Below are 71,838 nucleotides of genomic sequence, written 5' to 3'. Positions count from 1 at the left end.
TTCTCACAGTCCCACCAGTGCCAGTTCAGGGCTCAGGCACCTTGATCCACTTCTTCCTGGATCCCAGGAGCCAGCGGATGCCTGGCATGGGGCATGGCAGGTGGCAGGCACCGTAGGTGCTTGGGAAGGCAACATCCTTTACATTGAGGAGAAAGGAAGACGTACCGGAAATTCAATACACTATCTTCAAAATACCTGACCCATTTATTTTCCCACTTATCCCTGAAAAAGGCCAATTAAGCCTTTACTATAAATCTGACAAAACACACCCTTTTCTTTCTTTTCTTGTCTTGTCTTTTCTTTTAAATCAGGAAGAGGTGTATTGTCACCTGTTTGTTTAAGAAATACTTCCATATTGGGGCCTCTGGGTGGCTCGGTTGGTTGAGCAAGTTGAGCATCCGGCTCCTGATCTTGGCTCCGGTCATGATCTCATGGTTTGTGGGTTTCAGCCCCACATCAGGCTCCATGCTGACAGCGCGAAGCCTGCTTGGGGTTCTCTCTTTCCCTCTCTCTGCCCCTCCCCACTCACGTGTGTGTGCTCTCTATCAAAAAATAAATAAATAAACTTACAAAAAACAGAAATACTGGGGCGCCTGGGTGGCTCAGTCGGTTGTGTGTCCAACTTCAGCTCAGATCATGATCTCGGGGTCCGTGAGTTCGAGCCCCGCTTCGGGCTCTGGGTTGACAGCTCAGAGCCTGGAGCCTATTTCGGATTCTGTGTCTCCCTCTCTCTCTGACCCTCCCCTGCTCATGCTCTGTCTCTGTCTCAAAAATAAATGTTTAAAAAAAATTAAAAAAAAAAGAGAAGTACTTCCACACGAAGCTAGGTTCGTTATCCTAGGTCTAATTTGCATATGTTTCAAATTTTCTGTAATGGAAAGGGGTTTTTTATTGATTCTCAATGCTGCCTCTGTCCTAGGGCGCTATGAGTGAGGCAAGCCCTTCCTCTAACCACAGATCTGACCACGGCCCTGCCCCTCCACGTTTCTGGAGAGAAGCCCCACCTGTCCCAGGCTTAGCTTTCAGTCGGGGTGGGCCACAGGGACACCCCGGGGTCTTAGTGCAACTGAAGCCCAAGGCTTTCCCTCCGAGGAGCGTTCTTGCTATGCCCTCTCCTCTGATGGCCCCGAGGCCAGCCAGTAGCCAAATCACCTGTGCGTCACACTGTGCCGTCTGCCCAGCCCTGCCGCCTGGACCCTGGCAATGGCAGGGTGGAGCTGGCCTTAGCTTGTTCTAGAAACAGAAAGGGAACCAAGGGCACCCACACCACCCCAGGCTGTGACATGAAAAAGGAATTCTTTTTCTCTTGGTATCCTCGCACCACAGTTCCAGCGTCCCTACAACAACAGTCAGGGGCAGGGCTGGGCATCCTCAGCTGTCTGGGCGTCACCCACCTGCTGTGGCATTCCTCAGGCCTGTTGCTGCCTGCCAGGCCTGGCCTAGGAGGCAGATGGCCACATAAAAATAGTCGGGGAGCCCTTGAGGTGCCACTTCTCCAGCTGCTCTGTTGAGTGGAAGCCAGAGGAGACAGGGGACAAGGCATGGCCTCCATCAGGACTTCGGAGAAGAGGCCGGCTGCTCAGTGCATCCATGTGGTGGGTCAGTGCAGGCTCTGGTCCAGCGAGGATGCACAGGAAGGGCAGGGCCAGAGAGAAAATCTCACCCCACAAGGAAAGCCTCGTGACCCCCCACTATCCCTGGAATAAGCACTGGACAAAATAATCCTTCCTGTTTCATCAGTTTCCAATCAATTCTACTGCAGCTGAAACAGTTCTGTTGCATTATGCCAATGTAATTACAGCCACTGATTCTGGGCCCCATTTCTTCTTTAAGAATAGGATCTGGGGGCACCCAGGTGGCTCGGTTGGTTATGTCACTGACTTCAGCTCAGGCCATGATCTCACAGTTCATGAGTTCGAGCCCTGCATCGGGCTCTGTGCTGACAGCTCAGAGCCTGGAGCCTGCTTCGGATTCTGTGTCTCCCTCTCTCTGCCTCTCCCTCTCTCTCTCTCTCTCTCTCTCTCTCAAAAATAAAATAAAACATTTTTTAAAAAAGCTAGAATCTAGGCGATGGGGAGTCACTAATCAGCAGGGGTAAAGTGTCAGTTGAGCAAGATGAGTCAGTTCCAGACATCTGCTGTACAACCTTGTATCTACAGTCAATAAATGATACAGTGTATGCTTTGCGAAGAGGGTAGATCTCACGTGAAGTGTTCTTCCTACAATATAGTAGAACTTAAAAGAAGACAAGAAAAAGCAACAGCTAGAGTCTAAGAAGAAGCCCGAGGCCAGGACAAGTTACTTGGCCTCTCTCAGACTTGGATTCCTCATCTGTAAGAGAGTGAATAATACCTGCCTGGGGAAGGACAATCCTTACGTGAAATGCATTGAATAAAGCATGGTGCTCCCTGCCTGGAGCACCGGGGACACAGCATCAGAGGGCTTGATCTCTCCCGATTAAGTGAATGAGCCATATAGCCTATACTTGGCAGTTAGTCACAGATACACTTTGGTAGGGATAGAACAGAACCAGGAGACGAGCTGTCAGGGTGAGTGGAGAGTGACGCTTTCTGAATCACCAGGCCAGGCCAGCTGAGAAGCGAGGGACGGGCTGCCACAAAATTCCTGAGAACAGCTGAGGCAGCTGGGAGCTGGTGGGCTCCCGTTTGAACTGAGCTGAACTCTCCAAATAGCCTTCTCTTCCCCTAGACAAGGAACAATAAGAACAGCCCATTGCTTTGGTCCGGAAGTTCAGGGTTTGCAGGCATCTTCACGTACATCACCTCGGGTGCTCCCAGCAAGCCTGTCAGGTGGAAGGGCTCACCCCATCCCAGAGCCCTGGAGCAGTGGCCGCAGGGCTTGTGGGAAGGCAGAGGGCTGGACCCCGCTGCCCCACCTTCCCAGACGCCCACCACCTAGATGGAAACTCAGCTCCTAACCAGAGCGGTGGGGGATGACTAGCAACAAAACTCAGGCAAAAACTCACTGATCAGAATCAGCTGTGAACCGTTATGACTCTTTTTTAAATGTTTATTTTTGAGACAGAGGGAGTGCACGTGTGTGCGCGTGCATGAGCAGGGGAAGTAAAGTGAGAGAGAGGGACAGAGGATCTGAAGCAGGTTCTGCAGTGATAGCACAGAGCCCCATGCGGGGCTGTGAGATCATGACCTGAGCCGAAGTTGGACACTCAACCGATGACCCACCCAGGGACCCCCTGACTCTGGTTTTAAAATGCCATCTCGGGGCACCTGGGTGGCTCTTGATTTTGGCTCAGGTCATGATCTCACAGTTTCTGGGTTCAAGCCCCACATCAGGCTCTGTGCTGATAGTGCGGAGCCTGCTTGGGATTCTCTGTCTCTCTCTCTCTCCCTCCAACTCTCTCTCTCTCAAAGTAAATAAACTTCAAAAGAATAAAATGCCATCTGAATTTGTATTTAATTCTGAGAAAACCCTGGTGGAAACCTCTTTGTTTAGGGAGGCATTACTAAATTCTTCACGATTTCCTGTCATGACATTCTGAGTCCTCCCTTCAGAATAGGAAAGTCCTCTGCACTGGAAATTTTCTTACACTCTTATTTTCTTCATTTACCATCACTTACTGGCTGCATTTGCATGTTAAGTAGTATGCTGAGTATTGTGGACACCAGATAGGAGGTCTAGTCTCTAACCTTGGGAACTTACAGTCTCGTCCAGGAGGTAAGACTGCTAAATGTGGAACACCTGGACAATCTGGTCATGGGGACATTCAGTGAGCATACGATACTGGCCCTGGTGCAGACACACAGGGCAGACTGGAAGTTCATGACATGCCTGTGTGGCGATGTCATGTCCAACTGGAATCTGGGACCAGAAGAAAAACACATCATATTATTCCAGCCTGGAGATGGGGATGATGCACATTAAGTTAACCCATCCCACGGGGGTAAATAGCAAAAACCTGAATGTTCCCGTGTGTGCTTCTAGTTGTGAAAACGCAGTCGAGGTTTAAATATCTTTGCTGGCACCATGTCATTATGTAACAGCTGAGTTAGTGAGAGGAAGGGCTGGGGAAAAAAAGATGAACGGGTCCAAACAATCCGGACCCATCCTGGCGCAGGGAGAGGCAAGCTGACACGTGCCAGGAGGAGGTGAGGGAAATGGCCTGAGGGCCTCTTACAGAGGTGGCAAGCAGAAGTCCCAAAGGCTGGAGCACATTGCCGGGGCTCCCAAGCAGAAGACACAGGTGTAAATCAGACCAACAAACAGAGGTGACGCTGAAGGGAACAAGAAACAAGCAGCAGGCGCTGCAGGGGGAGAGTCTCAGCTCCTCAGGAGGCTTGGGCTGCAGAAAGAAAGCTCAGAGGCTCAGGCTAGGGGGACTCACAGCAGTGTCCAAATCACGGGGAGACAAAATTCCGTGGCTGAGCCAAAGGTCAAGGCTCAGGGCGGGGATAAATTCAATCTTTTTCCAGGAATCAACGGACGCAAGTTTAGGCCCATAAGATTTTTATCACAAAAAATGTATCCTGGCATGCATACAAATGCTCATTGGATTCATTACAAACAAGATGCTAGAAACTATGGGTCAACCTCAGGAGGAGAAGCCGGAGGTCTCAGGAGGTCCCCAGGAAATCCTACTCCTTGGGACTTGGAGCTCTTTGCCCCAAAGCTGGGTTGAACCATGGTGGTCGTCTTCACTACTGGGGACTCCCAGCCTTTCTGGAAGACCCCTCATCTCATTAGAATGGGCCCTTTGAGTCCTGAGCATCTAGCCGATCATTCTCATGCTTTCTGGCGGGGGGTGAGGGGGGTGTCTGATCTGCCTGTACAAATAAGTCTTGTTGCAATTCTCCTTTCAGTGATGTCTCCCCCAGACCTGCCCTCTCACACTTCTGGGCAGACTCATTCATTCACTTCCATCACTTTTTTCCTTCATATTAACATGAAACAAATTGTGCCAAGTCATTGAGTAGTAAGAATGATGGCCATCATTATTTGTCCCCAGCACGTCACATCGGTATAATTGTTACTTCTTTGTCTGCTGCAGAGGTTACTAATACTTCATGACGATTACAATCAGAATCTATAGCACAGTGTCTGGGATGTAGTAAGCATGTGACATTTGTTGAAGAAAAGAGTGAGTAAATCAATGAATCATCAACACTCAAAATAGCATCCTACGACAGAACCAGACAACAGACTGATACGGCTGTGACCTTGGAGCTTTGATACCCCAGGCCCTGCCAGGGAGCGGGTCCAGCGGGGCAGAGGGAGAGCCCAGGGAGAGACAGGCGTGGGTGCTTCCACTGACAGATATGTCAGTGGAAATGCGTGGCCCGTTTTCTCTGTTTCTCCTTCTCCTTTTACCCATGAAAGTCCGTCTGCCAGTCTGTCTCCTCCCGTTTGTCCTCTTCCTGCCCTCTCTTTTCCCTTACTAACACATAGAATTCAACACTTACTGTTATATCACTAGGTAAATATTTGTTTGATTTTAAACAAAAAGGAATTAAGTATTTCTCTCTCTCTCTCTCTCTCTCTCTCACACACACACACACACACACACATATCCTTTCAAATCACATAATCACTTAAATCAATTTGTAGGGGCACCTGGGTGGCTGTTAAGTGGTTGTTAAGTGTCCAACTCTTGATTTCGGTTCAGGTCATGATTTCGCGGTACCTGAATTTGAGCCCCACATCAGGCTCTGCACTGACAGTGTGGAACCTGCTTTGGATTCTCTCTCTCCCTTTCTCTCTGCAACCCCCACCCCTTCTCTCTCTCAAAATAAATAAAATACACTTTAAAAAACTATAAAAATGTTTTGAAAAATCAATTTCTATTTTACTCAGTCCAAACTTAATTTTTTATAGCCCTATGACTGCAACAAAACAAGGTTGTCTTCCGCAACTCTAGGGCTGAGAGATTAATCGTTTATAAGGTACCTACTTTAAGCCAAACATGCTGAGTGCCTGTCGTATGGCAGACGTCAAATGAAAAGAACCTTTACATTCCCAACACACAATGCGCCCAACAATCCTGTAAGACTGGAATTATATCCCCCGTTTCCCCATGTGGCAGAGCTGAAATTAAACCCTCTGACCAATCTCCAAGCTCCATGATGCACTAGTGCAAGTCACTTCACTTTATTAGCGGGAGAGTTGGGTGCTCTAACATTCCCAAGGAGAGGACACTGCAGAAGTCACATAGAAATGGAAAGAAAACTCTTTGCAAATGAAGTCCCAGGAGGAAGGGGAGAGTAAAGTGACCTGGTGGGGTCTATAGAGTTGTGTCAGGGAAGCTTCCTTCACCCCAGGGCAGACTCCAGACAGACCTTCCTCAATGGCATGCAGGGGGCGGGGCTCCCAGGGATCCCACCTCTCTAAACGGGGCAGGGCCTCACACCTTCATTCACACACACCAGACCTCAAGTCTCTGCCAGGTGCGCCTGTAAAGCATCTCTTCTTTAAGGGAAAAGCACAGGTTTTGTCTCTCTCTCAAAGAATTCCAGGCATCCCGGGACTGGGAGAGGAGGTTTGGGGGCTCGTGAAGATCTCCCTCCTCCACTAAGAGATTCTCACCCTCAGGTTGCAATGAGCTCTTCCCTGCAGGGAGACTCTCTGGGCCTCTCTTCTGGATAGAGGACTGACAACATGAATCTAAAGCCTTGTAATCATAGCATTTGATCCAGCAATTGCACTTTTAGGAACAAATCTTCAATTCTAAATTCAAAAATATTGCACGCACAAAGATGTCTGTTGAAGCATTATTGAGAGTAGTGGAAAACAGGAAACGACCCAAATAGCCAAACAGAAGGGAATAATTGGAAGAATAATTAGAATAATAATTAGAATACTCTATAAGATGTTGCGCAGTTAGTAAGGATGGTTTTATGAGGCAACATACAAACCTGAAGAAGCTACGTTTACAAAGTTCATTGTTTTAAAGCACACAGGCAACGTGAACCTAATGAAGTTTAAGAAAACTAGTTGTAGAATAAAACATTGCCAGGAAAGGTTGCTGGAAGGGAGGTGGGCAGGGGATGGGCTAAATGGGTGATGGGCATTAAGGAGGGCACTTGTTGGGATGAGCACTGGGTGCTGTATGTAAGTGATGAATCATTGGGTTCTACTCCTGAAACTAATATTACACTATATGTTAACAACAACAACAAAAAAAGACTGCCAAGAAATGTGTCAAAATGTCAATTAATTAATTAACTAATTAATGGTGTTTGGGGGTGGATTTTGTCTTTTGTTCACTTTTCAGTCTTTTCCAAGTTTTGTCCAGTTTGTCTATTACTACCCCACCCCTTTTTAAAATTGTGGTTTAAAGAAAGTGCTTAACATGCAATGTACCACCTTCACCCTTGTTAAGCATACAATTCAGCAGCATTCAGGACATTCACAATGTCATGGACAACTCTCCAGAATTTCCATCTTGCAAAACTCATCTACTAGTTTTCAATGGAAAAATAACATAAAGATTATTTTTAAAAATATAAACTGCCCAAGACTAGTCCTCAAAATTGCCGTGCTTCAGCTGGTTTTAAAAATCCCTAGATGGGGGCACCTAGGTGGCTCAGTCGGTTAATCATCTGACTTCGGCTCAGGTCATGATCTCACCACTCCCTCATGAGTTGGAGCCCTGCATAGGGCTCGGTGCTGACAGCTGGGAGCCTGAAGCCTGCTTCAGATTCTGTGTCTCCCTCTCTCTCTGCCCCTCCCCCACTCACACTTTGTTTCTCTCTCTCTCTCTCTCTCTAAAAAATAAATTAAAAAATTAAAAAAAAAATCCCTGATGAAGGCACCTTTCGTTACTTCCCCTTGCCTCCAGCCTAAGTCACCTGGCTGGGATATTCCAGAACCCCTTTTCCTGGGCAGCTCCCCATGAGGGCCTCTGCCTCCTCCCAGCACTTCTCTTCCCTCCTCCACAGTGCTGGGCTGATTGCTGTGGCCTCAGCCCCTAACCCCACACACCCTGCAGTGTGTGTGTGTGTGTGTATGCAAGATAAGGGGCCAGGGTGAGGGAGAGTGAGGGGGGAGGTCCCATGAGTGTGGCCTTGGGGTCCTGGGGGAGCCCTAGATGTTTGCACTCAAGATCTTTGCATCTGGTCACTCCACCCCCCACTCATGTTGCTGAAGAAGTAGCTGAGGCTTCCAGATCCCAGGGTCAGATCCCAGAGTTCTGTCACCTCACACAGAGCCCTTCCTTCTAGAACATACTGAAGACTTATATTGTGCACAGTATCAGGGAAAATGGTCAGTGTTAGAGCTGATTCCATGACTGGGAAAATAGCAAAGTTAGGTTGGCCTGGGTAAAGCCATTTGACTACAGCAAGACATGCTGTCCATTTTTACCTCATTGTCACACAACATGGCAACAATTCCATTCCCATCAGATAGATGTCACATCATGTTTGTCATACAGTTGATTTACTACACTCAGTTCTGTGCACGAATGTCTATTCTTCATTGTGTGCTTCATGGATATACGCTCACTGCTTTCTTAGAAATAGGTGAAATGGGACAATGAGGTCGCATTTTGATCAGCTGGCTCCTGAATGATTCAAGTTAGGACAGGTATTGATCAGTGACAAGAAGCGAGAGCTACAAGGGAATTTTAAGATCATCTGGTCTTACTCTCTCCCTGGCTAGTGAGGAAACAGATTTTATGTAAACCTGGAATTTCCAGGATGCAGGGTTAAGAGTCACAGTTAACTTTCCGATCCTCTTCCCATGTAGAACAGAACAGGCAGCCCCACACCTCATGCTGTTCCTGTCACACTCCAGGGAATTAGCGATTCCATAAAAACAAAGATATCCTCTAATCACACATCCCAAACCTGTCTCCTCTAGCAAAGGTATATAAAACAGGATCTTTATCTTTGTTCCCAACCCAACACAAAAGCGGCCAGAGGGGGAGCGTGGGTGGGTGTGCCCCGTTATCTGATCACCATTGTCCAGATGAACTCACAGAAACTCAAAGGGGGGTTGGGGAGGGGGCTGCAGGTGAGAGTTGGGCCCAGCCTTCTCAGTTCTTTGGCCCTTGGCTTATCCATCTGCCTAGAGGTGTCAGGCAGCTTTAGCAGCTTACTGGCTCCCAAACCAGCATGGCACCCGGAACACGTTTATGTTGGTGGGATTGGATTAGATCCAAAGGACCTGTGCCCCTAACTGCCCAGTCAACATTGCGGGGGCATCCCAGAGCTCTAGAATGAATGGGGATTCACATCTTCTCTCTCTCATCACACTTGACTTAGAATGGGTTAGGGAGACTGTGCCGTTTTCAAAGACCTGTAGCCTTTGGCAGCCCTTCCTGGACGTCTGCTTCCTCTCTTAGAGGCCCTATTTCTCAGCCACATGGAACTTTGCACTCATCCATCCCTTCTGTGTGCCCATGAAGGGAAAACAGCTCCCTATCGTACCTTTGGAGGCAGCTTTTTACCAATGGAAACTGAGACTGTGGCCAAGACGTCTGTGTCCTCCATTCACTAGACTATTTCATTCACCGTTCCTTCTTGGCCACCATCACTGCATCTGAGAAGCTTACCAAACTGTGGGAGAGTTGAGAAGATAATACAAAAATAATATAACACCCATTGTTAACATGTTGCCACACACAAGAGGGTCCAGGCCTTGGGCTGCACCTCTTCCTGCATGGCCCCTGGGTGCCCACTCAGGGCCCAGACCACTGCTTCAGCACCCAGGATGGGAGGATGCCCTTCGCAAACATCCCAACCTGCTTCCAGGATTCCCACCCCCCATGGTTGACAGGGACATTGATGTGTAGGAAGGAGTGGCCCAGGGATGGCTGTGTGGGGGTTGGGGGGACTGGGGTGTTCACAGGAGCACAGGAGGCTCTTCCCAGTGTGGGATGGAGGTGGAAGGGGAGAGGGGGGGCAAACTGAAAGTTAGGGCTGGAGGCTGGAGGCTGGAGGCTGCAGGCTGGGAGCGTTTACTTGGAGTCAATAATTCAATTGGGCAATGACAACAAGCAGCCTAAATAGGTGCTGACTACTCAGGAGAGGACAGCCGGCTCATCTCAGGCTTAATGTTTGATGACAGAGTGTGGGCAAGGCTGTGAGCCCCTCACTTGCTTTCCTGGCATTGCAGAGGGTGAGGGAGGGGGTCAGGGCCAGAGACCCCAAGGTTAAAGAAGTTAATCCTTAAAACTGGAAGCATTTGTAAAACTCCAAAAAAAAAAAAAAAGTTTAAAGTTCTCCCCCTCTTTCCAAGCACAGACCCACATTAGGACTTTCCCAAAGTGTTCATATATCTAAAAAGAAACTGCTGGTGCGGGGAAAAGAGCATTGTGGCTCCCTCTTTGTGTGGCATTTCCATTTGGCCTGGGAGGGGGTCCAGTCCAGGCCTTCCGGAGTCTCCCTACCTAAACTGCTCACACAGGGAAACTCATGCAAAAGTCTCTGGTGGCTGTACATTCCAACTGAAGGTGCCACAGAATCAGAGTCCCTCGGATAATCCTTTCGTTTTCCACATGAATAAACTGAAGCCCAGAGAATTTGAGTGAACACAAAGCTAATTGGAAACGGAACCGGAATTGAAATCCAAGTCAACCTGACTCACGCCGGTAGTCACTCCTTTCCACCACACAAGACCGCCTGGAAGAGGAAGGATAGCACCCCAAGCGCCTAATTCACGCCCAGAAGTAACCTTGATTCCCCAAGGGAATACGCTGAGTATCTGCTGCCCGGGCACAGGAGTGAGTGAGCCCTGCCAGCTGGAACTGTCCATAGGAACGGACTGGAGAGAGTTCTAGGTGTGGGTGTAGGTGGTGTGCATGCAGCAAAGGGGCCCAGGCTGGGTGGGGCAGACACTGGGGGGAGGGGAAGAACCAGGCAGCTGAGCAAGGAGGGTAGGGGCCAGAGCCTAGAGAACACGGATGGCAGCCCCTAACAAGTGGGGACTGTTACCTGCTGGAGGGTGTGAAGAAAACAGGTGCCCAGGGCGGGGGCTGTCCAGCAAACACTGGGAAGCAGGAGGAGCAGAGTTCAAAGACAGATCAGTGCTGCACCAGGTTATGAAAGAAATATGGAGCCATGCCTTGCATAGAGAGTCGTCTCCTAGTCCCCAGAGAGGGCTTGGTTCATTTGGTTGGAAATCTGCCTGCCTTCTGGTGGCCCCTTGAGGATGGAGAAGAGAGACCTGTATGATTAAACATTCCTTCTAACGTCCTCACTCCTCCAGAGCTGCGTTTACTCAAAGAACATCCGCAAAGGCACACCTCCCTCCCAACAGCAGAAGGCAGTCCATGGCACCCAGGAATAGAGAAGGCTACGGAGCCGGCAGGGGTAGAACCTGGCCCTCTACGCTCTCCTGGGGCCAAAGAGCTTTTCATCGCTGATTCCCAGTAGAGAGGCTTCCTAGACGACTGTGTGGGGTGCGTTTGTGTGCGTGTGTGTGTGTGCGCGCGCGCGTGTGTGTATTCATTGTCAGATGGAGCCAGGTATTCACTTTAAATCCCACTACAAATGATTCAGAGTTGTCGAAAGGGAATGATATCTGTATTTCCAGACGGAGAGGCGCGACATCGAGGACATAACAAAAGCCCGCGCGGTTAGATGTGTGTGTGTAGGGGGTGCGGGGGACGAGTGTCACAGTCACACTGAAAAACTCCACTTTCATGTCCCAAGGCACTTCTCCCGGCAGGGTTTAACCCCGCGGCGCGGGAGGGGAGCCGGCGGGGACCTAGCGCACCCGCAGCTGCAGAGCGCCCCGGCCGGCCCCGCCAGGTCCGCGCGGACCTGGAACCTGCCCCTCTCCTCCTGAGCGACTCTGGGTGGGACCCCGTCTGCCCTCGGCGGCTCAGCGGGAACAGCCTCCCTACGGGAAGGGCCAGCGAGGGGGGGGGGGGAGGTGGGGAGGAGGCAGCAAAGTGGGACACGGAGGGGCCGGAGCCCTGTCCTTCCCGCCTGCCTCCCCACTTTTAAAGTCTCCACCTTCTCATCCTGTCTCGGTTCCCAAACCCGCTTCGGTGGGCGCCCCAGGGACCGGCTCATTTCCCGGCCAGGCCAGGCTTCCCCAGCAAGTGGTCCCTCGGCTCCCCTTTCTGTTTTCTCTCCTAGGACTGCGCGGCGTCGAGGCGGCTCCAAGAAGAGGGCCCAGAGGGAGGCGAGCCTCGGTGGGGCACCGGCGGCGGGGTGCCGGGGGAGGTAGGCCTGGGGGACGAGGAGCGGGAGCCCGGCGGAGAGGAGGGAGGCGCCAGGCCAGCCAGGACCGGAGGAGGCGCGGCCCCAGAGGGCGAGGCCGGGGGTGGGGGCGCGCGAGGAGCTGGGGAGCCGGGGTTGCGCGGGGACCGCGGGGGCGGAGGGGGCGCGGCCGGGGAGGGCGAGGCCCGCAGCTATTGGTCCGGGAGGCCCGGGTGGGGGGTGGAGAATGAGAGGAGGGTCGAGTCCCGGGGAGCGCGCCGCGGGCCCGCAGTCTCCGCCGCGGTCCGAACAGCGAGTGCCCCGAGCGCAGAGCCGGCGCCCGCCATGAGGGAGATCGTGCACATCCAGGCGGGCCAGTGCGGGAACCAGATTGGCACCAAGGTGGGCCGGGCCCTGGGCTTCCCTGCGGGTGGGCAAGCTGGCAGGCCTAGGGTGTCGAGGCTCGACCCCTCGGTGCCGGCGCTCCGGTGCGCACCCTCCGTGCCCCTCGGTCCTCGGAGTCCAACCCTGCCCTGCGCGGCACCCGGGAAGTGCTCGAGGAGTGGCGCGGCCGAGGAGGGGGCGTCACAGCCGGGGACCCCCTGCCCCTCACCCCATCCCCGCTCTAGCTGGGAGCGGCCGCCGGCGGCTCTGGCGCGCCTGGAATTCGGCAGCCGGGCCCCGCGCGCCCTGCCCCGCCCGGCCAGCCCTGGAGTGAGCTGCGGGGGAGGGCGCCCTAGGCTCCGCGTTCTGACCGTCTGTCCCCCTGCCTCGCCCTTCCCAAGTTTTGGGAAGTGATCAGCGATGAACACGGTATCGACCCGGCCGGAGGCTACGTGGGTGACTCGGCGCTACAACTGGAGAGAATCAACGTCTACTACAATGAGTCATCCTGTGAGTAGCGCGGCGCGGCCGGGGCCCCGCCCTTCCCCGTCGGACCCGGTGGTCCCCGCCCGGACCCTGGCCGTCCCTTGCCTGGACCCCGGCCGTCCCCTTCCCGGACCTCGGCCGTCCCCGCCCGGGCCCCGGCCGTCCCCTCCCAGACTTCGGCCGTCCCCTGCCCGGACCCCGGCCGTCCCCCGGCCGTCCCCCGGCCATTTGCCCCTCCGATCCTGGCCATCCCCCCGGCCCCCGCCCAGGATCCTAGCCATCTCTGCCCGGACCCTCGGCCACCCCCCTCTTGGACCTCGGCCATCCCTCTCCCTGACTCGGCCTTCCTCCTCTAGGACCCCGGCCATTTCGCGTCTTCTCCGCCCGATCCCAGACTGGCTCTCTGGATGCCGCCCTCCGCGCAAGGGTAGTTTGCTCTCGGAAAATTTCCCGGGATATAGCAGGATGCCCGGTTCCTTCCTCACTCCCCATGGGGCGGGAAATCCGCCGTCAGTTTATTTCAAAAAGCCGAATTTGGCCTATCACGCGGCTCTGAACTCTTGAACCAGACAACCCGTTAGCTGGTGTTGTGAAATCACTTACTGGGTCTTGTCCGACTTTCTGTTTTGCTTTTTTCTTCAGTTTAAAATGTATCTCTTAATGGAGATTCTTGGCTAAAAATTTGAAAAGCACTCCCTTAAATGTCTCCTCTGCCCCTTTACCAACCTCCCAAGACTCTTAATGCTCCCTGGAAGCTGACGTTCCGGGTAATTGGTGAAGTTTATCCAGGGTTGGGAATCATTTCACCCTTGCCCTGGAGATCTACATATATATTGTGGCTACATGTATGCACTATTTCTGTAAAATTTTATTATAAAAGTGGAATTGTGCCCTTCACAAAACAACAAAAAATGAAGATGTTGAAAAAACACTCAGAAAATGACTGATGCTGCACTTCCATATACGTGACACATAGCCCCAGAAATAATTACTCTGGTTTTTGGAGTCATTTGCTATTTGTCCACACAAGAGCTGGGAAGAGCAGTATACATAAAGCACTGGGTTTTATTCACTCAGCAGCTGTAAGAAAAGGCCTGGATCAGCAGGACATAGAATATGAAATTTCCAGATAGCACTAAAAAATCCAATGATACATTGCATTTCCTGTTAAGCCTTAGGTCCACTTTGTTTATATCCTTGCTTCAGTGGGGTGTGTGCATTAATAGGACTGGAGTTGTAGAGCAGAGCCTATGGGCAGTCATATTAACCCCATCCTCACTAGGGAACAATTTCCTGCCCAAGAGGCATGAAAATGTGCTTGCTAACAATAGGGCTGCACAGCAAATCTCATTCATTAGAGTGTCTTCCAGAAACAGCCTGTGGGCTGGCACCTGCAACAAGGTGCTCAGACTATAGCTTGGATCCATTAGTGTGTATGTATGAGGGACGAGCTGAAAAGTGGAAAGAATGTCACAGCAACACAGCAGTTTGCTGCAACAGATACAGTTTATTTCCATGGAGCTAAAAAAGTAAAACCACCCAGCAGGAAAGAGGTGTCAGGGTGAAGTGGAAAATACAGAAGGCAGGAAGTCAGGAGACCGGATTTCTCATCCTGCTTATTCCCGGAACTTCCTCGCTCTGCCCATTCACGCTTGGGCCGGTTCCCTCATCTGAACAATTTAAGGTGGGAATGTGTTGTCCAAGGCCCTTGCCAGTGCTAAGATTCTGTGATTCGAAGAAAGCCGAGTCTGTCTCTAAAGAAACCCTGTTTTGTAGCATCCAGGCAGCTGTGCTGGGGGGACTTGCTACAGGGAAGCCCATCACTCTGGAAACCAGAAAGTAACCCTTGTGGGTGGGCTTTGTTCTCTTCCAGCTCAGAAATACGTGCCCAGGGCTGCCCTGGTGGACTTGGAGCCGGGCACCATGGACAGTGTGCGGTCCGGGCCTTTTGGGCAGCTCTTCCGGCCTGACAACTTCATCTTCGGTGGGTTCCATCTTTCCTGCTTGCTTCTGACTTCTCTTTTTTTTTTTTCTTTTTTTTTAACACCAGACTAATTTATATGCAAGATTAAAAGCATCACGTGGCAAAGAAAAGCTTAGAATGGAAATCAACAGTCCCTAGTGTCATCCTAGGGTGCCCCTTTTAATTCTTGTATTTTCTTTAGGAAAGTAATGTCTGTGTCTCTAAATGAAATGCTTACATTGATAGTTCTTTTATTTTTAAGTTTATTTATTTATTTTGAGAGGGGCAGGGGAAAGGCAGAGAGAGAGAGAGAGAGAGATGGAGAGAATCCCAAGCAGGCTCCACACTGTCAGCGCAAAACCCGACATGGGGTTCCAACCCATGAACCATGAGATTATGACCTGAGCAGAACAAGACTCGGTCACTTAACCAACTGAGCCACCCATGTGCCCCAGCCGATAGTTACTGATTTAACAAATTTTTTAGACATTAACTTCTTTCTTCCACTTATAAATTGCTATCATAATATGACAGTGATAATTTGTTTTGTTGTGTTACTCATTTTTTAACTTCAGTGTTTTTAGACCTATATTTTTCTTCCATTTCCTGTAGACAATTATTTTGCTTTCTTTCTAAAGGCTGGCACCATGTGAATTTTGCTTTGTCAGAATTGGGCAAATCCTTCCCTCCTTCTTCCACCTAAAACATGATAAGATAAAGCACCTGGCCCTCTACACACTCCTAAATAAAATTATATAACATTAAGTGAAATGGTACTGTTAAGTGCTACCAGCCTCCATCACCCTGTAGCCATGGTGTTTAGAGTCCAGGTTACTTGACAAAACATTCAAAGGGGGAATTTTCAAAATATTCAAGAAGAGACAGCATCTTGAAAGATTTTATTCTGCTCCTTTGTAGCAGAATCACTCTGCACCTGTTGTAAAGGTGACTCAGCAAGATGAACGTTCACAGAGTTTACGAATCCTTTGGGTATCATCTACTTCCCTGTCACCCTGACAACATACACAACCAATGAGACAGGCAAAGCTTCCGATAATAACTTCTTCAAGAGTTGGACCATAATTGACCCTAAGCAGAGACTCTTCTGGACCCTGCTGCCCAATGTGGTAGCCACTAGCCACATGTGGCTATTTAAATTAAAGTTAATAAAAAATTAAATAAAATCAATTCACTTCCTCCATTGTACTAGCTACGTTTCAAGTGCTCAATAATTACATATAGCCAGTGGCTGCCATATTGGATATATGGAACAGTTCCTTCATTGTAGAAAGTTCTATTGGATAGCAGTGCTCAGGACTTAGTAGAGATACTCTACCAAATTGGGGGAACGAAGAGAGAAAATGGAAAGACACTGTGTAAACATGTGGCCATACATAGCCATTTCTATCTTGAGAGCCAAGGCAGAGGCTACAGGATGGTGGTAGATGTGAAAGTCTTCCACTTGACAATTGTATTTTAATGTTAGATACCACACATTCACTTCACTTATGCTCTTTTCTCAAAAATTACCAATGTAAGAGTAAGAAATATGCCTGGAGGGAAGAATACTACTTATCAACCGATATACCTCAATCAACAAACACAATTTCAGTGCCTGTAAAAGGCAAAGTGTCTTACAAGCAAATGAGAGGCTCCTAAGGCTGATCTGTGGCTTAAAGTTACTATGGTATAGAAATTAAATGTATCAAAGATCTACTTTTCAACCCCTTCTTTGGAAGGGATAGAGATAGTTTCACTGAGGGTAACAGATAATCCTTTGTCATTTAAACCCTATGTATCTAGAGTATTCTCATGCAAAGTGCTTGATACATATGATCAACATCCTAGGAATGCAAGGATGGTTCAACATTGAGAAGCCAGCTAATAGATTAAGAGAAACAACACCTTAATAGGTGCCCAAAAATATTTGATAAAACTCAGTATGTGTTCCTGACTTGTATAAGACAAAAACACTTCTGCACAAGCTGGAAATAGAAAGAATTTAAGAATTACCTACGAAGGGGCACCTGGGTGGCTCAGTCAGTTAAACGTCTGACTTCAGCTCAGGTCATGATCTTGTGGTTTGTGGGTTTGAGCCCCACATTAAGCTGTCTACTGTCTGCATAGAGCCTGCTTTGGCTCCTCCTCCTCCCTGTCTCTCTGCCGCTCCCCACATGCTCTCTGTCAAAAATAAAGAAACATTAAAGAAAAAAGAATTACCTACCAAAATACATAACTATGCCATACTCACTGGTGAAACATTAGAAGTATTCCCAGCAAAGTCAGGTATGAGAAAAAGATGTCCACTGTCTCTTCTATATTCCATGTTTTGAAGGTTCTAGCCAGTGCATAAAGACCAGAGAAAGAAAAGAGATACAAACCATTTAAAGGAAAAGACAAAATTGTTATTTGAAGGTGGAATGATCCTCTTGGATTTTCCAGATAGGCTGTCCAATGAACAGTGATTAGCATTTATGAGACCTCCGTAAGGCAACCAGACACAAGATAAAAAGACTCAGACATTATTGCTATGAGTGACCAACTGTCCTGATTTGCCTGGGACTGGGAGGTTTCCCAGGACACTACACTTTCCAGTGTTGAAACTGGTGAAGTTCCAGGCAAACTGGGACAAATTGATCTCCTTAAAGGCAATAATCAACTGTAAAATATAATGGGAAAATACCCTCTTCACACTAGGATAACAAAAGTTATACCTAGGGACAAAATTTACCAGTAATTGGGAATGAGGAGGAGTCATTAAAACAAGACATTTTTCTCCCAACAGACTGGCTAATAGTTTAAAATCTAACAGCTAGTGTTCGTGAAGGTGTTTGGGGGAAATGACAGTTTCAAGCATTGTCAGAGAACAGCTTAATGGGTTCAGCAAATCAAGAATTTTGATTCAACAGTTTCAGTTTAAGGAATTTGTCCTACAGAAATGCTTGCTCACGCATCCATGGGCGATGCATGTTGGTTTCTAGAAGAGCTGAACCCCTTTGCCCACCCCCACCCCCTTGCCCTTACCACCAGCTGGTGTTAGTCTCTGTCAGTTCAGTGGACTGCTCCCTCGGGGCCTTGTGATAAACAGACTTGGCTTGGAGAACAATATTCTGTATGCTCGAGAGGAAATAAGGATGACTCCCCCCTGTTTGCTTAATACAGATCAGTGCCGTCTTTCACCTTCTCTTAGTAAGTGGGTCTAGATTCTTAGCAGATGTAGACTCTTTGTAAGCCCTTTGAGTGAAATTAGCCAAAAAGAGAGAGCGCTGAATGGGGACAAGGGAAACTTGGTGGCTAATTTCGGCTCTGCCACCTCTGCTGCCATCAGTCCCCTTCTCTGGGCTCCTTCAGTTTTACAGTCTATGGAATGAAGGGCCCCCAAGTGTCTGGGCCTCTGTAAGAATCTGAGGGAAGCAATAGCCTGTGCCTGCCACCTGCACAGAACTACACCCCCACAGAGAATTCTGCTCGGTTTCTTCCCTTAAAGTTTCAATTAATTTCTGATAAGAATCTGAGAGGATAGCTAAGTTGTCTCTTTTTTTATTATTTACATTTTAGTTAACATCCTGTGCAATATTGGTTCCAGGAGTGGAATTCAGTGATTCATCACTTACCTACAATACCCAGTGCTCATTACAAGTGCCTCCTTAGTACCCATCACCCATCTAGCCCATCATCCACCCCTCCATCAATCCACAGTTTATTCTCTATTGTTAAGAGTCTCTTGTGGCTTGTTTCCCTCTCTTCTCTTACTCCCTTCCCATATGTTCATCTGTTTTTTTCTTAAATTCCACATATGAGTGAAATCATATGGTGTCTTTCTCTGATTGACTTACCTCGCTTAGCATGATACATTCTAGTTCCAACCACGTCATTGCAAATGGCAAGGTGTGTGTGTGTGTGTGTGTGTGTGTGTGTAAAGAAGATGTGGAATATGTAATATATTCAGGAGGATAGCTAAGGTTTCTCAAACCTGAATTACAGTTGGCTGAATCTGCCTCAGTCTCAGTGTTACCAAACAAAATTAATAGAATTCATCAAGAAAAGTATATAGTTGACCCTTGAAAAATGCAGAGGTTAAAGGAGTGCTGACCCCTGCACGTCAAAAGTTTACTTACAATTTTTGACTCTCCCCAAACTTAACTACGGTTGACTGGAAGTCTTAGCGACTATATAAGCAGTCAATTAACACATATTTTGTCATTTGTGTGTATTCTGTAGTATATTTTTACAATAAAGTAAGCTATAGAAAAGAAAATGTTATTAAGAAAATCATAAGGAAGAGGGGGGCCTGGGTGCCTTAGTCGGTTAAGCATCCAACTTCCGCTCAGGTCATGATCTCGCGGTCTGTGAGTTCGAGCTCCGCATCAGGCTCTGTGCTGACAGCTCAGAGCCTGGAGCCCGTTTTAGATTCTGTGTCTCCCTCTCTCTCTGACCCTCCCCCGTTCATGCTCTGTCTCTGTCTCAAAAATAAACGTTAAAAAAAATTTAAAAAAAAATCATAAGGAAGAGAAAATACTTTTACAGTACTGTACTTATGTATCAAAAAGAACCTGTGCATAAGTGGACCCATGCAGTTCAAGCCTGTGTAGTTCAAGGGTCACCTGTACTACTCTTTTGATGGGCAGTACATGGTAGGAAATTCAAAAGAACTGAAGGCATATACAGTGGAAAGCTTGTCCCTCACTCCTCCGTCCACTTAGTTCCCTCCCAGGAGGCCGGCTCCTGTTGCTGACCTCGGAGGTGCCCTTCCTGAAGCTTGTGCACAGTAGAAGCAAATACATGAGTCTGTGAGTCTGAATATGTAAAAATATGGTAAAGTTTTATTTATGTAAAATACATGGCTTTCCTGCTTCTAGGAAGGATATGAAACCGCATAAAGACAGCTTTAAAATGTGACCAGTTATTTATTTTCTACCATTTATTTATTTTTGAGAGACAGAGTGTGAGTGGAGGAGGGGCAGAGAGAGGGAGACACAGAATCTGAAGCAGCTCCAGGCTCTGAGCTGTCAGCACAGAGCCCGAGGTGGGGCTCGAACTCACATACCGCGAGATCATGACCTGAGCTAAAGTCAGATGCTTAACCAACTGAGCCATCCAGGTGCCCCAAAGTGTGGCCATTTAAAACACAGAGTGAACTGTGAGAATTCATTCACTTGCGGCTGAGAATTCATTTAAGCTATAGGTTTCTGGCAACTAAATTCAAAACAGGAAGCCCAGTATAGGACACGGTGGTCATCATCATAAAAGGGAATATACCACTCTTTTAAAAAGGAGATCCCCCTTCTTTCTACATTATTTATATTTGTTTTTTTTAATTTTTACTTTGCTTTTTTCAACGAAAGCTAATAAAGAACCACATTATTAAAAACCAAGAACTAGAGTAAAAAAATCATAAAATGTTATGATTTTAAAATCGATAATTTTTAATAGTTACATAATGTGTAATTATTTCATAATGGCCAATAAACAGGGAGTCACTTCTTACCTAATTTTGCTCTAAGAAAGAATATAGTAAGGGGCTTGGGTGGCTCAGTCGGTTGAGTGTCCGACTTCAGCTCAGGTCATGATCTCACGGATCGTGGATTCGGGCCCGCATTAGGCTCTGTGCTGACAGCTCAGAGCCTGGAACCTGCTTTGGATTGTCTCCTTCTCTCTCTGCCCCTTCCCTGCTCACACACTCTCTCTGTCTCTCAAAAATAAATAAAATGTTAAAGAAAGGAAGAATATAGTATTCTGGCTCAGTCAGTGGAGCATGCGACTTTTGATCTCAGGGTAGCGAGTTCAAGGCCTGCCTTGGATGTAGAATTAAAAAAAAAAAAAGAAAGAATATAGTAATATAGAATCTGGATATTTGCATCTTGGTTCACATAAATTGGTCTGTGTTTCTAACTCTGATCACAGAATAGGTCCTCAAAAGTAAAGTTATTGGGTCAGAGCCTATTTGAATGTATTTAAGTCCATTATATATATTGCTTTAAATGGGTTAATGCCACTAGCAGTGTTTGAGGGCACAATTTTTGCTCTGCTTTTGCCTGAGAAATGTATCAGCTGAGGGTCTCTGAGCAATATAATTGAAACTGCTTTATAGGAAATGGAAAAAGATCTCTGAATTTGGAGAGTCTGTATAAATTGCATAGATTGTCAGTTTAAGAAAAGAGAAACTTACACTCACGTAAACAGGATTCACACATAAAGAAACCTGAAAACCCAATATTAAAATACAACTCAGTAAACCCTGTTCCAATAGGGAGGGGCGGTTAGCTGAAACACACACACACACACACACACACACACACACGCACACCTTATTGCTTCTTGAGGGAAAATAGAAAAAAATTATCCAGTTTTACATTGTTTAAATTTAAGATGTCAAACTTATACTTGTTACATTGGGCTTTGTGTAACATTGGTATGTTTTATTTCTTAAAATGGGTGGTGTAGGTATTTATTATGCTTCATATGCTTTTACATGCCTTAAGTCTGTCATGAGAAAAATGTTGGCATGGATGAGGCAGGGCTCTTGTTTATGCACTTTCTGGAGGTTTCTGATAGGACTCAGGAGACCAACCACCTCCTCTGGCTCACTTGCCCCCCACCCAACCCAGATGTCCGGTCAGGGTCAGGCCTCCCTTTGGCCATCACTCCCGTGCAGCCAGGACCTGTTGAACTTTTAGAGTCTTTATGAAACTGATTCAAACTATTGAAGTCGTGGGAAGCTGGTTTCTCATGGCAGCAGCTTCAGTGATCGTGGAGGTTTTCTTTGGCCTAATGTATTTGAACTGAAGACTGAGAGAGCCTAAGAAGGTCTGGTCTTGTCTTTCTAGCTGTCAGTAAGTGGGACAAAAAAGATTAAGAACAAATTAACACAGACCTACGATGACCAGCTAATGATCTAATTCACTGTCCTTACAAACCTTCAAGAATGTTAGAAATGACATTTTGCATTTAAATTGTCTCCAGGATTGTTTGATATCTTTGCTTCTTTGTTAGAATATGCATCCTTAATTTTGATTCAGAATATTTAAAAATTTTTAAGATCGTACTGCTGTGAAATAGCTTTTATAGTAATTTTTAAAGCTGACACTATTTTTACTTCGGAATTGTGAGTTTTTTAAATGAATGTTCTTATTTTGTTAAAATGGCACACTCGTTAGGAGGAATGGAGAAGTGTCCCCAACGTATAAACACACTATGCTGTTTGGCAAAATAGTTGTTTTTAAGTCACCCTCCAGTTAATAAAAGAGGTAGAATTGTCTTTGGGAAATGGCTCATCCCCCATTAGCTTTAGAGCTCATTTTTTCAGAGCTGGCAAATTACAGTAAACCAGTGTCATTCCATTTCTAGGTATAGATGAAGTGTTGTTTTTTTAATTTCTATTTATTTTGGGGTGGTTTTAAAAAAACAGACTTGAAGTAATATAACTTTGAAAGTGAAAGTTATCTGCATTTAAGTTTTGCACATGAATATACGTGACAAAAAAAAACGCTTTTTCTTAATGAATCACTGGTCGTATTAGCGGTCATGCCCAGGGACAGTGAGAGAGAGTTTTGTGGGAGAAAATGGAGTAACAGAAAGCCTCTTTCTGCACATGGAACTTTCCCTTCCAGATTCGGGGTTAGAGGGCTTCAGGGAGCACTTGATCCCTCACCCAGTGTGAGCAGGAGGTAAACCAGAGGGTCGACTCAGAAAGCCCTGGGGACCTGTTGCCACCCGCCTGCAGCCTTGTGTTCTACGGTCCCGAGCCACTGATTAATGTCACAACATCTCATTACAGAACACGTTCAACTCATGACCCCCAAATATTTAACTGGGAACATCTGTTGCTACGAGACAGTGGCAAAATATTTTCAGAAGTCACTAGCTTCTTTTTTGTCAAGAGCAGAGAAAACCTTGTGGCTAATCATGCTGTAAATACTGAGGAAGCCAAGTGAGCTGTGTGAGCTGGACGAGGAGTCAAGTTCAGGGAGCTTGACTTGCTGTGATTGCACGTCTGCCTGCAGCCACCTACCTGCTGCCGGTTGCTGGTTTCTACTCTGTTTTAATGAAATCATCTCCAGCAATTTGACAATTGCACTCATGTTCTTTCCTTCGTGAAGGTGCGCCAGTCCTAGACTGAGCTCCATGGACGAGCATGGGTCCCCGCCCTTGTTCTTCCTGGTTCCTCTGGTGCGTCTGGCCGGACTGCTGCCTGCTAGCTTGGGCGGGGAAAGGTGCACAGCAGTTAGTGGGGGCACAGGAAGGCAACGACCATTTTTGAGCCAGCTGGGCAGGAAAACAGACAATCTGTGTTTGTAAGAGAGTACGCAGTTGCCTCCTGGACGAGGAAGTGGCCACCAGGAGGGCTGAGGTGGCCGGTGCTCTTGGGATGAGCTGCAAGCATGGAGGGGCTTGCCCCGTGCCCGTGGGGCACATGGAACATGGTGCTGCCATGCCTGTCATCTTGGTGCCTTTGACCAGCCAGACAGGGCAAAGGCAACAGGAGTGAGTGGCTGATCTCCCTTATGAGGTGGGGCCGAGACAGACGAGCAAGGGGCCACCTGCGCCTCCTTCTGATGGGCAGTCCTGCCCTCCTGGACACATCGCTACTTAATATTGAAATGTGTTTCATGTTTTCGACACAAAGTTAAAACTGCACAGTTTTCTCTTCAAATACACAGGGGTGTAGGGTAAAACTGGATCCCCCTCATCCCTAGTGCCGGTGACCCTGAGATTTTATTCCCCGGGGCTAACTAGTGCTGTACACGGTGCAGATGTGTCCCACCTGACCTTTTCCCACATACACATGCACACACACGTGCACATGCGCGCACACACACACAGGCAGTTGATTTGGTTTTCAGAAAATGGGATCATGCTACTCATACCATTTTGCAGCTTTTTAAGGAGTTCATTAACATAACGGGGACATTCCCTGTGACTGTCACCGTGCCTTTCTGCTGCATGGGTGTCCTCATGTAGTAATCCCCCCACTTACTGCTGTTTTTAAAACTCCCCGTAAAGGCACATTTTCATATTTTAATTTTCTCTCGATTATCATAAGAGACGGGTTTGTTTTGTTAAATTTTTATAAGCAATATGAATGTGGAAAGTTCACTCTCCTATTATCCCATCCTTCAGAGACAACCACAGTTACTGGGTCGCTGTGTATTTCTTCAATTTATTTCCTAAATGCAACTTTAAATGTTCTAATAAAGTCTAAAATATTCATTTTGCTAGCTAGGTAAAACATCTGCTTGGCCCAGGACTCAAAGGGAGCAAAAGGGCGCACGGTGAAAACGTGGTCTCATTCCGACCCCGAGCTGGTGCCCACCCAGGCTCCTTCCCAGAGGCAGCCCTCCAGGATTTGTGCGGTCACTCTGTGCCTATAGCAGCAGATACATACCTGTTACACGCATACAATGACAGCCAACTGCATACACCATTTGGTACTTCGGGGTTCTTTTTTTCCTCCTTAGCAATATACGCAGGACTAGGGCTGATGGCTGATTGTATTCTGTCACATAGATACCATCATTGATTTACGTCCTCTGTTAAAAGGTATTTCGGTTGTTTCCTTTTTTCTTTACTATTGCAAACTGCTCCTTGGCGAGTACTTGTCTGCATGCCATTTTCCACGTGTGTGGGTGGATCTATCCAGGCAAATTTGTAGAAATAAAATTGCTGAGTCTAAGGGGACTAGTTCTGATACATACACTAAACTGTTCTCCATAGAGGGTAGTCCCTGTTATGCCTCTCCGCAGTCTGGCAGTGTGGAGGGGCCTTCCCCCCAATTCTGGCCAACAGTATCAGCAAGCTTTTTGATCGCTTTCAGCTTCACAGGGAAGAAACTGAATCTCCTTGTTTTCATGTGCATTCCCCTTGTGAGGAATACATCAGATATTTAAGTTATTTGAATTTCCTTCCCTGTGAACTGTTTCTGTCCTTTGCCCATCTTCCTAAAAGTTTTTCCTTACTGATCTGTAGGCCTTCTTTAGATATTTAAGGCGGGTGTCCCTCTGTATGTGATACAAGTCACTGGTAGTCAACACATTTTAAACTTACTGAAGAATCACAGGATTTGGGTTGTTTTTCTTGTTTTACAGACGTCCACTTAACACCCACAGTGTTTAGCACTGATAGAAGGTGTGGAAACCTCAAGGAAATTTGCGATAAGACTCATTCCTCCAAAAGTAGGCCCTTGTGTAAGGCCACGCCCACAGTACACTGCAGAATCCAGGGAGGCTGGCAGCAGACCTCAGTGAGAGGGCCCTCGCCCCACAGTGCGTGAGTGCCTCCAAAGTGCCTGCTTGTCTCACCTGACGCAGCACTGGGCTGCTCCCGGGAGGCAGCCTACGTGGTGTCACTGCTGCCCGGCTCAGCTCCCCACTGGTGTCTCTGGCGTCAGGTATGGACCTGCCCACCCGGAGCACAGAAGCTGGTCTCTGGACGGTGGTGGTGGATTGTTGCCACCAGCTGGGTAGAGACAAAAATCAAGTGAACATCTTTGGAATAAGTGGGCAGAGGTCCATACGGTGTGATTCCTGCGCTGGCTTAGCTCTGAGCGGAAGGACAAACAGGCCTTGGTGTCTCTTCTTCCTCTCATTTTCTGTGTCCACTTGACACAATCCAATCACCTGCCAGCTCCCATGGCACATCCTTGTCCTTTTCAGAAATTCCGTACGTAGGGAAAGTTTGATAAGGATGCTAACAAATTTGTTTTTAAATTTTTTATACATGATCCTTTTCAAAACTAGATTTGAATACACCTGCTTACTAAATACACAAAACGCTTTTTAATAACCTTCCTTGCTTCTTAAATAACTTTTAATTTTAGCTATATATTACATTGCCTTGTTACCAGTTAAAATAATGAGAAACAGCAGTGCCTTGTTTCTATAGTTTATTATTAAATAGTTCTAGGGGTGCCTCGGTAGCTCAGTCAGTTAAGTGACTGACTCTTGATTTCTGCCTGGGTCATGACTGCACAGTCGTGGGATCGAACCCCATATGGGGCTCGTGCTGGGCGTGAACGCTGCTTGGGATTCTCTCTTCCCCTCTCCCTCCGCCCCTCCCCACCTTGCATGTTCTCTCTAAAAAAGTTTTTTTTTTTTTTTTTTTAAATTTTTTTAACGTTTATTTATTTTTGAGACAGAGAGAGACAGAGCATGAACAGGGGAGGGGCAGAGAGAGAGGGAGACACAGAATCTGAAACAGGCTCCAGGCTCTGAGCTGTCAGCACAGAGCCCGACGCGGGGCTCGAACTCATGGACCGTGAGATCATGACCTGAGCCGAAGTCGGACGCTTGACCGACCAAGCCACCCAGGCGCCCCTAAAAAAGTTTTTTTTTTTTTCAACGTTTATTTATTTTTGGGACAGAGAGAGACAGAGCATGAACAGGGGAGGGGCAGAGAGAGAGGGAGACACAGAATCGGAAACAGGCTCCAGGCTCTGAGCCATCAGCCCAGAGCCCGACGCGGGGCTCGAACTCCCGGACCGCGAGATCGTGACCTGGCTGAAGTCGGACGCTTAACCGACTGCGCCACCCAGGCGCCCCTAAAAAAGTTTTTTTTTTAAATAAAATTGATAATATTATCTCTCACCATCCATCAGAGGAGTAAAACCAGGCATGGAGGTGGGGGAAAGGGACCACATTCATCATGAGCCTGAGGAGTCAGCACCAAGCACTGACTTGACTACTTTTCATAATTTACCCTACAGTGTGCCCTAGAATTTAGTTCTCAGTGGTTTTTCTAACAATTCTTTTTTTTTTTCTGTTTTCTCTTTTTTAATAAGGTAACTAGTTCTAAATATGGTGGCCTGGAGGTCCCATAGAAAAAAGCAAGTGGGGTGTTAACAGTATGTATAACAGCGTATTTACAGGGTAGTAACATGCGGATTTCTTTTTTTTTTTTTTCCGTGTAATAATTCTTGAAGTGAGTATTAACGTATTGATTTAGATTGAAAAAGTCTTATAATTTTTTTTTTTTCAGAAAGTGAGTCCAGTTTGGATGATTGCTCTGATAATTAGGACTGCCCTTGCCAGTCAGAGTATATGGCTTGTATTTTTTATAACCCGAATAAGCTAAACTCCAACCTAAAAATTCTTTCCAGTGAAAATATATATAAAACATTTAATTGAGAAACTGTACTGGCAAAGTTGTATTGGAATATTTCCATTTTCCCAACTCGATCCAAGTACATTGGATTAAGGAAAGTGCCTTTAAGTAAAATGGTCTCCGCCTGTGGTAAGCCCTGGTGGTAAAACCTTTTGGTATCCGCCAGAAACAGAAGAGAATGAACCAACGCAGGTTGTTTGCAGCGCTGCTTTCCACGGAATTGAGTTTGGGGCTGAAAGAGGTGTTTTTCCCCCGACCGTCTTAAAAGTGTGAACAACAGCATCATCACCCCGACCCCCCCCCCCCACTCCCCCGTGCAGCCCTACTGAAATTGTGTGCCACTCTCTTGTGCTTTGTCCCAGGACAAACGGGCGCGGGCAACAACTGGGCGAAGGGGCACTACACGGAAGGGGCCGAGCTGGTGGATTCGGTGCTCGACGTGGTGAGGAAGGAGTGCGAGCACTGCGACTGCCTGCAGGGCTTCCAGCTCACGCACTCGCTGGGCGGGGGCACGGGCTCCGGCATGGGCACGCTGCTCATCAGCAAGATCCGCGAGGAGTACCCCGACAGGATCATGAACACCTTCAGCGTCATGCCCTCGCCCAAGGTGTCGGACACGGTGGTGGAGCCCTACAACGCCACCCTGTCGGTGCACCAGTTGGTGGAGAACACGGACGAGACGTACTGCATCGACAACGAGGCCCTCTACGACATCTGCTTCCGCACGCTCAAGCTGACCACGCCCACCTACGGCGACCTCAACCACCTGGTGTCGGCCACCATGAGCGGCGTCACCACGTCCCTGCGCTTCCCCGGCCAGCTCAACGCCGACCTGCGCAAGCTGGCCGTGAACATGGTGCCCTTCCCGCGCCTGCACTTCTTCATGCCCGGCTTCGCGCCGCTCACGGCCCGCGGCAGCCAGCAGTACCGCGCGCTCACCGTGCCCGAACTGACGCAGCAGATGTTCGACGCCAAGAACATGATGGCGGCGTGCGACCCGCGCCACGGCCGCTACCTGACCGTGGCCACCGTCTTCCGGGGCCCCATGTCCATGAAGGAGGTGGACGAGCAGATGCTGGCCATCCAGAACAAGAACAGCAGCTACTTCGTCGAGTGGATCCCCAACAACGTCAAGGTGGCCGTGTGCGACATCCCGCCGCGCGGCCTCAAGATGGCCTCCACCTTCATCGGCAACAGCACGGCCATCCAGGAGCTGTTCAAGCGCATCTCGGAGCAGTTTTCCGCCATGTTCCGGCGCAAGGCTTTCCTGCACTGGTTCACGGGAGAGGGCATGGATGAGATGGAGTTCACAGAAGCAGAGAGCAACATGAACGACCTGGTGTCCGAGTACCAGCAGTATCAAGAAGCCACGGCCAATGATGGTGAGGAAGCTTTTGAAGACGATGAGGAGGAGATCAATGAATAGAGGCGCCTCCCTGTCTCGGATACCACAGTTCAGATGTTCTTCCTTTAACTCCAGAGCATTGTGACCCTAACGGCCGCCACATGGTGCTCTGCTCTGTGTGGGTCCAGGCCCCTCACCAGTGCTACAGAATTGCACTATCAGCCCTCTGGAATGAAGCAAGTACATCAGAATAGCAGAGAATTGGCAGTCCTACCCAATCAAGAGATCAGACGACAGATTTTCTACTGGAAGACTTGAAACAATGAACGGGCCATCGATGAAGGGCTAAATGACTTGACCTCGCCTTCTGTTTAGTGTTCGACCATGCTGAGAATTAGCAAGGAAGCCAGAAACCCTGTTTTTCATCCTTTGTGATGAAACCTAAAGCTGTGCAGTGTTGCCTTATATTGAGAATGCAGTATGGAACTTTAAAACAACCTATTCGTAATAAAACACTAAAATTGTTTCTTTGCCTCTTCCAGCCTCTGTTTCCAGTAGATTTGTTACTTTGTGTTGTTATAAGGGTTACTTGGGTACCCTGTCTCTTCCTGGGGTGAAGTGCCTCTGCCACGAAGTGAATGAACTCAGAGGAAAGACCTGCCTTGAACTGCAGGCTTTTTAAGGGTGGCAGCATAAAAGCAGCACACACACAAATAAAAGCCCATCATCCCCATTCGCAACCAGCACTTAGACCTCCCACAGAATCTTTCACCTCCCTGTGTCATGTCCTGGTCAGTCCCAACCTTCCCTAATAGCTGGGCTAAGATTTGCCAGAGGAGCTACAGAAAATGACCTGCCAGCTTCCAGCCAAAGCCAGGGGGATGTGCAAGCTCTTGGTGGGTGAGGGGGCACCAGGCAGGGCCAGCTTTGAGAGCTGTGTGCTTCCTTCCAGGAGCACTCAGGGCCAGGGCAGAGACTGAGGGCTGTTTTCTGTATAACAGATCACCACCTTACAGTTTCTAAAACTTGACACAACTTCTGTAAGAGGTCTTGTAAAGCCAGACTCCACAGGACATGACCAGGCTAGTCCTACTAATTAGCAGACATCGCTGTTCACCTTTGTCTCTGGTTTCTTTCTTTCAGCCCCTTTGAAGTTAGCTGTGAACATGTGACTTTGCTTTAGCCAAAAGAATGTGAGTGGCATCTCACTCCAGGTGGAAGTGTCTAAATGCTAGTGCTTGACCCTTAACTCTGCCTCTGCCGGATTCCTCCATCAGTCTGGGCCTCAGTCACCGTGGAGCACAGCCCTCTTGTCCTTGTCAGACAAGGAGCGAGAAAGAACTGTTATTTGGAGCCATTTCCATCTGAGGTGACCCCACAGTGTAACCTAGCTCCCCCGCGACAGAAGGCCTGAGCTCTGTGATGCCATGGCTTACACCCAGTAACTATTTATTCTGGGCTAAGCCCTAGCCGTGGGCAGACAGAAAAGTAAGCATTAAACACAGCAGCATGACTTGGAACTGCAGTGAAGACAGACCTCGCTTTTGCAGAAATCTGAACTACTTTGTGGGTCAGGCTCCACATAGGACCCGACACGGGCAATGCTCACCACAGTGCTGTGGGCCTCCTTGTGCAGACCAGGAAACCCACAGGTGGCCGTGCTAGCTACTCCAGGCCATGCCGGCTGCCTTCTCAGACCCCACAAGTTTGAGTGCAGCTTTCGCATTAGACATGCAGATGCGGGTTACCATTCGACCAACCATCTCATGCACAGCTTTGTTCCTTTTCTTCCTGAACCAAACCTGACTCATGTTTGGCACAACCTACCCTATTCCACTCAGGGGGCCTCACGGCCAAGGCCTACTGGAGCTCCACGCATGCTGGCACTTCTCCTTGCAGTGGTACGAGGAAGCATAGTCTCCTCGTTGTGTGGAGAACAGCACACTCAACACCCTGACGGCCAAGTGAATCATACAGCCTTCGTCACTGAACTACCTACCACAAGCATCCTGAGGGAGGGAGGCAGTGAATGTGTTACATCTGCAGGTCACTGGGCAGAGCAGCTGAGGGACTCAAGTATGAGCTGAGGAGGGCTCCCAGGCTCCTGTAATACTGAGTGACTGGCACCCACACAGCTGCTTCTGTGGTCCGGCAAGCTGGAGCTCGGCATCTCTGGGCCACCTGGAAGAGTGGTCCTGGGACAGAGCAGCCTGCCGTCACACTTCCCACACTGTTGGTCCACTGCTGCTCCGGGAACGCCATCTATGTCTTAAGTCTAAGAAGTCATCGTTCCCACAACATACTTAACTGCATCAAGAATACACAAGGCAAGCTGTAATAACAAATCCATGTGATGGCTTGGGACAGTCTGCCAGGCCTGCTATGGTCACACACTGACTTCCAGACCCAGGTGGTGTGAGCAATGTCTGGTCATGACCAGCCTGGTGAGAATGTAAACCGATGCCATTGTCACAAGATTCTCGCACTGACTTGATATGAATGTACTTTATATCCAGAGTTCATCATTTCAGAATGTACAAATCTAGAAGTTGCCAGGCCTCTTGTGGGAGCTGGTTAAGAACCAGGACTGAGGTTCTGGAGGATTTCCTTTCCATTATGTTTTCTAAAAGAAAACATCTCGAGCACAAAACAGTGACCCTCTGTTGAGTTCCGAAGAAAAAAAGTACAGTATGCTTTATTTTTGATGTAAAGAAGCCATATTTACATAATACATTCATATTTGTAGATATGTTACAGCTCTCTGTAGAAAACCATTCCATTAAAACAGCAACGTGAGATCTGCATTCAATCTTTAAAGTATTAAGTCAAATTAAAATATTCTTATCAGGACTCCAATGTAATTTCACAGCTCATCCACAGAGGGAAACTGAAGGGAAACAGGAATGAAGAGTGGGTGACGGCAAGAGAAAAATACACCCTCTCCCACACTGGCAAGACTCCACGATGGTGGATCCCCAACACAGCGGCTGGCACCACCCAAGGGGGGAGGGAGCAGCGCCAGGGTGCCGTCTCCACGCTCCCAGCCACTGTTGAGGGCCTGACAGGCTCGCGGACACATTCTGGGCCTTCAGAAAGTCACCCTGCCACCCTGGCTATGACTTCAGAGGCTGAGGACTAAGGACTCCTCTTCCCACCATTTCAACCGGGTCAGCAGATGGTTCTGATCAGCCTAGCAGTGTCCTTATTTCTCTGAGAAAGCCAGAATCGACCATAAGACAACAAGCTAAAATGGCCTCCCTCCTCGGATCTGGTTGGCGATTTTCTCATCCCGGGGCTCCTCTTTCTCCTTTTCCCGTTCTTTGTTCCAGTCTTTAAGGCCCTCTGGAAGCGAAGTGTCCTCATCCAAGCTTCCAGTGCCTTCCACAAATTCTTCATAGGTAGATTTTTCTGCAAACGGTCTGGGGCCCAAAAGTTCAACCATGTCATTCTTATCTAATACTTCTTTTTCTAATAATAGAAGAGCAACCTGAAATACAAACAATTCCCGTTAAACACAATTACTCAGTCTAAGTCTTTTCAAAGCTAATCATTTTTATTTATAGCTAGCCCCATTCCAAAATAGGATTTAAGACCACTGAAAAAGAGATACATAAGGTCCCATGATTTTAGAGTAAAATATACAAAATATTGGAAAAACAACTGCTCACCAGTAAGGGAGCAGCTAAATACATTGTGATACATTCACACAATGAACAATTATGTACCTATAAGGAAGAATCTGTTCTACATACATCATGGGAAGACATATTCAGGGAGAAAAGGTAGATGCACACCTTTGTATGGTATGCTACATTGCTTTTAAAAGGAGAAAGATATTTATCTTTTTCTGTGCTTATATGTATACGTAAAGAAGTTCTGGAAGGATACACTAGTGGCTGGGAGGGCGAGTTGGAGGAAAGGGCAGAAATAGGTAAGCAGGAAATTTTAAAAGTTAGTCAGAAAAAATAAAGACAAGAGTAGAGATACAAAAGGAAGCCAGGAAGGTTTATATAAAAACATGTACCTTGAAGTTCTAGTCATTTGTATGCTCGAACTACAAACTTGACAGTACCCCTTGTAACAGGCCACCAAGAAAGAGCCACCTGAGCAGCTATGTGTATGCGGGGGAGCGAGGATGGTATCAGGGGAGCAGGGCAGACTGGTTCTATTAGAGCATCTGACCATTACAAAGACAGTGAAACGGGTTAAAATATAAACTGACCTATAGAATATATTTAGTTCCTGAGGTAACTCCCTATTTAGAAATTTAACTTCTCCGTACCTTACATTAAATGCTATGTGTTTAAAAGATATTATGTGTTAAAAGATAAAGCAATTTTATTGTTTTTTTCAATTTTCAAAAACTTTATTATGGAATACTGCAAATATGCACAAAAGTTGTAAATGGATAACGTATCCTCATGGAGCCACTATCAACGGTTAATCAATTTAGGGCCATTTTGGTTTCATCTACTCCCCAAATTATTCTGAAGAAAATCCCAGCTGTCGTTTTATCTGTATATATTTTTGTTTCTAAGAGATAAAAACTCTTAAAAACATAACGAAGTTTTCTTCTTAGATCACCATTATTTCTCAATTTGCCTATTTACACAGTTGTGGGTAACCCACTTAAATTGAAATAATGTTACTTAACATCTCCATGTACTAGTTTCTTCTGTAAAATGGGATGACAATGAGGATTTTAGAGAGAAGTTCATGCACCTTAGCCAGTACCTGGTGCACATGAGACGATGAGTGAATGCTAGCTGGTTACTCTTATTCTCCTAAAGCTCAGCGCCCACGGATTATCCTATCAAAGGAGTACAGTGAGGCCCAGAATGTGGAGGGCACTAGTCTGAGCAGCAAAGACTCCAGCCACCTCTCCTCTTGATGGCTCCCTTTCTCCCGGCTGGCTCAAACATCACTCTTAGCAGATCTCATTTTCTCAAACGGGCTGGAAGGTACTTCAGAACTCTGCAGTGTTTCGAGATCCTCACTCTGTTGAACGAATTTCCCCTTCCCAAACAAGTCTTTGTTACCACTGTCAGTACGTGCATTATACACGCAAAAGGATAACTGGACCCACTGAAACTCCCTGGATCTACGGTGTGCGTGTTGGGATCCTCCCCTCGAATCCCTGTACACAGTGTCCTGCAGCCAGAGGTCTTCAGTGAGCTCCTCCACTGTCTTTCACAGCTCAGGTCCTTCTTTCCCACAACTGCCTAGTGGGGGCACCACCAAGAGATCCCATCTCCAGCCTGGACCTCCTATCCAGGTCTCATCTGCAAATGCCCATTGCCCGCGTCTCTTGGGTGTCAGGACTGACCCTGTCCTCTGTGTTTGCCACTAGGAGTCATCTCAAGGGCTTTCTTCTTGTTCATTCTGTACATTTGACCAATAAATCTCAGTTTTTCAGATCTGTCTGTGCCTTACTTCTGCTGCTACTCCCAGTACCATGCCAGGAATATAGAAGAGACCCACAGCAGCCTCTGAGCTGGTCTCTCCCACCACCCTGGACTGGCACACTGCTGCCATACTCTCCTTCAAATGATGACCTTCATCACTTTCACTCAAGACTCTTTAAGGACTCCCTAGTATAAAACAAAGGGGCTGGATGAGATCATTTTGAAGGTCACTCTTATTTCTAAAACTGTTTCTAAACTTTCTAGCTAGTTTATGAGAACCTGGGCAACTGCAGCCCCCTCCCCCCAAATATCTGCTCAATCCTGCCCTGCTCCACACACACTTCCTGCTCACCAGGCCTCCATGCGGCCGTGTCCTTCTCTCTGCTCCCCTCCTCTCCTGGTTCACTGTAGCTTGACTTCTAGGTAAAATCTTGTTCTATCTTCTACAAGAAGCCTTTGCTGACCACTCTGATCTTCCTTTCTCAGAGCTCCTGGCTATGCCTTCCAGTGTCCCAGGGTGCCAGCTCTCTCCACCTGCACTGAGCACTTTTGTAAAAAGACATCACAGGTGCTTCTGGATTGGCTAGCATGGGGCAGGTTCAGGAGGACTCTTTGTGAAGACCTACTGATGGAATAGCAATGCTGGAATATTCTTTACCTGTGTCAACCCCTCATAAAAGGCTTTCTCATTTGTGCTTCAGGAGTGTGGAAAGTTCAAAGAACGAAAAATTTTAACTTTGGTTGCATGGATTCTGAATAATTAAGGGTTTACTGGATGCGAGAACTCCACTGAATTTGGGAAGAATCCCTCCCTTTGGTAGGTGCTATCATATGACGTACAACAGAAAATACAAAGCACGTTTATTCACAGAGCTCATAATTAAGCCAAAGGTAATCTGCATGTGCCGACTCCTACTTATCTAGTTGGGCTAGCTTTTGTTTGCCCTTTCGTCACTACCTGTTTATTCCAGGGGTGAAAATCAGTGGTAAATTCCCATCTGTCTGCTGAGTTCCTTTCTGAGGAGTACGGGTAAAACACACGGTAGGGAGGAGGGCTGATTCAGTTGTGTATTTTGTGGTTATGAACAGTCGTGACTAATCCTGCACTCATGTTCCTAAAAGCCACAGGGGCTGGGACTGTGTTCTACTTTTGCTCACTACTGCATTCCCACCTCCTCACAGAGACAGAGCAGAAGCAAAGTCAGAATAAAGAAAGGAACCAAGAGTTAGCCAGTTCCAGGAAACGTTAATGTCTATAAACCAACCCAAATAGTCAAGCCATCACTTTAATCTTTTTTTCCTTCAAAATCATGTAGTGAATTATTCATACGATTAGCACCTACCTTCTCCACATCAGCTTTCTTTTCCGTGAGAAGAGCCACTGTTCTTTTATAAGCATCGTTAATAAGTATTCGCACTTCATCATCTATCAGTCTTGCGGTAGCTTCACTATAAGGTTTCTCTAAAACCATATCACCCTGACGTGGGAGGTCAAAGGAGATTTGCCCGACCTTTTCGTTCATACCAAACTGAACAATCTGAAAAAGAATACGTGATTAGTGGTGGGCGTCCAGTTTGTGGACAGGCTGATTTATAAAATGGCAGTAAGTCTTTACAATGGCGTTAACTCCGCACATTTCACTTCACTACTCTTTAACCTGGCAAAATCTACAGGGCATCCCTAGATTGGCTGAGTGGACAAGGGTGTTCTGTGTAGACAGTGGTAGTGATGGATAGTATTTTCAAGTCTTCAACTAGAGACACAAGACAAGAAGCCCAAAGACAACATCTACGAGACCTGCAAGATACTGCAAGAGAAGCCAGCCTCTGACAGACCCAAGAGGATAAAACCCAAGCCCTACAGGCTCTTCCTGTAAAGGGAAGTGTGCCAACCTGAGAACAAGTGATCCTGGAAGGGAGTTTACTTTTTCCTGTTCCCTGAAGCCCTGGGGTCCAGTCTGGACCCCCCAAAACTAAAAAGCCCCATGTTAAGAAGTTTCTGGAAGTAAAATCCAAATGCACTAGAAAAGAGAAAGCCAAGATGAAAGTAGGGAGCAGGAACAGAGCCAAGAGAACTCAGAAAGCAGGATGCCATGTTCTTAAAACCTTCATGAAACAACAGAAAAGGGAATTCTAAAGCTATAAAACTAGAAAAGCTAGCTTCTCCCTCTTCAGAGGTCAAGAAAGCAAACTTCATATAAAATGGGCAACAGAAAAATGTCTAAGAAGTTGTCACAAGAAAAAAGGAGAATAACATCTCCATACATAACGACAGCAGGACGGGAAGACACCCATAAAAAGATGAAAACTGTAACCTACCACTTAAGAAAGCGTGAAAGAAATAAGGAAAATAACATAAAACATGAAAGAGTAACATAAATCAGAATCAAAAACACTTAGATGAGGTGCTAAAACACAGAAAAAAGTTACATATGAAAGAAAACACTATTTTAAAAATGAACATTAAGGCACAAAGAACGCAAGAGCAAACAACCACAATAATGTCCTGAGAAACAGAAGGTAAAGAGGACAACTATTAAAAAAAACAAAACAAAACAAAAACAAAACCGTCATTAAAAAAGACCTGAGAAAGTGACAGACCAGAAGAAGGGGTGACATACGGGTAACAGGAGTTCCCAAAGAAAGTCATTTATATCAAGTTCCAAGACAGCAAAACTTTGGGGATGTACACATAGGGATAAAGAAAATTTGGGTAGGATGATAACAAGCCAGGAGAGTGGATGGTCCCACAGGAAGGGAGGGGACTGCGAAGGGACACTCTTAGGGACAGCCCGGGGTACAGGCAGTGTTGTGCCATGGGATCACACAGGCTTATAAATGGAACTTTAAACTATGCATACGTACTTCGCAGACTCTTAGTACCATAGATATCTCCTGCCTTTCCAAAGTTCGCGTTGTGCCACTTGCTTTCACAAAAGACCCTACGGCAGTACCTGCTTTCACCAACCCAAAGAAATTGGAAGAGGACTTTCTTTCACTTTTATGAAAAGAAGTGAAAAGAGCATTCAGCATTTGTTTTGCAGCAAGCTGTTACACCTTAGGTGTGCTGCAAACAGGGAGTGGCACAGCCAGGCTCCCTTAGCAAGACATGTCCTGAGCTCTAATAGCCTCCCAGCGGTTATTTTTTGGGTGTGGGAACATTCAGAAAATGCTCCATATAAATTAATAGTAAGTGCTTCTTTGCTTTGAGCCATTTCAGCTTCCAAAAGGTTTCATAGGAATGCTCTACTTTCAGATAGTGGGAGAAATCTGTAAACTTTAAATACTGTGCTACCAAAAACCAAAAAAAAACAAAAACAAAAACAAAAAAAGAGTTTCTTATGAAAAAGTTTTGATTGCTTTAAAATGGATTTAAGAATTAATTAAAGCAAAAAAGAAACACTCCATTTCATACACTTACTTGAGCATATGCACTCTGAGTTACTTTTCGCAAATCATCTTGAGCACCAGTTGTAATTCTTCCAAAGAAGATTTCCTCTGACACTCGGCCACCCAGAGTCATGCACATCCTGTCCAAGAGCTGCTCTTTGGTGTATAAGTATTGCTCTTTGGGTAAATACTGAGCATAACCTAGTCCTTTGCCCCGTGGGATGATGGAGACCTGGCAAATAGAAAATATACAAATTGCTGACAACTCAGAAAAACACAAAAAACAAAACCAAAAATGTTGAGGATTCTACCACCAAATGTTGACCACAATGTTTATCTATACGTAGATAAGGTCACTGATGAAAAATAAGCATGACAGCTGGGAATTTCCGTCAGCCTTGGCAGGAGGAGAGCTGGCAGGAGAGCTGGCAGGAGGAGAGCTAGCAGAAGTGACCGCTCAGGGAGGATATTTTCTTAGGACAACTTCACCTTAGAGTTCTAGACAGTATTTCTTGTCTTTCTATAAGACTCAACTGAAATTATTCAGTCTTGACAAAAGGACAACTGGTGAGTGATGACTCCTTCTGACAGCTCAAATATGGCCTAGGCGCCATTCAACTTGAGTGAGCCCCAGCCACAACCTCCTTTACCGGACAAAGAGGAATGCAGACCTAGATGCTCAGCAGGCTTCATTTTCTCCTCTAAGTGTTTTTTGCCACTGCGTAAACTCCTTAAAATTTTAAAAAGTCAACTTTATTGGGGATAGTTTATATTCAGTAAAATGTACCCATTTTAAGTGTACAGTCCAATGAGTTTTGACAAACCTAACTTCCTACCACAACAAAGATACAAATCCTTTCTCCATCCTGCAAAGTTCCTTTGTATTCCTTCTGGTCAGTCTTACCCCACACTTCTCCTCCAGCCCCAGGCAGCCAGAGATATGCTTCCAGTCCCTATGGATCAGTCACCATTTCTGGAATTGTATATAAATGGAATCATACAGTATGTACTTTACTGTGTCTGGTTTCTTTTATTGTTTCTGAGATTTGCCCACACTGCTGTGTGTATTAATAGTTCATTCATTTTTACTGCTGGGTAGCATTCCATTGTACAAACATACCAAACATCCATTTCATTCTTGAGGGACATCAGGGTTGTCTCCAGTTTATTGCTATTATGAATAAAGCAGTAAAAGTCTTTGTGTGGACATGTTTTTATTTCTCTTGGGTGATTATGTATAGGAGTGAGATCATTTGGTTGTACGGAAGAATTTGTTTACCCTTATAAGAAACTGCCAAATTGTTTTTCAAAAGGGATATATCACTTCACATTCCCATCAGCAGTGGATGAGGACTCCAGCTAGACTGACATCTTAACCAACCAACACTCAGGACTGACTTTGTAACTTTAACCATTCTGATAGTTATATGGTGGTATTTCATTGTGGTTTAATTTGCACTTTCCTGATGACTAATGGAGTATCTGCATGTGCTTAATGTCTATATGTATACCTTCTTTTGTGAAGTATAGGCTCAGATCTTTTCCCCATCATTTCACTGGGTTGCTCATTTTCTTACAGAATTTTAAGAGTTTTTTACATATTCTAAATACAAGTCCTTTGTCATATATGTACTGTTAAGTACATGACTTGTCTTTCATTTTCTTAACAGTACCTTTCAAAGACAAAACATTCTCAATTTTGATGATATCCCACATAACTTTTCTTCTGTGCTTCATGCTTTTTGTATACTAAGACAGTTCTGCCTAAGGTTACAAAGATTTTTGACCTACGTTTTCCTCTAAAAGTTTATTGTTTTAGTTTTTACAATCTATTTCAAATTAATTTTTTACATATGATGTAAGGGTCAACATTAGCTTTTTCCCCCACATGAACACTGAGTTGCCAGAACCAGTGTGACAATCCTCCTCACCTTAAATTACTTTGGCACTTCTGTTGAAAATCAATTATTTAATTAGTTATGTGTGATTATTTAATCAACAAATCAATTATTTATGTGGGATGGATCTATTCCATCCCAGTGAACTGTTTAGTCCCTTCCGCAATATTAGTCTTCATTACTGTAGCTTTATTCAAAGTCTTAAAATTGGGAGTGTAACCCCTTCAAACTTGTTTTGGTTTATTCTAGTTGATATACATTTCCATATAAATTTTAGATCTGCTTATCAATTTCTATTAAAAAAAAGTCTGCTATATTTACGGCAGAGATGTGAGCTGAAACTATACATGAGTTTGGGGAGAACGGTGATCATGGTATTTCATGAACACAGTGTATTTCTGTTTTTATTTAGGTCTTATTTAATTCAATGTACAGATCCTACAAATACTTCAATAGATGTATCCTTAAATATTTCATGTTTCTGGATGCTGTTGTAAATTAAATTGAATTTTTAAAATTTCATTTTCCAATTGTTCACTGCTAAAATACAGAAATACAATTGATCTTTGTATACTGATCCTGAATTCTATAACCTTACTAACTTCACTTTTAGGTTCTAATGGCTTCTCTGCAGATTATCTAGGATGGTTTATTATTGTTGTTTATTTTTTGAGAGAAAGAGACAAAGTGTGAGTGAGGGAGGGGCAGAGAGAGAGGGAGACACAGAATCTGAAGCAGGCTCCAGGCTCTAAGCTGTCAGCACAGAGCCTGATGCGGGGCTCGAACTCATGAACCATGAAATCATGACCTGAGCCCAAGTTGGACGCTTAACCGACTGAGCCACCCAGGTGCCCCAGTTGTTGTCATTTTTTTAAGTAAACTCTACCCCCAACATGGGAGTTGAACTCGTGACTCCAAGATCAAGAGTGGTATGCTCTACGGACTGAGCCAGTCAGGGGCCCCTATCTAGGATGTTTTATGCACACTTTATCTCCTCTGTGGTCACCTTGCTTCAGGGGATCCCCCTCCATTTCCAGTAGTGCCCTGACATCGCAAGTCAGACTGCTGCTTCCTGTGGTTCATGCTGTACCGGTTTGGGGACCGCACTCGGTTGAAAAAGCAAAAATTTAACAATCTCACTTGGTACACCCATCTTTCAGGAGATTTCTCTTTGGTTTCTTTCTTTTTTGCCAGGCTCTCTGGGGTCTCCCTGTGCAGGCATTGTTTAGTGGTCAGCCAGGGAGTTGGGCAGTTTCAACTCAGACCTGGGTCTCATTCCTCTGTAACTTTCTTGCTTTCAGGATTTTCCTGTTAAATTTCCAATAGTCTTCAAATCCTGAACTCTCTCCTCTGCCGCCTCAATACGGTAAAGCCAGCCTTTTCCATCACTGTGGCCACGGAAAATTCCTCAGGCAAGAAAGTCACTAACTCCCAATTCTAACCCACTATAGCTACTGCTTTTCAAAAGTAAACTCTCCTCCAGCTTTGATCTGCTTTGGACACTTTTCAGTCCCCTTAAATAGCAGTCTTCTTTCCAAACTTTATAACTTATTTGCAGGAAGGTTTGCTAACCTCTTCATCCCACTGTCATTACCAGACATCTTGGCCAAATTTCTTTATGTATTTATCTTTGTGGGAGTGCAACTTTCTCCTCAAGTAATTGCTCACACAATCTGTCTGACACGAACTGTTTTACCTTTAAGAGTGGGTCTGCGTGTTCTAGATACCACCCGGCAACCGCATGACCTGCCTCATGGTACGCCACGGTCTTCTTCTCCTCGGGCTGCAGAACCTGGGTTTTTTTCTCTAAGCCTGACAAAATAATAACAAAAAACCAAAAACACTGACTCTGTGGCACTGTCATAAAAAGATGGTTTTTCGATCTATACACTTCAATCTACACAGTCTCTAATATGATTTAGAGACTAAGCTGTCTGCGACAATCCAGAAATTCCCAACCATGGTCAGACTAAGAGCAAAGGACCAACTTCAAAATACACCCAACTCCTGCAAAATGCATTCACTACCCCCAGGACTACTTTTTTCTGAACTCTCCCACACTTTTGAGTCATCTATTTTGTTTTGGGAAATAGAAATGCAAGACAAAATTCAGCATTTAGGTCAAAAAACATAAAATTCATAGAAAGCACAGAAAACAAATTCCATGCCCATTCATGGAATGACCCCTGCTTAGTCCAGGTACTTGGAATTATGAAGTGCAGGGTAAACAGAGATGAGACTGCCTGCTGTCTGCTCCTGACGGAAGGCAAACAGGAGAGGAAAAAGGGAGCCGGATGAAGATCTGGAAACACCTGCTCAGCAAGTCAGCTAGACCAATGCTGCAGCAGCCAACACACTAATCAACTGACCCTAGGGATTCCAAGAGCGAGCAGCAGGGCAGACCTGAGAAAACAGACCCAGGAGACCCCTTGTGCTGGGCCCACGTGTTGACTACACAGCCGGGGGACCCCTAATCCAAGTACAATTCCTCTCTGGCCTGGATCAAGGTGGATGCTAAATTCATTTGCATCTCTGTACTATAGACACTAACTACATAGCTTGTACTCATACAAATCATTACACCATGACGAAAGTAGTTTGGTTGTGTTCAAGGTAACACATCTGAGAGAATTTCTCAAATGATAACGTATTAAGGAGTCCGAAGGATTAAAAAAAAGAGAAAGTGCTTTGTTCCCAATAACACAACCCAAGACAAGTACATACCACAGAGCTGGAAAGGTGGAGATTTACAGAAGGTAAGCCCACTGTCTTCCAGAGATAAGCAGTTCTTGCTTGTATAAGAAAATATGAATCCCACACCTCACCAAGTTTACCCCTGGAATTTTTCATTTTCCCAGTATGCTTACTGCAGAACAATTGCTCGTGGCCAGTTTACAGTGGCTGAGCTGTGAACAGGCAAGTGTCCGTCCACCTCAGAGCAAGGGCCCCTCCTAGACTTGCCGCCCTGACCTCTTTCACACTGAGCACTGACTGTTCCCCCACCTAAAAGGCACAGACACGCAGCTTTCACCTGCCTCTACAGTGAAATGTTTTAATTCCACTCACAACTCTATCAACTTAGATTTTTTTTTCTTTTCAATTAACAAATTTCTAGAATAAGTAGTCCATTCATTCAATGGTTGGTTAGTTAGTTAGTTAGTTAGTTAGCATCTAACCCAGGTTAAACACACTGCTATACTAGCCTCTAGATCCTCACGGGAATCTCCATTAATCTGGCTTCGTATTATCCACTCAGTTGAAACTGTCACGTCACGAGACACCAAGAAGAGTCTTGTTGCCAAATCCGAGGTCATGCTCCTCAATGTCCCACATCACTGGACCCTGCCTTTAAGTCCTTTGTAAATGTGTCTTTGCCCTTGTCTCCCATCTCTTCCAACCTCCTGGATCTCCTCTAATGGCATCTATTCCTTGCCTTACTCGCTGATGCACCTCCTGGGCCTGTGGCATACAAGCTCTGCTGACCTCGCTGGCTCACTTTCCTCGCCTCCGCTACCAAATACAGGCAGTGTTTACTGTGTGTCCCCTACCCCCCAAGCCCTCTCACCCACCTCCACACCACGGGAACCACAGCTTGTGGCGCCGTGGTGCTGCAGAGTTCCACATGGACAGCCCGCCCGGCTTGTCTCAAATTCTGCACATTCCATCTTCTGCCAAACCAGCTGCCTCTCGAAGCAGCCCATTTTTCCTATGGCCTGTAAGGCTGTCCTTTTTTTTTTTTTTGCCTATTATCGCCGGGACTACCTGTGCTAAAGTACACTACCCCACATTGATGACTACGATGTTCTCTGTCTTCAGATGCCGCTCTCTTCTTCAATGTCAGATTCTTTTTCTTAAAGCCTACTCAATAGCTCAGGAAAAATCCATTAGTTTAATACTAGCCACAGGACAACAGTTTCAAAAGCCCCTGAACTCAACATTTAAGGCTTTCTAAAATCTAGATTTAAATATTTTCAGCTTTGCCTTACCTCCCAAAGAACTGGAGTCTGACTGGTTTGCTTTCCCTCCCCAAAACACAGGCTGTAACCCTACCTCTAAACTACCTTCTCTGTTCCTGCCACTCTGATGCCATACCTACCCCCCCACCCACTACTAAAACCTGTTTAAATCCCCCCTCTTCTATAGAGCTGTGCCTGACCATAGTGCCCTTCCCTTCTTTGCCCCTCTGGAATTATCTTTTCATGCATATTAAACTATAAGCTCCCTAGAAGGCATGGAAAACGTGTACATCCCCTACTGTGCTTGTGGGGTGAGCATTTCCTGGTTATACAGCGGCTACAGCTGTTTATCCATCACCTATACCTAGCACAGAGCACATTTACACAATAGAATATTTGGAAACAGGAAGGTTGTTTTTCAAAACATTCTCAAAACACTACATCGGTATAATTCAGGGGAAAACACCTTGCTGCTTGCTGCCAATACAAGTGAGGAGTAGTTTGGGCTGCTGTCTCAAACTCACCCAAACCAACAGCACCCATCTCCACCAGACCATGGGGTGGGTGGGGGAAGGAGAAGTTCACAGTACCGAGAGACACAGCAGGTGCATGGTGAGCCCCAGGGTGGGGTGGATAGACTTTTCTTTGCTTCTAGATCTTGCCAAAACAGAGAAACCTATAGTCTCAAACTGATTTTATTGGCCTTTTGACTTGAGTTATATTCAGTTTACTTACCACCAATCACCCGCTCAATTGCTTGTTCAAAGTGTTTCTGATTTATGGAATCCGAAAGGTGTCTTGCAGCGATCAGAGCCGCTTCATTACAGACATTAGCAACATCAGCCCCTAAAAATGAATACAGAACAGCTTACCACCAAATATACTTGAACTGATTGGTCACACATTACGGATGATCATATCCAGTCAGTTTCTCAACCAGCAGTAGACTAAATAAGGGTTTAATGTAATATAATTCAGTTTGACTCATGATGACCCTAAGCTGTTCTAGCAGTCAGTAATAGCCTGGTACAATCCTGGCCCTTTGAACTGAGATGCAAGTATCAGTAATAGTAAATAGATAATTATAGGCAGCCATTTACCTTTATAGGCAATATGGCTCATGTAACTACAAACTAAGACAGTCTTTAAAAATGCCCATTAATTGGGGCGCCTGGGTGGCTCAGTCGGTTGGCTCAGGTCATGATCTCACGGTCATGATCTCACGGTCCGTGGGTTCGAGCCCCGCATTGGGCTCTGTGCTGACAGCTCAGAGCCTGGAGCCTGCTTCGGATTCTGTGTCTCCCTCTCTCTCTGACCCTCCCCCGTTCATGCTCTGTCTCTCTCTGTCTCAAAAATAAATAAGCATTAAAAAAAATTTTTTTTAAAATGCCCATTAACTTAGTTCTATCAACTCTGTTGGGAGAGTGACTAATACAGACGTTAGGCAATATGCTGAAATACAATGAAAAACATAAGCACTAAAAATAATGGTGCAGTAAAATACCAAAAGTTAAATATGTGAAGCTTGTCAAATGCTTTCTAGATCCGTAAGTCTCTTTATTATTTTTTTTTTAAGGTTTCTTTATTTTTGAGAGAGAGAGAAAACAGAGGAGGGGCAGACAGAGGATTCAAAGTGGGCTCCGCACTGACAGCAGAAAGCCAACATGGGGCTCGAACTTACAAACCCCTGTGAGATCATAACCTGAGCTGAAATCGGGTGCTTAACAAACTGAGCCACCCAGGTGCCCCGATAAGTCTCTTTAAATTTTTTTTTTTTTTTTTTAACGATTTATTTTTGAGAGAGAGTGAGCGCAAGTGGGGAAGGGGCAGAGGAAGGGGGTGGACAGAAGATCCAAAGCGGGCTCTACAATGACAGCAGCAAGCCCAATGCGGAGCTCAAACTCACAAACTGTAAGATCATGACCTGAGCCAAAGTCAGATGCTCAACTGACTGAGCCCCAAGTCTCTTGGTGCCCCAAGTCTCTTCAAATTAACTTTTCAGATAAAGTATATGGTAAGTCAAGTAAGCTATAAACAAATAAGCTCAATAAACAAACATTAAAACGTTATAAATTCCAAAGTCCAAAGACACAAAACAAATAAAAAGTTAGAACCCTGGGACATTTAAGATGAATATCTTCTTCTAACCATATACCTACATATAATCCTCTAAGACTTTCCAAATGTTCATTTTTATTTCATTTTGAGTTTGGAAGAAAGATAGGAGAAAGGAGTTTGGAAGAAAAGAAATTTGAGTTTGGAAGAAGTGAGAAAGGCTCACATTTACATTTTAAAACTCTTGTAATAAACACATGCAAAGATACTCAACATCACTGGTCATTAGAGACACAAATCAAAACCACGAGATGCCACTAAGGTGGCTGCAATCAAATAGACAGACAACGACCAGTGTTGGCAAGAATGTGGAAAAACTGGAACCCTCTTACATTGCTGGTGAGAATGTAAAATGGTGAAGCCACCTTGGAAAACAGATTGATAGTTCCTCAAAAAGTGATTCAGCCACTCTACTCCTAGGTATACAGCCAGAGAAATGAAACGTATGTCCACATCAAAATCTGCACATGGATGTTCACAGCAGCATCATTCACAATAGCAAAAAGATGGAAACAACCCAAATAAAGAAGATGTGGTCCATCCACACATTGGAATATTATCCAGCCAGGGAAAGGAATAAAGTCCTGACACCTGCTGCCACATGGCTCAACTCTGAAGACACTACACTTAAGTGGAAGGAGCCAGGGAGAAAGGATCCTATGTGGTGTAATTCTTTTTACATGAAATGTCCAGAATAAGAAGATCTATAAAAATGGAAAGTAGGTGAGGGGTTGCCTAGGGCTGGGGATGGAGGGAGTAGCTGCTAATGGATTCTTCTGGGGTGATAAAAATGACCTAAAATTAGACTACAGCAGTTACAGTGCAACCCTGTAAATACACTTTTTAAAAACCACTGAATCATGCACTTTACAATTCACAGATGAACTTTATGGTATGTGAATTTTATGTCAGTAGAGTTGTTAAAAAAACAAAACAAAACAAACACCCACATACAAATAATCCAGAGGCAGCAGGAAGAGGGTGGGGTACATACGAAATAAGGTTTAACACGCACTGAGAACTGTTCCTGAAGCTAGGTGATGGGTGCAGAGGGGTTCATTATAGTATTTTCTCAATGTCTGTATATGTTTGAAGTCTCCCACTGAAGAGGCCCTAAGGTGAGAGGTAAAAGTGCACTGGGAGCTGGTAAAGGTCATTGGTTTAAAAGACTTCTGACACAGGACATCAGGTTCTGTTCCACTCACCTGAAAACCCTGGAGTTAAGGAGGCAAGTTTTCTTGCCAGCTTCTCCTTTTCCAGGGCACTGTCCAGCTTCAATGGTCTGAGGTGAACTTTGAAAATAGAGGCTCTTCCTTTTATGTCCGGTGGTCCTTGAGAAATTATTTTTAAGGAAAAAAAAAAAATCAAAGTGAAATAGTTATATCTCTCCTCATAAGAACTGGACTGAACCTGATGAAGGTCATCTCACCAATAAATATCTGCCTATCGAAACGCCCTGGCCTCATCAGTGCCGGGTCTAGAATATCTGGTCGATTGGTGCCCGCCAAAATGACGACGTTTGTTGTTGTGTTAAAACCTAGGGACATAAAAAAACAAATGCCAGACTTAAAGCTTTAAGCATCATTTCTATAAACACAAATGCCAAAGGGGTGCCTGGGTGGCTCAGCAGGTTAAGCACCTGACTCTTGGATTCAGGTCAGGTCATGATCTCATGGTTTTTGAGGTCAAGCCCCACATCAGGCTCTGTGCGGACCTTGCAAAGTCTACTTGGATCCTCTCTCTCTCCCTCTCTCGCTGTCCCTCCCCCACTTGCACTTTTTCAAGTGCGCATTCTGTCAAAATAAAACACATACACACACACACACACCACACGCAAGATTGTAATTTATAGAACTGTAACTTGAGAATATGTTGTTCATTTTTTAAACGTTTTAAAATTGAGGTGATTAAATTTGCGAAGAATGTGTCTAACCTCCCTGGGCCACAAGACAACCCATTGAGTATTTGAAGACAGGTATCAACCTCCAACTCCAGCCCCTTTGCCAGACTCTGCTTGGTTCTATTGGTCACTTCTCCAATGTCAATGCCTTGGCTACAGGAGCCTTCACCCTCAGGACCCCGGCCCTGAAAGAGCTTTGGTGCTGATAGCCCACAAATATGGCCATACATGGACTGACCACCACAGAGGGAAGAGCTCTACCTTAATCGGATATAGGCAGACCTCATTTTATTGCACTCTGCTTTACTGCACTTCACAGATACTGTGTTTTGTACAAACTGAAGGTCTGTGGCAACCTTATGCTGAGCAAGTCTATCAGTGCCATTTTTCCAAGAGCATTTGCTCACTCTGTCTCTATTACATTTTGGTAATTCTTGCAATATTTCAAACTTTTTTGTTATTGTATTTGTTGTGGTGACCTGTGATCAGTAATCTTTAATGTTACTATTTTAATAGCTTTAGGGCACCACACACTGCACCGATATAAATGAATTTAAGTGATAAATACTATGTGTGTGTTCTGACTGCTCCAGCGATGAACTGTTCCCTCTCCCCCTCTCCTTGGGGATCCCTATTCCCTGAGACACAACAAAATTGAAATTAAGCCAATTAGCCCTACAGAGACCTCTAAGTGTTCGAGTGAAAGGAAGAGTCTCAAGTCTCTCACTTTAAATCAAAAGGTAGAAATGATTAAGCTCAGTGAGGAAGGCATGTTGAAAGCTGAGATAGACTGGAAAGCCAGGCCTCCTGTGCCAAATAGCCAAGGAGTAAATACAAACCAAAGGTTCTTGAAAGAAATTAAAATGCTATTCCAGTGGGCACATGATGATAAGAAAGCAAACAGACTTACTGCTGACATGGATAAAGTTTTAACTGTCTGGATAGAAGATCAAACCAGCCAAAACATTCTCTTAAGCCAAAGCCTAATCCAGAGCCAAGCCCTCACTCTCTTCATATCTATGAAGGCTGAGAGAGGTGAGGAAGCTGCAGAAAACAAGTTTGAAGCTGCCAGAGGGTGGCTCACGAGGTTAAAGAAGCTGTCTCCATAGCATAATAGGGCAAGGTGCAGCACCAGGTGCTGATGCAGAAGCTGCATCAAGTTATCCAGGTCTAGCTAAGGTAATTAATGAAAGAGGCTACACTAAGTAAAAGATTTTCAATGCAGATAAACAGTCTTGGATTGGAAGAAGATGCCATCTACGACTTTCATAGCTAGAGGGGAGATATCAGTGCCTGGCTTCAAAGCTTCAAAGGACAGGCTGACTCTCTTGTTTGTGGCTATGCAGCTGGTGACTTTAAACTGAAGCCAGTGCTCATTTGCCATTCTGAAAATCCTCAGGCCCTAAAGAATTATGCTAAATCTACTCTGCCTATGTTCTAGAAATGGAACAAAGCCTGATGAGAGCACATCTGTTTATAACATGGTTTACTGAATATTTTAAGCCCACTGTTGAGACAGCTGCTCAGAAAATATTACTTCTGACAATGCCCTGGTCACCCAAGAGCTCTGATGGAGATGTAGGAGACTAATGTTGTCTCATGCCTGCTAATACAACATCCATTCTGCAGCCCATGGATCAAGGAGTGATTTTGACTTTTAAGTCTTATGATTTACGAAATACATTTCGTAGGGCTATAGCTGCCAGAGATAATCAAAAGGATTCCCTATTCTGGATGCCACCAACAACATTTGTGATTCATGGAAGAGGTCAAGATATCAACATTGCCAGGAGTTTGGAAGAAGCCGATTTGCCCCCTCATGGATGAGTTCAGGACTTCAGTGGAGGCAGTGACTGCAGATGTGGGAGAAATAGCAAGAGAACCAGAATTACAAGTGGAGCCTGAAGATGTGACTGAATTACTGCAATCTCATGAGAAAACTTGGAATGTCTGAGGAGTTGCTTCTTATGGATGAGCAAAGAAAGTAGTTTCTTGAGACGGACTCTAATCCTGGTAAAGTTGCTGTGAAAATTGTTGAAATTACAGTAAACTATTTAGACTGTAACAAAAACTTAGTTGATAAAGCAGGGGCAGGGTTTGAGAGGACTGACTCCAAACCTGAAAGAAGTTTACTGTGGGTAAACAATGCTATCAAACAGCATCGCATGCTACAGAGAAACTGTTCATGAAAGGGAAAGTCAGTCAATGCGGCAAACTTCGTTGCTGTCTTCTTTTAAGAAACTGCCACAAACCATCCCAGCCTTCAGCAGCCACCACCCTGATCAGTCAGCAACTGTCAACACTGAGGCAGGACCCCTTCACCAGCAAAAAGATTACAACTCACTGAAAGTTCAGATGATGGTTAGCATTTTTCAGCAATAGAAGCTAAAAAAGATTTTAAAATCTTTATTTATTTATTTTTGAGGGGAGGGAAGGGGCAGAGACAGAGGAAGACAGAGAATCCCAAATGGGCTCTGTGTAATTAGCACAGAGTCCGATGTGGGGCTCGAACTCAAGAACCAGGAGATCATGACCTGAGCTGAAATCAAGAGTTGGATGCTGAACGAACTGAGCCACGCAGGCACTCTGAGCATTCTTTAATTAAAATATGTACCAAAAAAATATGTACAATTTTTTAAGACACATACTGCATACCTAAAAAGACTCAACATAATGTAAACATAACTTTTATATGCACTGGGAGACCAAAACATTCATCTGACTCGCTTATTGCGATAGTCACTTCATAGCAGTTGTCTGGAACTGAACCTGCAGTATCGCCGAGGATGCCTGTCTGATGTCCAGCTCAGTCTCATAAACCAGCTTAGTACTGAGCACTGCGCTTCCCTTTCTGAGCACACAACAGCATCTGTGTATCTTACAGCACAAAGTATTCTCACATCCCACAAAATGGCTTTCCTAATAAAAGAAAAAGCTGACTAATGTGCAAAGACTGCTACTCTCTTAGTATTTGAAATCTGCCAAATTCACACACTTGGTTATGCATGGGTTTTCCTGATGCTTCAGAATCACAGATGATTTTAAGAATGAGACCACAATTCTTTTGCAATCATTTCACCAATTTTTCTCTTATTCACCTCCAGATGCAAACACCATCTTAATACCAATATTGTTATGGCAGGCTGCCAAGTAAGAATATTTTGGCATTATCCATACTGGTACAGAAGAGCCTTTAAAAAAGGGCTCTTTGTTTTAGAGAATACTTTTTTAAAATCTGAACTCAATACCGACATAAGGATTCTCACTTTAGCTATATGGAAAACAATTAGAAAATGTAGTTTAAAATACAAAAGACTTGAATATTCACCATCCATCTCCACAAGCAGCTGATTGAGTGTATTCTCCTGTTCACTCTGCCCTCCAAAGTTGCCTCTTCCTCTCTTCCTTCCCACGGCATCTATTTCATCAATGAAGAGAATGCAAGGGGCATTCTTCCGAGCAAGGGCAAATAAGTCTCGGACCTGGATAAAAATATAAACACTAGAGTCACTTAACAACTGAAAATTATTTTCCTCCTAATAAAAAATAAACATCATGCTTCCATCCAAGAGGAAGATGATCTTTTTGTGTTAGATACTGTGCACTACATATTTAAAAAGAGTTATAAGAAGCAAAGAGGTGGCAAATGATGAGTAAGGTGGTGGGTAACTGCTTTAAGGTGAGTAAATACTATTTCTATAATATCATAACTTACTGTATATATCAAAAGTGCTAACAATATCTGCTATTTTTATAGCAACAAATTAATACTACACATTTTTACCCTACCAAAAGAGAATACTGTAGAGGTGTAAACTTTATATTCAGTGTAAAAGTTCAAACTACTCTGGCCCGAGGCAGGCTGTTAATAAGCAGACACTTACTAACAGATCTAGGTAACATGTATACACACCGCAAAGGCCGTGAACTACGCAAGACCACACAGTGATCACCCCAGAGCATAATACAGTGCCCTGCCACTACAGGAGCAGGTGTGAGGCCCATGCACCTACATTCTGTCCTGCTAATAAGCATGTGCTTATGCTTATGATGAAGGAGTGGCCATCCCCAGGGTCTCAGCCTATCACCTGCCCCTTTTAAGAGATCCAGAAACAATCTCCTATGCCTCACATCCCTTTTCACTTCATTCACCAGAAGTCCAAGTTTCCCCATCATCCTTTCCTGCCTAGACTTCCTAGTTTTCATTCCTATAGTGCTCTGAATACATCCCCTAGGATAACTCATGTCCCGCCAAGGCCTCTCCCTCTGAACTCCAGATCGGTGATCAACAGATCCCCATCCTCTCACACCTCCTTCACCCCCTTGTCTGTCCCTGCAAAGCTCTCAACTGGAAGGGGTTTTGTCTTTCCATCCGAGCCAGTGGGAGTTGAAGTGCACCTCACGCAACATGACTACTGCCAAAACAATTCTGCTGGAAAACCCCTGCTCAGACATTCCCACCACGTGGCAGACACGCTGCCCTCCTGGTTTTAGTACTTCCTGGGCCCGATTTCCCATTCTTCCAGCCTACCCCCACCCCCTCCACTGGGCACTATTTTTTTAGTGGTTCCTGGTTGGCCGTCCCCTGACCCACCTCTTTCAATCACCTTCTGCTCTATTTTGCCATGGCCAGCAATGCCAAGGTTTCCCTACACAACCAGCTTCCCGTGGTCTACTCTGCCCTCTCCCACAGGTCTGGCTTGCTCATGTACTCAAGCTTCTCTCATAGCTGGCTTCTCCTGGATCTCTAGCCCATTAGGCCCACCACTTACCCCCACCACCCACAGCTCCTCTCCTGTCTTCAGCCAACCCCCACCACTCCTACCCGTACCAGATTCCATGATCCATCATCATAAACATTCAAGTCCCCCAGGCTCCCCTAGCTGTCTGACAGCCCTCCTATGAATCCACCTACTTTACCTATCATAGCTCATTTAAATTACAATGCCATCAATAGTAAGACTCATCATTAATACACTTCCCACTGACAAAGAAAAAATGCTACCAGTCGGTGGCACAACACTTAGTTACTGATTATAAGTTGCATCTTGGTGTTTGGAAAAGCAACTGTGGTAGCACTTGGCACTTCTACAGTGTTAAAAAAAAAAAAAAAGTCAATATTTAGACACTGGTAAAATACACAAGAGTAAAAATTTAACTGTTTCTTTAAAAACTAACCCATACTCACACTTCCTGATTTCAAAACTTACTACAAAGGAACAGTAATCAAGACTGGGGTACTGGTATAGAGAGAGACAAATGGGTGCCAACACCATTCAACGGAAAAATCATCTTTTTTTTTTTAAATTTTTTTTTTTTCAACGTTTATTTATTTTTGGGACAGAGAGAGACACAGCATGAACGGGGGAGGAGCAGAGAGAGAGGGAGACACAGAATCAGAAACAGGCTCCAGGCTCCGAGCCATCAGCCCAGAGCCTGACGCGGGGCTCGAACTCACGGACCGCGAGATCGTGACCTGGCTGAAGTCGGACGCTTAACCGACTGCGCCACCCAGGCGCCCCAGGAAAAATCATCTTTTTAACAAATGGTGCTAGGAAACCCAGATATACACATGTAGAAGAGTGAACCAAGATGGACCCTTACACCTCACATCATATTAACTTGAGACAGATCACAGACCTAAACGTAAGAGCTACAACTTTTAAAACTCTTAGAAGAAAACACAGGAATATTTATGACCTTGGATGGTGACAGTCTTAGAATATGATACCAAAGCCCAAGCAACAGCAAAAAAAAAATGGATAAATTAGTCTTCATCAAAATTAAACACTTTTGTGCTTCACTACCAAGAAAGGGAAAAGACAACCCACAGAATGGGAGAAATTATTTGCAAATAATGTATGTGATTAGGAGCTAATGTCCAGAATATATAAAGAACTCTTACAACTCAACAACAAAAGGACAACCCATAAACAGACTGCACCAGTCTGGTCCAGGGCCATCTTTACCAGCTCCGTATTTGGGGGGAAGATCAGGGGGAGACAGAGGAGGGTGCGCCATCATAAGAGAATGAAAGACTTACTCTAGCTGGACCCACACCAACAAACATCTCCAAAAACTCAGATCCACTAACAGTGATGAAAGGGACGTTGGCTTCTCCAGCTGTGGCCTTAGCTAGCAGTGTTTTCCCAGTGCCTGGAGGACCAGTGAGAATGGCACCCTTCAGATATAAAAAAGGAAAAGTATATTTAGCTAGAATTTCAGAAAAGTAAATTGCATATCCACAAACAATTCTAAGATATAAATCTGTCTATAAACTCTGATTATATAATAAACGTTCCTTAAACAATGATGGCAAAACATTCTTATAACAGTAAGAAGAGGAAGAAAAGGATTACAGACTACCTTGTTTTAAAAAACGTAGTAAGAATGTAAAATCTTACATACTTCGCTTTAAGATTCTTAGCACTGCTTTTCAGATCTTTAGACTTAAGCTGAATATCTATTAATAAACCAACTGAGGTTGGGGCATCTGGGTGGCTCAGTTAAGCTTCTGACTCTTGGTTTTGGCACAGGTCATGATCTTATGGTTCATGGGCTGGAGCCCCAAGCTGGGCTCTGTGCTGATGGGATTCTCTCTCTATCTCAAAATAAATAAATAAATTTTTAAAAATTTAACAGGTAAGTATAAAAAATAAATAAAATAAGCCAACTGAGGTTTACTTAAATAATTCAAAGAGACAAACACCACACTCCCAAATTACATTTTGCTTATTTTCTTCCCTTTAAAATTTCACAAATGAAGTAAAAATCTAATGACCAACTATGAATGTAGTTAAAAAGGGAAAATGTGTTTGCTCAGTCTAATTATTCAAGTTGTATAGATGTTTAGGCATGATGTGCACAGATACTACATAAGTCAGAAAATTATAAAATTATCAAATATGACTTTTCATCCACACAGGCATGATATGAAAATCAAGGAAACGATTTCCTTTACAAAGGATTCCTTTAAAGTAAACTTTATTAGTGGATTTTTTAAAATAATTAAACATCTTGGATTCATTTACTTAATGACCAAGCCTGGCCCTGGGAGTATAAGGATCAGTAAGGCCAGCCTGTCACCAGCAGCAGGCATGGGGACTCCTGGGAGGAAGAGGCTAGAATCAGTGCTATCTCTTCTCCACCAAATCCTGTGCCACGAATCTGAGTGCCAGGCCCAGGCAAATGGTCTGTTCAAACCTGCTAAGGGAGGGACAAGCGGGTGACAGCAGGAGGCAATGCGCTCATGTGCACAGTTACTGAGAGACGGGGTATCCGAATCAGACTGGAGGGAGAAGGAAGGCGAATCGGGGAAGGCTTCCAAGGGGAGAGAACACAAATCTTTTCAGGAATATACACACCACATACAAGCAGACACATTCCCACGGAACAACTGACCTGAAAAAACCCTGGAGTAAAGCAGAGACTAATAAGACAGAAGAAGAAAAACAGCCACTTTGTCACAAGTAATCAAACTTCATAAAAGTATAACTTCAGAGATAAAAAATTCAAACAATTTTTGGGTTAATACGTTGAAAATAATCTGAACGTTCACTTTTTACCTTTGGGATTTTTGCTCCTAGGTCTTGATACTGCTTTGGGTTTTTCAAGAAATTCACAAATTCCATTATTTCTAGCTTGGCCTCCTCACAGCCAGCCACATCTTTGAACTTCACATCTATCTCATCCTTCAAGACTTTGGCAGTGGTTTCTCCAACGCTGAAGAGTCCACCCATCCCCCGGCCTGTCCGGCCAATGCCAGCGGGCCCTCTCCGTATGGTGTACAGTAAGAAAGCGATGATAAGCACCGTGGGCAACATGCTCAGGAGAAACGAGCTAAATAAAAGAAACCACACACAACACTGACATGTTTTTAAGACTGTTACTCTTTGGCTTTTTAAATGTTTGCAAGATACACTTTTTGGTAACTGCTTAGGATATAATTGTAAATGTTTTCTATTTTTGTAAAACCTGAATATTCTAAATGTTTTATTTGAGGCACAAAGACAATCTCAGTGTCTCAATATCACTGACGTAGAATTGCAGAAGATGAGACCAAAGAAAAAACTGTTCTTAACACATATGCTGTCTACGGAGATTTTATTTCTATCCCAGTAATCTCCATTTATGCACGATACAGACCTAGCTGTAATTTACTATCATTATATCTGCATTTCAAAGAAACTTCTTTTGAATTACTTAGAAGTTTTAACATGACCTGGCGTTAGCCTGGGCAGAAATTGCAGTTCTCTTAATTGGAATTTGTCAACTTATTCTAAAGAGATGTCTTCTAAATATCAAACCCTCGCTCAGTTAACGGCAGATCAGTTTCAAAAGCCCTGTACACAATGGTGACAGCAATCTGTTGGTAAGCGCTGCACAGGCCACTCCGTGCAGCTTGTGCAGACTTAGCAGACTGACTCCCAGGGGAGCAATCTTTTGTCCTCCAAGCTCATGCTCTGGAGGGTGCTGCTCAGATAGGACTTAAAGCCTGGAGATACACACTCATATATATGAGTATATCCTCAGATATATACTCATATTGGTTAATATAATGCAAGTTAGCTGAACTTATCCTAAGAAATTAGGATCATAACCTTGTACACGGTTTAGCTCTAAAAAAAAAACAAAAAACCAGGATCTACTTTTTAAGTTTTCATCTTTTACAATTTTTTAAAGGCCCCCACAGCAGGCAGTAAGAACATAGAAAAATTTACCTTTGGTTTATTTCTGGAGGGAGAAAAAAGATACACTGACCATAGATGTTTAAGGAATGGTGCAACCAAACTTTCTGTAATGTTTCAGCAGCAGCTATACAGTTAAATGATTATATGACAGCCCCAGGACCCAAGGGATATAGCACATATGAAACAATCTTGATAGCTATCTGGATCTAAAAACAGGTAAATTGTAGGTTGACACAACTAAGATGCAAGAAAGTCTCTAAAACAGAGTAATACTACCAGCTCAATTAGCACACTAGCAATTCATTTTTCTTTTTTGCCTGATTTTTTAAAATTTATTTTTGAGAGACAGAGTGAGACAGAGCACAAGTGGAGGAAGGGTAGAGAGAAGGAAACATAGAATCTGAAGCAGGCTCTAGGCTCCGAGCAAGTGTTCAGCACAAGAGCCCGACGCGGGGCTCAAACCCACGAACCGTGAGATCATGACCTGAGCCAAAGTCGGTCACTTAACCGACTGAGCCACCCAGGCGCCCCTAGCAATCTGTTTTTCTGCTCTTTCATTCAGAAAAATTAAGATTTACTTGTACTTTCACTCTTGAACTGCTAACTCCGTAGCAAGGTACACCTCAATGCGAATGGAGTAACTGCCAGGAAATCTATCTGGGTGTTATACATGGATGAGTACTCAAAGGCCATAGATTTCCTATAGAAACTCAAAGACAAGTGACTCTTGAAATCAATGGGCCCTTCTTGGAGGCCTCAGACTTCTAACTGGTCTTATTAAAGATAAATAACCCCTAAGGGAACAAGCAAGCTCTGACAAGAGAAAAAAGAGTTACTTAAAATTCCTGGAAAACTCTGAAAAATAAATGTAAATGACAGTTAAAAGGTGGCAATGCCATTCTTTAACACAAAGGGGCTCTTTATGCTAAAATCCTACTAAAGGACGTTAATACCCCCAAACTATTGCTCAATCAAAGATAAATACAAATGTGTAGAAAAGCAGTCATGAACAAAAACCAGTAAATTACCAATGACTTAAAAGAAGTCTGGCCCAACTGAGACAGACTTGAGAATGTCGTATGTCACCTGCCATCTGGTGACAGAACACACAGCAACCCACACAGAGCACAGTGAACAGTCTTACCCGTCACTTTCAGCAATGTAGACGACAGGAACCCGATTCTCCCCTTCTATGCCCAATTCCTGCTGTAAAGTTTCCAGATTCCGCTCAAAGGTGTCCACACTGCCAATATTAAACCAGACGTATTGCTATAAAAACACAAAACAAAATATCCTAAGAATGAAGGGGAAACAAAGTTTAATTTACCAGAAGGTTCAACTTTTAATGAATTTTTCAGAAATACTGAAAATTTAGAAAGTGAAAAAAACCCCACAATAATAAAGGACTGGTTTTAATGATGCAGTGATTAAGTTTCACTCAATGAGAGCACCTGGCAATCCTTGCAAATAAGCATTTCTTAAGCAATATTCCTTAGTGGTTCTACAATTATACACTCAAATGAAAAATCTATTAAAAGTCCTTTTCATAAATATGTGTCCTTTTCTGCTTCTTCATTTCCCACGTATTTCTCAGCTATTTCCAAACTGAAAACTAATGTGATGCAGTACTAACAGCCAAAGTTTCCTGAGCACTTACTAAGGGTCAGGCATGGCTCTTAGCCCTTTATATACACTAACTCATTCAATCTTCAGAACCACCCTAAGAAGTAGGTACTATCACCAGAAGTGATACTCAAAATCTGAACGTGAGGAAGGCACCCCACCGCCCAATGAGAACAGAAGCGTCCTTCGCTGTGCCAGCTGTTACTCTTCTATTCACTTGATCAGGTGAGTTACTGAGGCCCTGGGGAGGCACCAATGAAGGATTTGAGGCAATGGCTACTTACCCCCCCACCCCAAAGTATTCCCCTTTGTGCTAGTTGTTTACTGGCTGAGTATCAGCCCTGACTCTTACTGTCCCCATTTTACAGATGAGAAAACTACAGGGGTGACTTCACTTGCCCATGGTTACAAATCTAGTAAGAGGCTGGATCTGCACCCGAGGAGTCTGGCTCCTGAGCCAGTGCTCCTAACCAGCATGTCACACTGCCTCTCTTCTACAACCACACACGTACTTATAACAGCTCACATTTATGGAGTTTTACTAATATGTTAGAACCTGTTCCAAGCCCTATGCAAGTATTAGCCGCATTTTCTAGCACAAAAAGACTCTGTTCCTCCTCTAACCTGTAATCACTTAAAAAAAGTTTTAATCAAAACAATAAATCTATGTCATAAAAATTCAAAAGTGTGCACAGAAGAGAGTAACATGTCATCCCAAAGTCCTCCCACCAACCAGTGCTACTGAGTGCAGAACAGCACTCTGGTATTTCTCTCCAAATATCTAAAAACAAAAGATGGAGAGTAGTTTTATAACAGATATATTTTTTCTTAAGTTTCTTTAATAGTATTATCTAACAGTTCTTGGTAAGTTGTTCACTGACAAACCTACAAAATTCCTGCTATTACAAGCCCAAAACAAGTCAATAATAGGTTAGCCACATGTGACTAAGCATTCCCTTACTTAACACCTACTCTCAACTGGACACTGTGCATGACTCAACATCAGATAAATGGGGCAGATAAAGAGGACCAGCAGCATGAGATTTGGGGACAAGATCTAGAGAAGACCCACCCGGGGTGGGTCTCAGCTTTCCAAGTGATTCTTACACACAGTGAAGTTTGAAAACCCCCAATGACATTCAAGATCTCATTTCAGCACTAAGCCTTAAAGCATTATTATTGCCCTTCCCATCTTAGTGATAAAGAAACCCAGGCTTAGGGGAGTTGGCCATATAGCTAGTAAAGAGCAGAGCTGATCTGAAGCCTGGTCTGTCAAACTCCAAAGCCTGTGCTTCTACAGCTAACACTTAAGTAACACTGCTACTCTATAAGTAGCAGGACACCAAAAATCATCTACCCATTTCTGAAAACTCAAAATAAAGTTTTTATTAAGTAGGTATTACATGTTCTCTGGGGAAAACTACAGTAATATAAACATAAATAAAATAAAAAGCATCTGTAACCTCAACATCCAGAAACAAACACGACTAGCAACTTTGATGCCATTCCTTCAAGATTTCATAATAGCCCCTTTACTATCTTGAAATACATGCACAATTTTGAAATTGATATAAAACCTTAACCATAATATAAAGGATAAATAAAAGGAAAGTAATTTATAATAAAATGGTACGAATTTCAATACATAAACGTTTGTGCATGCCAACACTAGATGTAAAAATTGCCCTCTAGGGAAGAGGACTGTCCTGCCGAGCCACTGCTCCAGCAGCGAGATTAAAGCAAGAGAAATGAGGAGCCCTTATTATTAACCAGGTGCCTAATGTGGGCATTTACTGATTTCCAATTTTCTGCTCTATAAACAATGTTTTGGAGGACATCCTGCATACACATCTTTACATGCATCCTTAAGTATTTCCCTAGAATACAGTCCTAGAAGCAAAACTACTGAGTGTGTGCATACTTTCAAAACTGCTGATATACACACTGCCAAACTGTCCTCTTGAAAGGGAGTGCCAATTTAATTCCCAGCACTAAAACTCTGAGGAATAGTTCTGAGAAAAAAAAAAAAGGAGCATGGTTATTAACGAACATTTCATCATAAGGCAAAAAGAATGGGAAGTGGGATAGAAATGAAGACAATTAAAATAACTTACTCCTAAAAGTGACTGAAATACCAAACCCACACAACTTTAGAGACATTCCTCTTTTTGTCGACATGTTTCGGACAGAGATGGTCACCATCAGTTCTAGTTTTCTTTACATGTTGCCCCACCCAGGCAAGGTGACCAGGAAATGGTTACACAAAATCATCTGGAAGGAGGGATGCAACGTGGTAAAGGAGGTCTGACCCTGGGGGAGGGCAGTAAGACAGCAGGACACCAAGGGACTAGAGATGGGCCCCCATGGGGGGATTGGAGGGCTGGGAATCACCTTGGAATCACCTGGGAACCTCATCTGCCCCACTGCTGTCCTCCCCCACAATCCCCTCAACCCAGTCTAGGATATCTGGAATAGAGTTCAAACTGGCTGGACAGGATTTACAAATTAGGAGCACCTGGGTGACTCAGTAGGTTAGGCGTCCAGCTCTGGCTCAGGTCATGATCTCGAGGTGCGTGAGTTTAAGCCCTGTTGGGCTCTGTGCTGACAGCTCAGAGCCCGGAGCCTGCTTCAGATTCTGTGTCTCTTGCCCCTCCCCCGCTCGTGCTCTGTCTCTCCCTCTCTCTCTCAAGAATAAACATCAAAAAAAGTTTAATAAAAAAAATTTTTTTAAAGGATATACATATTTTTTTTTGAAATGAGAAACGAAATGGAAATTAAAAGAATAAAATATCACAAAACAGTTGGGAGAGATATGATCAGAACGCTTCTTAAACTGATTTGAAAAAAGCTGTCTCAAGACATGCACAATTCAGATTTAACAGTTTTTCCCTAACCAAAACAACTGTTCTCTCAGTCTTGAAAAATTCATGATACTAGAATACCGAAAACTGGGATTTCACCATTTCCTAAATGCACAGCAGAACAATTACCAAATCCAACCCAAAAAAACTGACCAACTTCATAAGGCAACTACGTACGGCATGCACATTCTCCCCTGCGTGCGTTAGAGAGGCCTGTGAGTGCTGTGCTGCCCGAATCTGGCATAGCTGGTGCACAGAGCTACTGCAATGTGAGGGAATGCTTGCTTTCTGACTCTAAATCTGAAAAGTGAATTTACAGCTAATCCACATCAATTAATAAAAATCACTTACCCCATCAACAGGAGTTTTTCCTGGTATAAAAGTCACTCGAACAAAACGCTTGTTGACGACTTCCAGTCTGTCTACCTGGAATTTTAAAAAGTTAATATTCAAACATAAATTTACAGAGAAGACATGAGATATTCTTTTAAGCCCGTTAAAATTGCACATGGTATTTTAGATGTACAAAGAACAATGATGAACAACATAAGGAGGCCCCGTTGTTTCCCCTTCTGGCTTGAAAAATAAAACATCACAAATGCTGTTGAAGCCACCTGTCACGCCCTCTTCCCAGAAGCGGACACTCCCCACATTAGGTGCTGACTGTCCCAAAGCCTGTCCTGGTGCCTGTGCCACACAGATGTAACCCTGAACATACACTCACTGTCGCCTGCTTTTAGACTTTAAAAATGGTCCTGCTTGGTGTATATTCTTCTACGACTCTTTTTCCCTTCCTGTCGTATTTGTGAGGTTCATCCCTACTGACAGGTCAGATCTGCGGGGTACTCCACTTTGGGAGCACACCCCAAGTTATTTATCCATTCTCCTGATAGACATTTAGGCTGTTTCAAAACGTTCACTATCGTAAGCAATGCTGTCATGAACATTCCTGCAGATAACTTCTTGGGCACATCTTTAAAGGTTTCTCTGAACATGTACCTATAGACAGATCCAGTAAGGCTGGGTTGCAGGGTACACATACTTTACTATTCTGTATTATACTATTAATAGTACATTTACTATACTATTATTTACTATTCATTTACTATACATGAAACTGCTCTCCAAAGTGGCTCTCCAATTCACAGTGCACAGCAAAATATTCTATATCCTCACATATTGGTCTACATCCTCACTTGCTAACAGAAGACTTTAATTTTCGCCATTCTATGGGTATAAAATAATATAAACTTGCTTTTTTCTGTAACATCCTAACTACATAGGATTTTTAAGAACACTTTTAGAGACCTTCTAAGTTCTTTAACCCTAAGTTCTAGGTTGATCTGGAGCATGAGCCCTTTGGAAGAAGCTTGCTTTCTGCTGCCATTAAATCTGCAATGGCAGGCAGTTTGTGAGGGAGCCCTGGGTAATTCCAGGAGGAGGTGGAACAGGGAACTACCTGTTCCTAAAGCACGTCATCTGGAAAGGACTAAAGTACTCTACCCCCCATAAAACTGCTGGAACAGTAGACAGATTCCAAAGAACCAGTAGGCCAAAAGGAGATGCCTCTATGGAGAATCTTCCCTGAGGCCCTATCACCACACTTTGAAGGATAGCTGTAGCCCCCTCCACAACCAGACAGGAGTTACTTCTTAGAAGGCAGGCTCCCTAAAACATCTGGGTATTATACATAAATATCCTGGCTTCCATGAGAAACATTAACCTCAAAAGTGTGAGTAAGTAATCATTTCCATCCTCACCTAATTGGACAATCTTTAAAAATAACTTTTGTTTTCTATGCTACCAGTAAGTATTACTATCTTACCTTTATTTTATCAATTTCATTGATGAAAAGCCCAACACCAAGAAGTTAAGTAATCTCCCCACAGTGACACAGCAGGCCTAACCTGGTTTCTCACTATCACTTCATCAATTCTAAGGTGGACATTTTTCATAATTTAACATCTGAGAAATTAGGATATGTTTGACAACTGGTATTTTCTAGTTTCACTGGCAGCTTACTAAATTTTTCTTAGGAATGGATAAAATAATGCTTCTCACAGGCCACAGCATCTCAAAGATGCTGGCGTAGTCTCACTGGGTAAAGCCCAACTGGTAGTGACAAAGGCTCCCAGCAGCCCTGCCTGGGCCCCCACTTAGAGCCCATCCGCTCTCACTGTCAACACTCGGAGTCACTTAGGCACCCAAGTCCAAGCTCATGGGAGATTAAGAGCCGTGGAGTCATAAAGGTGCCGGGAGAGGCTGGCACATTCTAGCAGGGGGAAGGCGTGACTGAGGACACACAAGAAAATGAAAGGAGACAGAGGACAGCTGGAGCAAGGTGAAAGCTAGGTTCTAGTAGAAGTGAAAGAAAAGGATTTTGTGGTAAATGGGGGGACAGCTGGGCCAAAACAAATAGGGTTCTTCATTGCAATACTTTACAGCATTAAAAAAAAAAAATCAAGATGAAAACAGTAACTTTACAATGGACAAGCTGGCTAACTTAGTTGACTGTTACTTTGTTGGCCCAATCTACTGAATTTCACCTTTTGAACCACTATAAACCACCAATCCAATAAAATACTTACTACTCCTTTGGAAAGATAGTTATTGACAAAGTCCTTCCAAGTGATTTCTCTCCCAGAGCTCTTGAACAGGAAGTAAAACATGACTCCACCCCAAAACAGAGCAGTCCAGAGAAAGTACATCCGGAATTCCTTGTCATCCCATGGAAAATCACCCTGGGCAAAGAAGGAGACAGTCTCTGTGAAGAATGAAAGGTCACAATAGGATCTATGCTATATTGGACACAAATCCCTCCCAACCTCTCCTGGGGCCGCTCCAGATCCTCCAAATTAACACACAGCCTGGAATCAAACCTTCTGGAATCTGGACCACCAGTGAGAATCATCTTTCTTGCCACCTCGTTTTCCACTGCCACCAACTCCTCCTCCGGAAGGGCGCGGGGTAGCAGCTGGCTTTGATTCTGTTCATAAACAGAGAGCACATACCGCAGCACAGCAGCATTTTACATCTCTCCACAAAGTTTTCATTAATGCAGCTTAACAAAAGACTTAACTGCAAAAGTTCTAGCAATAACTTGTTAATCTTTTTTCATTAAGAAGTATCTAGAACCAACTATTAACAGCTGTGACCTCGTTGTTGTGTTATATGATTAGAAATAAATGTAGGCTTTTTCTTTCTGGGAATCAGAAATAAGAAACCCGTTAGCACCCCTTGTCACAACTTCTCATCAACCAGCAATTCTGGAATCAGCCTGTTTTGTCATGGTGTCCCGACCACATTCGTTGTTGTATTCAAAGTTTGGATGAGTTTGAAGGAAATACTGTTTTCACTCTGTTGTAACTAACATACATGTCTTTGATGTTACTATAAAATAAGGAGGCAAAGTTTCAACGGGCACACACTAAGGGTTAGATTCATTATTTGATAGTTACACCAGGTCCTTGTAAGGCAATCCAATCCTGTACCTCAACTAGATTTAAACCAAGCATAAAAGTCACTGGGCACAGAATAGCTATATTCCCGGGAAACCAAAGCATCAATTTTGTTGCTATTGTGGTTTTAGAACAAGTTTTGACCTTTACTGAGGAATCACAAGTATATCTAGGACTGGAATCCACGTTTTTTCAAATGACCTTGACACCTTAAGATTTTACTTAATTTCTTTATGCTCCTGCCAAGTAGGAACAATAAAATGTGAATAACACCACCTTCCTTAGTATCAAAAATGAGAGTGAAGTTCCATAGTCTCTGAAAAAAATCAAAACATTATACAAATCTAAAAAAAAAAAAAAAAGACTTCCTGCAAAATAGCTTATGGCAACCGATCATTCTGCCATGAGGAAGAGACTAAGAGCATTCAAGGAGGCTTGCCAGTGCTTTCCACACGTTATCCGCGATACCTGCACAATATACCAACAACCAGGTAAGTATACGACTATACCCGTTTTACAGATGAAAAGGTGTAGCTTAAGGAACTTGGTAAGTAACTGGATGCAGTGTTAAGTGACACTGAGGAGTGACAGAGCTGTGACTGGAATACAGGTAAATGAATTCCTGAGTTCCCAGTTGAAAGCACAAGGTAGGTGCTCCCATTTCCCACTCCCATGAAGTGAACACTGTTAACAGTGTTTCTTTCTTCTGTAGGCAAGGCGTGATTTTGATAACTGACTAAAAACAAGAAAAAACAAAACAAAAAAAAAAAACCACCTTACCCACATGAAATTAGTTTCCCAGAATCTGAAATTAGTCACTGTTAAGGGTTGAACAGTGCCCCCTGCCCTCCCAATTCACATGTCAGGAGTCCTAGCCCATTGTGATCTTATTTGGAAATAGGGTCTTCACAAAAAAAAATTGTTTAAGTTTAAAATGAGGTCCTATGGGTGAGTCCTAATACAATATAACTGGTATTCTTATAGAAAGAATAAATTTGGACACAGACCTACACAGAGAGAAGGCGGTGCCAAAAGACACAGGAAGAAGACAGTCATCTATAAACCAAGGAGAAAGGTCTGGAACAGATCCTTCCCTCATGGCCCTCAGAAGAAATCAACCCTGCTGACACACGGACTTTGGGCCTCCAGCCTCCAGAACTGTGAGGCATTCGTTTGTTGCTCATGACACCCAGGTGTGGTAGCCTGTTACAGCAGCCCTGGGAAGCTAACACCTTTCTCCCCACCCCCACATCCTCTCAAAGAATCACAAATACTACTCTAACACCTTCACCTACCACAAAGCGACCCCTCCATTGTGTAGGATGGGAGGCTGACATATTCATCCCCCATGATGCATACAAGGAGTTTCTGCACCAGTCCTAAGTGAGGCAGGGCCTGAGAGAGAAAGCCCTACCTGTAATGAGGCACAGCACTAGGAAACAGAGTCAAGTGCATTTCTGAAGTTGTTTGACAACATCCCCTACTATTCCGGGACAAAGGAGCACCTATACAAAAGGTACCCAACTGGTTGTAGTTTAAAAACGGACCTACTATCATTACTCTGCCCCAAACCAAGATAAAAAGACTGCCCACCACACCCCTGGGAAACACTGCACAAATTGCCCATGTCACCAAAGCTCCAATCAGACCACACTTGCGCTTCTCCCTTCTCTTGGCCTCGCTTTCCCTCCTTGCATTTTTTGAGTATCTATTTGTTTCTCCAACTAGATCCAAGTTCATTTCAAAACAAGGGCTGAGGGGCGCCTGGGTGGTGCAGTCGGTTAAGCGTCCGACTTCAGCCAGGTCACGATCTCGCAGTCCGTGAGTTCGAGCCCCACGTCGGGCTCTGGGCTGATGGCTCAGAGCCTGGAGCCTGTTTCCGATTCTGTGTCTCCCTCTTGCTCTGCCCCTCGCCCATTCATGCTCTGTCTCTCTCTGTCCCAAAAATAAATAAACGTTGAAAAAAAAATTTTTTTTTAATAAATAAATAAATAAAAACAAGGGCTGAATTACATTTTTCCCTAAAAACAAAGATGCCAGCTGAAATGTGCCAGGCATTGTGCTAAATGCTATCACATGTGGGAAATGGGGACAGGAGTCTCAGGGCCTACATAGTCCCCCCCCAGCCACCAAAAACACTGAACCACACCAAAATATGTATCAGATAAATTGCATGTATTAGATTTCTAAGATTTTTCTCAATGATTTAGGTTACGTGTCATATTTACCTAGCATGATATAACAGATACTGACCACTCAATATCTCTAAGGTGACCTTAAATTAATTCGATTTAAAAAATGACAAGAAAATATGAACAGAAAATTAAGGTGAAATGAAACACAGGGTCTGTAGAACTTTGTACGTACTTGCAACCTCTCACTTCAGAACTGCCTTAAGAGAACACGTGCTTTGTTCGGTAAAAATTATCATCCAACATCATATACTAGAAAACAGTAAGTTCAAACATAGTCTTTTTAAAAGGTACCTTTTTTTTCTCCCACAACTTCTTTAGTTTCACTAGCTTTTTTCCCATTTTTTCCATTAGGAAAGTATTTTTCAAATCCTGTTAGAAAAGAAAAAAAAAATACACACCCTCAAACTAAAACTCATTAGGTTTTATGTATGCGTGTTCATTTTTAAAGCTGATACATCATTAAAAAGTATAAGCTATAAGTGCAACATTTCTTGTGTAGGAGTAAGTCAAGGTCTAAATAATACAGTTCAAAAAACAGAGGTGTTAAAGAAAAAAGCCTGATTTGCAAGCCAATTTCATTACCTACAAAAGTGTTATAATCAAAGGGGATACATTTTCATCACTGCAATCAGACAAAAGGAAGTAGGGGTCGGATTACTGGAGGAGACGGAAGTTCAGAGTCAACCCGAAATAACAACTATGCATCTATTTAGTAAACACCTGCTGCCAGCACATCTTTAACAAGAATGCAGAACATTATGATCCCACCTAAGTGTGCTTACCTTTTGGAGGTCGAGAACAGAATCTTTGATAAGCAGCAATTACATCTGTCAAGAGAGAATTTCTGCTGGTTGTTGCTTGGGTTGTAGCATATCGACAAAGCTGCAGCATAATATATAAATAAAAGCATAAAGGTTATATCAAAATAAAAAAGTTTAGAAGAACTTCCTTTCCTACTATCACAAATATCCTAAATTCAAAAACATTGAATTAAATGTTTTTCCCTTCAATGGGTGGTTACAGACTAGCACAGCCATCACCCCCATTTAAAGAAAGGACTAGGGTTGCCTGGGACTCCGCCACTCTATTCCAGTAACCAAACCAAGAGACATTAATTATGATCCAGAAGACAAGAATACTTCAAAATCATGCCTAAGTTAGAATTGTGGTCCCATTACTATTCTCTGCCAACACATTTACTTTGGCATTGTTTACTTAATTTGTAGCACTCAAAAGACAAACTGACACAGAAATCTGCTCCTTCATGCTGTCCCGTGGGCAGGGTCTATAAAACTGCAAGACATTCACCTGAAATTACGGAACAGTGTGGCTTGCAAATATAATACTAAATTCCTCCTAGTTCCAGGAGAAGGAAGTTACAGTCCCACATCACTGATAATCCTTACTCTAGTTAACATTTGCTAAAGATATTTGATATACTGTCATCCTGGTGAGAACGCTGGTGATACAAGTCCCATTACAGATACATCTCTGCCTTAATAACATATGTTGCTAAAACGTTACTTTTTAAAGTAAGGTCTAGGTAAATCAAAGTATAACATAAACATACTGAACAAGCTCCCTATTAAATTTTTAGGCACACAATTAAAAGCAAGGTTCCTTGAGGGGATACATCCAAATCTGGCAATGAAAAACTTCAAGTAATCCTATCCCTTTGCAAAGTGAAACTTCATCACCAGTTTTTGGGAGGACGAACTTATAAATACAGATGAAAATGTTTAAAGTGAAGTTCATCTGTATTAGCATCCACCAGCATTGCTGCCTCTATGGTCTGATGAGGAAAACACAACATCGGAAAACCACTTCACATCCACTAGGGTGACTATGATCAAAAAGACAGTAAGAAGAGTTGGTGAGAATGTGGACAATGTGGAGAGCAGAGCCCTCGTGCACTGTCGCTGGGAATGCGGAGCGGTACAGCCACTCTGGAAAAGTTCAGCATTCTCAAAACATTAAATGCAAAGTTACCAGATGATCCAGTCAGTCCACTCCTACCCAAGAAAATGGAAAACATATGTCCACACAAAACCTTGTACATGAACGTTCACAGCAGCATTATTCACTAGAGCCAAAAAGTAGAAACCCAAATGACAATGAACAGATACATGTGACACACTAAAAAAACGAAATATTCAGCCATAAAAAGGAATGAAGCACTGATACATGCTACCACATGGATAAACCTTGAAAACATTGTTAATAAGTTAAAGACACTGGACACAAATGGCCACATAGTATATGATTCCACTCATACGAAGTGTCCAGGATAGGCAATCTATAGAAGCTGTAGATTAACAGTTGCTGAGGGCTGGAGGAATGAATGGTTGGGGAAAAATGGAGAGTGGCTCTCATTGGTTACAGGCTTTGGGGTGATGAAACGTTCTGGAATTAGTAGCAATGGTTGTATAACCATGTGAATATACTGAAGACCACTAAGTTGTACACTTTAAAACGATTAATTCTATCGGATGTGAATAACAAAATGTCAATAATTAAAGAATCAGCTGATTTTACTTCAGATTAAAATACAATTCTACACAGCAAAATAAGACAGAAACACTGACAATGATCTTGGTTGACAGCAATGCTGGTCTGACAGAATTTGGAGGTTCTGTTGTGTTAGCCCTCCCCGACCCCTGGGAACACTTGGCCTATGAAACAACCACTAATAACAAATAATAACGTATCATAAACGAATAAAGTTTTCCAATACCAAATCCATTAAGGGTATAGATTAAAATGATTTGTTAGTCAAGATGGACAAGGCAGCAAGTCACACTGATTCACTGAGCCATCTACTTACTCTAGGCCACGCACTGCAAAGTGGTGCGGAGTCCCCAGTGGGGCAGGTTGGGCAGGGTTGGAGGTCAGAAGCAATCCTTACCTCCAGGAAGCTCAGAAGTGTAAGGGAGAGTGTGGGGACAGATCTATCACAGGATGGTATAATACACGTAACAATACAAAACCTCTAGGTATATACAACAGAGGTAGGTAACACAGAAGAGGAAGTGATTACATGCTCAAGGGACCTAAGGATGTTACAAGTAGTGACATCTAGGTCTGGAATTTGAAGGAACCATAATCACCAGGCAGACGGTGTCACAATTTTTAATTCTGTTAAAGCTGGAAATCTGAATTTTTTGACTGATGATCTTTAACACATCTGGTAGGAACTTCAGTTACGCATCTACTATAGGAGAAAACGACTAGTTCCCAGGGATGCTACCATGAGGATCAAATGTAATAACGCATGTAAAAAGCACTGTTAAAATCGTATGATGATACCTAGATTCAAATGATCATTTCCAATTACTCTGAAAGCTTTTTGAGAGTAAGGGCTCATCATCACCTTATCAAGTAGGTCTTTATGTCACCATAAAGTACAGAATTGGACACAAGGTATGTACTCCATAAATACTTATTGGCCAGTAAACCGCCTTCAGGCTCTATCTTCAAATCGTGTTGACCTGGAATACCTCTAGCAATAATCCTATAACTACTTTTAATGCTGCTGAAGTTATTTTCTCTACAGGCACCATCAATGAAACTTTTCTCTGCTTATCTAATCCAAGCTCATTCAAAGGATAATATAAAAAAAAATCAACTCACAAGATTTAAGTTCAGAGCACCTCATTTTAGAGGATTATCTTTTATGTTTGACATTAGGAGCACTTTTTAGCTGCTTTATCATCAGTCTTATTTCTCTGAGCATAAAACCTGAGAACGGACATCTCACATCAAAGTCTTCCCCAAGAAAACTGTGAGAATCGTTCTTGACTCAGACCTTTAACAGCAGCACAAACCTAAAGGACAAAGTCCTTTCAGACTCCCTTGCAGGTAGCACAAGAATGCCCTAATGTCCCCAGGGAATGTGTCACAGATTCCCCAATCAATCAGCTATTGCTATCAGCACAGGGGACTTCCTTATACCTCAGCGTGGAAGACACACAGGGCAACAGTGCCACTCAAAAGAGAAAGGGCCCAGACAAGATTCCTGACATAAAAACTGCAAACTCACAAGGCAGATTCCTACCTGCTCATTACAGGTCTGAGTCCAGTATTTACTAGGGACAAAAGGAGACGGCAAGATACTATGGCAAAATGGATGTAATGCAGGAAACATGAGGCCTAGTGCAGGGCAGTAGGGAGTAAGAAAGAAATTAAGATACCCAAGACAGGCAACAAAGCTTCGAAGAGTAAAAATCATGAATGCAGGTACTATTAATATGCCCTTTTAAGTGGAGAGGCTGAAAGTGGTTCCTCAAGGGCATCTGGCTAGTAAGTGGCAGGTTCCTGTGACTGTCTCCAGGGCCTTAACCACCATGCTCTTTTGCCCCCATGCTCCAAGTAACCAATGCAAGGCTGGTCTCTAAAAAACTGGCAGACAGCAAGAAACTGTCACTGAAATAGCTGATATCGCCTACCCATTACATGAACCTCTACTTGACAGATTACAGCCACGGTCCTGTGACAACACAGTATCGTCACTCCAGAAAACGGTATTACCATAGCCCATACGTGTGAAGCCCTGTTACCACCAACAGAGAAATAGCCTCCCACTGAGGACAGGGCTTCTTATGCAACTAAAAACATCCTCTACTCTGAAGAGGTGACGTTATTAATAATCATAGTTAGTATGTATTATCTACTATGGGGCAGACCCAGAATGCCAGCAATAGTCCCATTCAACAGATGGGGAAATGGGGGTTCAGAGGTTGAGTAGCTTACCTCCAAAACCTGTGCTATCATTAAATCACGCTCAGGCTGCCGACCCTTAAAACACATGCACAGCACCTGCTTTCTATTTTTCCAATACCATGAAAGCAGCTCAAAGTAAGGCAACCCGTGCTGGAGATATAACAAATTCCTTAACGTTTTTAGGTTTCAGTTGCTTTACCTGTAATATGGTTCGGCCCTGAATCAAGTCAGAGGACCCTCCCAGATGATTATTTTGAAGCTCCCTGACGCAAATATCTGATTCTACCTGTTTTCAAAAATCCAATTCTCTACCAAGGGTCTGACACGCTGATGGGACCCACGGGATAAATGATCTGAAACGCAGGGCGTCCTGGCATGGAACACACAGCACACGCGGCCTCATTCACGCTAGGAAGCCGCCCCTGACGCCCGCGAGCGCGCCCAGGGGCCGGTGACCTTGACGCCCTGCTCTCCAGGGCCGGAAGCGGGCCCGAGGGCCCAGCCGGGCCGGAGGCGGAGGGCGCTGGGCCTCCGGGACTCACCGTGCGGAGGCAGGACCGCTCGGTGGGGCCCATGCGGCCGCCAGGCACGAGCAGCGGTGGCAGGCCGCGGGGCCAGCAGCCGCCCCGGCCCCACAGCCGCAGGCAGCGGTGCGCCATGGCCGCCAGCGCCGCCCGCTCGGGCCGGGGGCGCTGCGCAGGCGCGGCTGAGCGGCCGGCGGCGGGCAGGCGGCGACGGCCGGCCTCGGGCCGCGGGAGACGGCTCGGGGCAGAGACTCCGTGAACGGCGCTGCGGGCCCACGGCTCACAGGCGAGCCCCCACTCTCGACGCGCGCGTCTTCTCCAGACCCCGCCCCTCCCGGCGTGCTAACGTCAGCCGTAGGGCGGGCGCTCCGGTCCAGAGCTGCTCCTACGGCTCCGCACCGTCCTCTCTCCACCTGGGCTAGAGGCGGGGCCTAAGCAGGAGGAGCGTGGAGGGCGAGTGGAAGGCGGTGGGTAGGGCAGAAGGAAGAAGGGAGGAGGGCAGGGCTAGAGGCGGGGCTTAAGGGAGGAGTGAGGAGGGCGGGTGTAGAGGCGTGGTCTAAGGGGAGAGGCGTGGGGTGGTGGGCGGGGCGCGAGGGTGGAGCTGGAGGCGAGGCCCAAGGGAAAGGAGGAGAGCCTGCAGGGCGGGTGGAGGGAGGGGCTAGAGGCGGGGCGCAGGCTGCGGGGCGGGACCAGCCGGGAGCT

The 71,838-nt window shown here is 44.7% G+C and overlaps 2 protein-coding genes across 2 annotated transcripts; one reads left to right on the top strand and one right to left on the bottom strand.

Moving 5' to 3' along the window:
* The first annotated feature begins 12,390 nt into the window (after positions 1-12,390).
* Positions 12,391-28,895, top strand: TUBB6 (tubulin beta 6 class V). The gene is made up of 4 exons (XM_047090270.1): positions 12,391-12,527; positions 12,911-13,019; positions 14,869-14,979; positions 27,420-28,895. The coding sequence occupies exons 1-4, from the start codon at positions 12,471-12,473 to the stop codon at positions 28,481-28,483; spliced, it is 1,341 nt and encodes a 446-aa protein (XP_046946226.1). The 5' UTR covers positions 12,391-12,470; the 3' UTR covers positions 28,484-28,895.
* Positions 28,896-31,065: 2,170 nt separating this feature from the next.
* AFG3L2 (AFG3 like matrix AAA peptidase subunit 2) lies at positions 31,066-71,271 on the bottom strand. Its single transcript, XM_047090269.1, has 17 exons — positions 71,155-71,271; positions 66,676-66,775; positions 66,185-66,262; positions 63,120-63,226; positions 62,829-62,981; positions 60,592-60,666; positions 56,901-57,025; positions 54,632-54,905; positions 53,110-53,247; positions 50,395-50,548; positions 46,596-46,703; positions 46,372-46,497; positions 43,787-43,897; positions 40,792-40,907; positions 37,229-37,429; positions 35,151-35,345; positions 31,066-31,889 (listed from the first exon to the last, which is right to left on the bottom strand). Exons 1-17 carry the CDS (start codon positions 71,269-71,271, stop codon positions 31,647-31,649), a joined length of 2,421 nt encoding a protein of 806 aa, XP_046946225.1. The 3' UTR covers positions 31,066-31,646.
* Between the last annotated feature and the right edge of the window lie 567 nt (positions 71,272-71,838).

This window comes from Lynx rufus, unplaced genomic scaffold, assembly GCF_022079265.1.
Source record: "Lynx rufus isolate CCGP_SWC_20201006 ecotype Redwood Valley unplaced genomic scaffold, mLynRuf1.p SCAF_29, whole genome shotgun sequence".
Taxonomy (NCBI): Eukaryota; Metazoa; Chordata; class Mammalia; order Carnivora; family Felidae; genus Lynx; species Lynx rufus.
The sequence above is the reverse complement of the archived record's forward strand: the minus strand, read 5'-3'. Positions and strand labels throughout refer to the sequence as shown.

What these genes read in the sequence shown, in the direction of transcription:
- AFG3L2 (XM_047090269.1), bottom strand. Translation starts at nt 71,271, where the DNA reads ATGGCGCACCGCTGCCTGCGGCTGTGGGGCCGGGGCGGCTGCTGGCCC. An exon ending in CTTAACTCCAGGGTTTTCAG is followed by an intron (nt 43,898 to 46,371) that starts GTGAGTGGAACA and finishes ATTCATTTTTAG; the next exon opens with GGGCTGATGTTGCTAATGTC. An exon ending in AGAAAGCTGATGTGGAGAAG is followed by an intron (nt 31,890 to 35,150) that starts GTAGGTGCTAAT and finishes TTTGTATTTCAG; the next exon opens with GTTGCTCTTCTATTATTAGA.
- TUBB6 (XM_047090270.1), top strand. Translation starts at nt 12,471, where the DNA reads ATGAGGGAGATCGTGCACATCCAGGCGGGCCAGTGCGGGAACCAGATT. An exon ending in CTACTACAATGAGTCATCCT is followed by an intron (nt 13,020 to 14,868) that starts GTGAGTAGCGCG and finishes GTTCTCTTCCAG; the next exon opens with CTCAGAAATACGTGCCCAGG. An exon ending in GCCTGACAACTTCATCTTCG is followed by an intron (nt 14,980 to 27,419) that starts GTGGGTTCCATC and finishes GCTTTGTCCCAG; the next exon opens with GACAAACGGGCGCGGGCAAC.